The following is a 52,852-nucleotide window of genomic DNA, read 5'->3' as shown; positions in this document are numbered from 1 at the left end:
ACCCCACCTCCCTGCACTCCTAGCCCTTCACAGTGGAAGGGACTGGGGAGGGTGGTTCTGATCCCAGTTTGGAGAACTGGTTTCTCCTTTGAGATCCTTAGAGGAGAGACCCCATGAGCACAGCAGGCTCTTGAGCTCCTCCTGGAATTCCTCAGATGTTTCGAAGCTCTGCTCAAGTGGAGTCTGCCCTGCAAGGGGAGGTGGCTGTGTTCCTGGGGTACCAACAGCATCACCCCAGCAAGCTGTGCCAGGCTGGACTGGCACTGCCCATCCCACCCCAGCCTGTCCTTGCTGTGCTGGGGGAATGTAAGCAGCTCATGTCAAATCCAGAAATGGGCAAAGAGCCATGGGCTGAGAAGCCTCAATGCCCATCCCAGGTGAGAATGGATCCCTGGAGCAGCTCCCTGCATCCCTCTGTGTGTGTGTGTGTCCCTGTCCCGGGGATCCCCAGCAGGGGATGTGTCCCTTTGTGCAGGCTCAAGTGAGTTTTCAGTGTTTCGTTTTGTTGGGTTTTTTTTTCCCATGAGATTAGCAGGAAATCCTCAAATCCTCCCTTTTTTTTTTTTTTTTTTTCATTTTTTTGACCCATCATTTTGCATGTTCAGAACTCACAGCTCCAGACATCTGGAGGGATGTCTCTGTGTGTGTGTGTGTGTGTGTGTGAAGGTGAAACCCACGCCCTGGGGACAGCCCAGGCCGTGTAGCTGGAGAGACACGAGGAGGAGACACAAGACGTGGTAGAGTTCCCTAGCATGAGAGCTTCCTGAAAGTGGGATTCCTGTGTTTCTGAGCAGTGAGCACAGCAGGAGGACCAGGTGTCCTCTTCCCTGTGCCTGTGACTGCTGTCACTGCCCACCCCCCAGTCCACTATCTCCAGGTTCTTTGAGTGTTGGGTGAGGTTTGTCTTGCAGTCAGTGGCTGAGATGAGGCCGTGCCATCATGTTTGTGAATCACCTTTCATCACCCCCAAACATCCTCTTCCCTCCCTCCCCTCCTCCCCCCAAACAGTGATTTCTGTGTCGATTCCTATGTGTGACTTCAGGGTTGTGTGCTTGGGGACCTTTGGGGTTGAGTTTAGTTTGGGTTTTTTTCTTTTTATTCTAATCAGAAGGAAATCAAAAGCGTGTTGGGAGAGACGCGGGAGGATGGGAAGCGCCCAGAGGAGGTCGGGGTGTGGTTAGAAGGTCTGAGGAGGAGGGTGGAGGAAAGGCTGCCCCGGAGGTGTTTTTGTTTTGAGTCTTCACGCCTGTGTTTTTATTTAAATGAACTGATGCCTCGCCAGGCTCAACCGGAGTCAGTGCCTGAAGCTTTTTTGTAGCCGTGATAATCCCAGAAGAGAACCAGCCGAGTCCTGCAAGATGCGCTCTTATAGAGCGGCCATCCTTACCTGTCCAAATATTTGCTTCCATTTTCAAGAGATTAAAGAAGTCATTGATTATAAAAACTGCCTCTGCTCTGCCTCCTCCTTCCTCACCTCGCTCGTGTCCTGCGCTTCAGGACTTATTGCTAACCCTGCTGGCACTGCCCTTGCCCACAGCCGTGGAAATCCAAGCGTCTCGGGTTGTCCTCTAGGATTCCTCCACTCCCCTCTGCTCTGTCCCATCCCTAGGATCACACCTGGACACACTGGGGATTTGCCTGGGAGTGACCCAAGAGCGGGGGTGGCTCATTGCTCTCTACAGCTCCCTGCAAGGTTGGAGTGAGGTGGGGTCAGGCTCTTCCCCAGCTCCCTGCAAGGTTGGAGTGAGGTGGGGTCAGGCTCTTCCCCAGCTCCCTGCAAGGTTGGAGTGAGGTGGGGTCAGGCTCTTCCCCAGCTCCCTGCAAGGTTGGAGTGAGGTGGGGTTGAGCTCTACCCCAGCTCCCTGCAAGGCTGCAGCGAGGTGGGGTTGGGCTCTTCTTGCTATCAGGTGAAATTGTGCCAGGGGAGGGTTAGATTGGAGAATAGAAGAAACCACTGAAAGGGTTCTCAGGGTTTGAAGAAGGCTGCCCTAGAGGGGGTGGAGTCACCATCCCTGGAGGTGTTCAAGGAACCTGTGGCCATGGTGCCATGGGACATGTTTGATGGCCATGGTGGTCTTAGGGTAAAGGTTGGACTTTACCTTAGAGAGCTTTCCCAACTCAAGCAATTCTCTGACTCTGTAAGATTTGATGGTCTTGGTAGCTGAGATCAGGGTGATAGTGTCTCCAGAAGGAACAGCACCACTGGAGACTGCCCTGGAGCTGGTGTGGGACTTATTCTGCTCTTCCCCAGCTGAAACCTGCTTCAAGGGTGCAGGACAACCTGGACCAACAGAAAAAGCCCAGGCTGGAAGGCATCAGTCAGTCCCTGTGGGTTTGAGATCTTTCCCTGGGGCTGCAGTGTTTCACCCTCCATGGGGACATCTTCTGGTGGCCTTTCAGTGTTTCAAGGGGCCAGTCAGAAAGCTGGGGACAGAGTTCTGAGCAGGGCCTGTTGTGACAGGATGAGGGGTGAGGGTTTGAACTAAAAGAGGGAGATTCAGACTGCAGAGAAGGAAGAAATGTTTGACACTGAAGGTGGTGAGAGCCTGGCCCAGGTTGCCCAGGGAGGTGGGAGCTGCCCCATCCCTGGAACCATTGCAGATCAGGTCGTTTGGGGCTGTGAGCAACCTGCTCTGGTTGCAGCTGTCCCTGCTGAGTGCAGGGGGTTGGACTGGATGAGCTTTACAGGTCCCTTCCAACCCAAACCATTCTGTGGTTCTGTGATTTCCCTGCCACCTTCAGCTGCCTCTGATACATCCTGACCCAACCCTGAAGGCCAGACTGTGCCTGGAGGTGGGTCAAGGATGCCCTCAGAGGGGTGATGCTCCCTGCCCACCCTTCCACACCCTGGTCCCCTCCCAGGAGATGTTCCTCCCACTGATCTGAACCCCATCTTCTGTGCCAGGGGCAGCAGGAACCAGGACCCTCATCCAACCCTCGTGGCCAGGAGGTTCTGAGAAGGGTTGGGGTGACCCCAGCCCATGGCAGGGGGTGGGGGCAGGGTCCTGCTGGGGGTGGGGGCTGTTTACAGCCCTGGCAGCAGCCGCAGGGCGTTTGCAGCGGATGTGCTCTTGCAGCACCCTTCCTGCAGCTGCACCTCCTGCCTGTGGTTAGGGTGGGGTGAGCCCTGCAGAGCTACGTGGCCAGGACCGTGCCCGGTGGCCCCCAGAGTCCCCCGAGAGCTCCTCACCTACAGGTTGCTACCCAAGGACATCAGTGCCAAGAGACACTTCCAGTGTGAGGGTTCTGCAACTACACTGAGCCCTGCAGGCCCTTGCCCTCCTCCTCCTCCTCTTCTTCCTCCTTGCATGTGAAGCCTTTTCATGGCATTGAGCTACCTCTGTGTCCCATGACCCCCTCCCCCGACCCTGTCTGTGCCCACACCATGCCTGGGGGGGCTGTCTGGCAGCCCTGGCACCAAGTTTCCCACCACTTCTGCTTTTGGTGCCAACCTCAGCACGCAGCTCAGCAGCCCCACCGCTGGGGCTGGGCCACTCCGGGGGCTTCCAGAGGGGTGGGAGCCCTCTTTTTGGGTCTGTACCTCCACATCCTGGGTGCCCACAGCCCCCATCCTTCGGTGGCCTCGCTGCTGGCGTGACGTCCTTCCTCCTGCCTGCTCTCTGAAACCACAGCAGCTCTTCCGTCTCTGCCTTCCCGCGCAGGCAGAGGGCAGCCCGCGACGCCCCGAGCCCGCCCCGGTGCCCTCCGTGCTGGCACAGCCCCCCGGGGATGCCAGCTGGTGCTGCAGCTCAGGGTCCCGTGGTGCCCCCCTGCAAAGGTGAGTCCCAGCATGGGGGGCGTCCGGATCCTGCGGATGCTGTGGGTGGAAAGGGGATGCTCAGGGGTCCTCTGGTGGGATGATTGTGGGTGCCCAGGGGGGTGCCAGCCTTCTGCAGTGCTGGTCCCTGAGGGTTTTTGGGAGGCAGGTGAGGGATGTGGGGACCTCCTGGGGATGCTGTTGGGTGCAGGGAGCTCACAGGCTTCCACCTACCAGAGCTGCCATGGGGGTGTTGGTGACTGATAGATGTGACACAGGTGGGTTTGGGGTGGGTTTGCCTCTCCTCCTGCTCTGCTGTGGATGGTGGCTTGGCCCCAGAGCCCCTCAGCAGCCTGGCCAGTGGAGGAGGAGGATGAACCCTGTGGTGGGGGGGTCTGTCACTGTGTGTGTGTGTGTGTGTGTGTGAGGTCCGTGGGGTTTCATTTCTGCGTGGGGAACTCATCCTGCAACTGCCCTCCTGCAGCAGCCACCTCCACCACCGCTCGTTTCCCATTTCCAGGCATTCAGCTTCCCTCTCAAAACTTTCTTCTCAAGCAGGGCTGAGCTCCTGCAGGTGGAGGGAGTGCAGCTCTGCTGCCCATGGCTGGAGAAGGTCAGTGGTCACATCCTCCAGCCCTACCAAAGCCAGGGTCCCTTCTCCAGGAAGGACAAAGCTGGGGAAGGGTCTGGAGAACAGGGCTGGTGAGGAGCAGCTGAGGGAACTGGGGGTGTTCAGCCTGGAGAAGAGGAGGCTGAGGGGAGACCTTCTGGCTGTCTGCAGCTCCCTGAAAGGAGGTTGGAGGCAGGTGGGCGTTGGTCTCTTCTCCGTCGTATCAAGAGAGAATGAGAGGAAACAGCCTCAGTTGTACCAGGGGAGGTTTAGATTGGACATAAAGAACAATTTCTTTCCCAAAAGGGTTGTCAAGCCCTGGACCAGGCTGCCCAGGAGGGCAGTGGTGGAGTCCCCATCTCTGCAGGGGTTTCAAAGCCACGGAGATGTGGTGCTGAGGGCCACGGTTTAGTGGTACAGCACTGCCAGTAACCCCTGGCAGTGCTGGGTTACTGGTTGGACTGGACTTGATCTGAAAGGTCTCTTCCAACCAAAACCATTCCATGACTTTCTGTGTGATCCCTCCCTGGGGATGCTTCCAGCCTGAACAATGGATCTCAGCCTCCTCCCACCCCAATTTCATCTTCCCACTCTGTTCCCCTTGCAGGTCCCATGGCACTGGGCCGGGCTGTGCTGGTGATGCTGGTGCTGAGCAGCCTTTGGGCATGCAGGGCCGTGCCACCACTGGAGCCAGGCCAGCAGCATGGCATGCAGTGGGTCTGGGGGGCAGCCAAGCAGGCCCAGGCTGAGCCCCTGCCACTCTCCCGCAGGAGAAGGGACGATGGTGGGCAGCAGCCCCCTGCCACCAAGGCGGGGCACAGCCACGCTGCCACCACGCTGCCCAGCAGCAATCAGACTGATTCCCTGGAGCCCAACCTGCTGCTGGGCTCTGTGCCAACACCAGCACCTACCACCAACACCAGCCTGCAGCAGGGGCTCGTTGTGCCAACCATTAGGGACTTGCAGGATGAGACCGATTCTCCTGAGCCTGACCTGGTGCTGAGCTCTGTGCCACCAGTGGCACCCAGCACCAATGCCAGTCTGTACCGGGCACTGGTGGTGCCAACCACAACAAATCCACAGGATGAAACTGATTCCCCTGATCCCGATCTGATGCTGAGCTCTATGCCACCACCACCACCACGTGCCACCAATGCCAGCCTGCAGCAGGGGCTTGCAGTGCCAACCACGATGGATCCAGAGGATGAGACAGACTCCCCTGATCCTGACCCGCTGCTGGGCTCTGTGCCACCACCAGCACCCAACACACAGGCAGCCCCCCGAAAGAGCTTCACCACCATCCTTGGGCTCTCGTTGCCCAGCAAGGAGGGGACAGCAGGCAGTGACACAGACAGGAGCTCAGTGACATCCCCAGCCCTCGGTGCCACCACCAGGGGTGACAAGGTCAAGAAATCCAAGTCTCCATCCACTCCAACTCCTTCAGCCCCTTGGCACACGAAGCCCCAGGGGACCACAGTGCCACCCCCCTGGGAGCCCAGCAGGGCGGTGGGCAAGTGCCTGCTGGCCATACTGGTGCTGGCACTGGTGGCTGCCACCTTCATGGTGTGCACGGGGGTGCTGGGCACCCTGCTGTGGCGCCGGGCACGGACAGCACGGCGCCAGTTCAACCACAGCGAGATGGTTTGCATCACCTCCCTGCTGCCCGACAGCGAGGTGCCCACCAACGGCCCCAGAGCTGCCCTGGCCCAGCGCCCGAAGACGCTGCTCCACGCTGGCTCCGAGGTGGATGGTGACAACCTGACTCTCAGCAGCTTCCTGCCAGACCACTCTTGAGCTGCGTGGATGGGAACTGCAGCCCAGAGCATCGAGGGGATGAGCCTGGGCATGGTGCCCGCTCCGTTTTGTGGGCAGAGGACCCCTACCTCCTTGGATTCGTGGTGTAACTTGGACTGGCGTGATGAGGAGCTGCTGAGTCCTTGATCCCACCCCATTAAAGTGTTACCTGGACATGATGGTCTCTTTCTGATGGGGATGGCACCCATCAGTGCCCCCAACCCCATGCCCGCTCCACTGCCTGCCCACATCCTCTGCCACGATTTCACTTCTCCATCCTCCCCCCACAGCAGCAGCCGCAGCCTCCCCAGGGGGGAACGGAAGCAAAACTTGTGGCCAGCCCTTGCTGAGCTGAGGGTCGAACCCCAGACCCCTGGGGACTGCAGCCCCCAGGACCCCCTGCCAGCGTGGGGCTTGGCCCAGTGCCACGGTGTGGGAGCGGGAAGGGTGGCAGTGCCAGGGCGGAAGCGTGGCGGGGGGGCAGGGGTGCTGGTGGCTGATGGTGTGACGTGTTCCTGCCCTGTGAGGGGACACCCTGGGGACCATCACTGCCTGTTGGGATGGTGTCTGCGTGCCCAGGGCTTGTGCCTGCTGGCCAAAGAAGTGGTGGCAGGCTCAGGCTCTTGGCCTCATAGGGCTGTGCCCACCTGGGTGTGGCTGGGGCTGGGAGGGGTGAGAAGAGCAAAGCTATGAGTGGCCATCAAGGGTACCACCATCCGGTGGGGTACCCAGGGGCTGAAAGAGGCTCAGGTTTGCTCCCAGGTCCCACTTCCCCCAGCACACAGGTGCTGGTCAGTCCTCAAGCCACCCGCCTGACCCCTTCCCTGTGACTGGCCCTGAGGGAACCACTCGAGGGAGCAGAAGTGGCCCAAGACTGTCCCTGCCCCACCAGGCTCAGCATCCCCATATCCCCATCCCTGCCCTAGTGGGTCCCAGTGTCCCTATCCCTGCATCCCCATCCCTGATTTGACAGGATCAAGGTCCCCATCCTTCTATCTTCATCCCTACTCCTGCCAGATTCAGCATCCCCCTCTCCACATCCAATCCCTGCTCCACCTGAACTCAACATCCCCATTTCTCAGTCCTCATGCCTGCCACATTCAACAGAGAATCCCCAAATCCCAGCATGGTAAGGATTAGAAGGGAGCTCTGGAGATCATCCAGTCCAACCCCCTGCTCAAGCAGGGGCACCCACAGCAGCTTGCCCAGGATCACAATGTCCAGGTGAGTTTGGAAGCTCTCCAGAGAAGGAGACTCCACAACCTCTCTGGGCAGCCTGCTCCAGGGCTCCAGCACCCTCACAACAAAGAAGTTTCTCCTCCTGTTCAGATGGAGCCTCCTGGGTTCCACTTTGTGCCCACTGCTCCTTGTCCTGTCCCTGGGCACCACTGTTAGGAGTCTGGCCCCATCCTCTTGCCCCCCACAGGTCCTTTAGCTCTTGCTGAGCATTGCTCAGATCCCCTCTCAGGCTGCTCTTCTCCAGGCTCAACAGCCCCAGGGCTCTCAGCCTCTCCTCCTCACAGCGATGCTCCAGGCCCCTCAGCATCTTCATGGCCTCCACTGGACCTCCCCATCCCCACCTCACTGGGAACCTTGTGCCACCCTCAATCTCTGCAGCTCATGCTGGGTCATTTTGTGAGGCTCTGGAGCCATCTCTGTGCCACCCCAACCCCGAGCTGAGCCCTGGGTGTGCAGCCACCTTAAGGACCGCTCTGTTGGTGGCCGTCCCATGGGTGGGTTGGCAGCACAGCAGCTCACCTACCCCCTGTCCCCCCCCCCAGCTCCCCCAGATGTTTACATTCACACTGTGCTTGGGATATTTTCCATCTGGGATGGAGCAGCTTGGCTGGCCCCACTCCTGCTCCAAATGTAAATGTTTATGGTGAGTCAGCGTGGACCAGGGGACCTGCAGCTGCTGCTGCTGGCAGCTCCCTACATGGGACAACCTGGGTGTGGGTTCCTTGGTGATGCCACCTGCTCTGCCCCCTCTGGGTCCCCTCACGTGTGCATGCCAGTGTCTTGCTGTGCCAAAGAGCAGCTCACAGCAGAGGAATCTGTAGGAAGCCAGCGTGGTGGCACGACAGGGTCCTGGGGGACCCCAGCAGGCATGTGGGGCAGGGGACTGGGGGTGGCACAGGGCCAGGGTACGATTCTGTGCATGGTGCTGTCCCTGATAGTGGCATGATGCTGTCCATGAGGGTGGCACCATGCTGTCTATGCTGGTGTCGTGATGCTGTGTGGGTGCTGTGTGTGGCACGGTGCTGGGCAGGGTGCTGTGTGTGGCACGGTGCTGCAGCTCTGCAGGATCAGTGGTGCCATGTGTCCTCTCTGTGTCTGTATGTGTGGTGCCCCCCGGTATTTCGCTGTCACAGCAGGGCACAGCCCAGGGAATCCGATGCCAAGCCGGGCAGGGCCAGAACGCCCCAAATTGCAGGTTTGCTCCCCGAGCCCTGCGGGTCTCCACGTTCCTGCTGCCCCAAATTACACAGCGGGGCCCGGGTGGCACCGCCCTGCCCAGCGCCGCGGGGCTGAGCCCTCCCCGGCCGCAGGCAAAAACGGCATCGTAATGGCCGGGCGGCGCTGGCACCGGGGGCTGCCCGGCCCCGAGCCCACACCGCCCCGGGGCCAGCCCAGGGCAGGGGTGGGGATGTTGGATGAGGGGTGGGAACCACAACTGGGGTAGGGTGGGGACCCTGGAGGAAGAGGGATGGGGATCCTGGATAAGGGATGGGGACACTGGGCAGGAATGGATGAGGACCCTGGACAAAGAGAATGGGGACCCTGGATAAAGAGAGATGGGGATGCTGGACAAGGAGAAATGGGGATACAGAACGAGGAGGGATGAGGACCCTGGATGAGGAGGGATTGGGACCCTGGACAAGGAGGAATGGGGACTCTGGATGAAGAGGGATGGGGACACTGGACACAGAAGTGGGACCCTGCACAAGGGGGAATGGGGACTCTGGATGAAGAGGGATGGGGACACTGGACACAGAAGTGGGACCCTGCACAAGGGGGAATGGGGACTCTGGATGAAGAGGGATGGGGACACTGGACACAGAAGTGGGACCCTGCACAAGGAGGAGTGGGGACTCTGGGCAGGGAAGAGTGTAGACCTCGGACAAGGAGGGGTTGGGACACCGGATGAGGAGGGATGGGGACCCTGGCCAGGGTGGCATGGGGTCCCCAGACAATGAGTCTGCCCCAGCGCTGCCTTGCTGGGCGCACAGGAGGGAATCACAGCCCCATCCCCACTCTGGCTGCCACTTGCCTTCCTCCAGCCCTGCTCTGCTCTTCCTCACACCCCGCGTCTCCCCCTCACCATTCCCCTTCCCCTCTAGGATTCCAGCAGGGATTGTTTAATGCTGGGAAAAGCCACTCCAGCAGCTGCAGGGAGCCGCCGGCTGCAGACAGACGGACGGACGGTCGGTCACGGTATTTCTGGGAGGCAGGATGAAGCTCGGCGACGCCGGGAGAAACCCAAACGGCAGCAGCTGCCCTTTGGCTTCCCAGTGCCAGTGGTGATGGGGAGACTCTGGCCCCCCAGCCCCAGGGTGGTCCTAGTCCCCAGGCACTGGAGCTGGTTTTTCAGGGGGGATCTGGCTGTGTCCCCAGGGAGGCAAAGAGGCAAATAGCAAGGGGATGAGGTCACCCACTGCCGGCTGCAGCCTCTTGAGCAACTTCAGCCCAGGAGGGGGGTGTTGGCAGGGTGCTGCTGGAGCTGGGGAGGGGGGGCAAGGGCATACCCCCAGGACCCCAGCCTGGAAACCACACCCTGGGGAGCTGTGTGGCTGCTGCAGTGGCCTGGGGAACCGCAGAGGTGGGCTTCTGCACCCCAAGGCAGAGGTGGGCTTCTGCACCCCAAGGCAGAGGTGTCTGTGCTGGAGCATTTCCAGGCTGGGATGTTTAGGAAATGGTCTCCTGAAATCAGAGAGGGGGACCTTGGATGAGGAGGGATGGGGACCCTGGATAAGGAGGGATGGGGACCCTGGATAAGGAGGGACAGGGACTCTGGAGGAGGAAGGATGGGCACCCTAAACAAGGAAGAATGGAGACCCTGGGCAAGGCAGGGAGGGAATGTGGACCCTGAACAAGGAGTCCCTGTTTGCTCCCCTGCCACAGGACTGCCACCAGTCCTCAATAATACCAAGGTACGGAGCCCCAAACTCTCACTATCTCCCTCAGAGGCTGGGCTGGGGTGATGAGGGGTCCAGGAGCACAGTGGAAGGAACTGGGTGGGGGCCACGGTTGCTCTCAGCACAGCATCACCCATTTTGGGGGTGCTAGCACCACTGTTCCTCCATGGCATGTGGCCATGGGATGGGGATTTTACCTCTGCCCTCATGGATAAACCCACATTTGCAACAACCCCCCTTCTTCTGCCCTTTCCCCATTTGCACCCCAAAAAGCAACCCCTTCCAGTGATGCTGTTGGTGAGATGGGGGGCACTGGGGCTCCTTGTTTGCTGGCAGGGCAAGAGGCTGGGAAGCCCCCAACATCTCCCAGATGGATTTCAGCTGGGCGGGGGCTGGGGCTGTCTGCCCCTCACTGGCCTCCCACAGTCCCTCCCCAAACCAGCCTTAATGAGAACAAGCTGGTCCTGGGCTGGGAGGAAGGAGGAGGAGGAGAAGGAGGAGTAGGAGAAAAAGTAGAAGGAGGAGTAGGAGGAGAAGAAGAGTAGGAGGAGAAGGAGGCTTCATCCCAGCAGGCGGCAGAAAGGGTCTTGAGGAGGTGAGGTGTTGGGACAGACCCCATCCTCACAGCTCCTTCCCATCGACGTGGAGGCTGCAGATTGAGGTGAGGATCCCACTGACAGTTTCAGCCTGCTCCACAGTTTTGGGTTGGCTCTGGAGTGGGCTGCAGCCTGCCCCGTGGCTGTGTCGCTGGGACAAGGGCTGGATGTGGTCCCCATGGTGGGATGTGGGATGGAGCTGGCCGTGTGGCTGTGTGCCCAGGCACGGGCTGGAGGATGTTGTGCCTGGACAACATCACATTGTGACTTTCCCAAACGTTTGGGGAGCACAGGGAAGCAGAGCAGGGGTTGTCTGCCTTCAGCCCGGCTGGAGCCGGGGATGTGCTGTGGGTCTGGGGGTGGGCAAGGACTGAGATGAGGTGGGATGGGATGAAGATGAGGTGGGATGGGATGAAGATATGGATGAAGGACTGGTGGACATGGTGAGAGGCCTTGCTCTTGGCACTCATTTGGGCTTGGGTCAGCCCCACTGTGACCAAGGCTGCTTGTCACCTCTGCTTGCTCACAGTGAATCGATTCCTCTGCCTTCTCCGGGACCCCTCTCTGCTGAGGGTCCTCTCTCTGTGGAGCAGGGGGAGAGTGAAGGGGCTCATCCCAGCCCCCTCAAAACTCCTATCCTGCCAGTGCTGTGGTTACTGCAATGAGCCCAGAGCCCCCGGCACGGTGACGCCTTTGGTGAGCTGGGAGGGTCGGGGGTCTGGGGGCGCCTCTGCCACTGTTTGTTTGCTCTGGTTTAATGCAAACCAGATTTGGAAGCCAAGAAGGAGCCTGAAAGCCAAGTCCTGCTGCTGGAGTCCCTCCTTGCTTTGCAGTGCTGCTGGATTGGGTTTGGGTCTTTCTGGGGGGAAAATGAGAGGTAGGTTTGGATTCAGGGGGGGCCTGAGCTCGGGGGAATTGTCCTGGGGGGTCCTGTGGAGCTGCTTTGTGAGACCTTCACATGTGGTGATGTGGAGAGGGAGCATTTGGGGAATGGTTTGCTGATGTTGCAAGGCTTGGGGCAGACAAAACACACTGCCATCCCCTGGGAACGTGCTGGGGAGAAGGTTGCACCCTGATCCTGAACCCCACAGAGATGTGGAGCTCAGCCAGGGTGGGAAACGCTCATCCCATGTCCTCCAACCCACCATTGTCTGCGGCTGTTGGCGTGGGGCAAATCCAGCCCCATCCAGCCCGGAGCAGCACAGCACAGGCGAGGGGGGACCTCACATTACAGATGCTCAGTCAGCCAGGAACCCCCGGGAACCCCTGTTCAGTGCACCCCAGCTCCTTTCTGAAGGCTCAGGAGGGGGTGGGGTGGTGTTCATGCCCCGTGCCGGCACCGCTCGGCCGCGGCGGCGGCACCCGGGGTGAAATCCTGCCCCCAGCCTATTTTTAGCCAGGCTGAAGCCGGGACTCGTCCCTAACGGTCTGCGCCGGGACGAGCGGTTGGGAAATGCGGCCGGCGCTGGGGGCTGGCCCCTCTGCAGCGTCGCCTGTGTCAAAGTTTCCACTGGAAACCTCCATTTTTTTCAGGAATTTTCTGATCAGCCCAGCGGCCGTTGTCTGAAGTCGGCTGCTGGCAGCGGCCCCGTGCCTTGCAGCGTCCCCCGGGCTTGAGCAACTCCAAGCTTCAGCTGGTTTCCATCTTTTTTTTTTTTTTTTTTTTTTTTTTAGTCCTTTTTTTGCAGCACACCCGTTGCAAAACAAATGCAGAGCCTAGGTTGGTGTTGGGAGGGGGTGAGGGGGTGGCAGAGGGAACCTGAGCTGGGGTTCTGCTTGCTGAAGGATGTTTAGGAGGGTGAAAAAGGAGAGGCTCAACAAGGTCGAGTGCTGCACTCGGGGCACAACAACCCCATGCAGGGTTAAAGACTGGGGGATGAGGGTGCAGAAGGATCTGGGGGTGTTGATTGATGGCCAGCTGAAGATGAGACAGTAGTGTGCTCAGGTGGCTGAGAAGGACAATGGTATCCTGGCTTGCAACAGGACTAGTGTGGCCAGCAGGACCAGGGCAGGGATTGTCCCACTGTACTGGGCACTGGTGAGGCCACTCCTCAAATACTCTGTTCAGTTTTGGGCCGTTCACTCCCAGGACCTTCAGGAGTAAGTTCAGAGGAGGTCAGTGAAGCTGGTGAAGGGTCCTGAACCCAAGTCTGATGAGGAGCAGCTGAGGGAACTGAGGTTGTTTAGTCTGGCTGAAAGGAGGCTGGAGTTAGGTGGGGGTCAGTCTCTTCTTGCATGCAATAAGTGACTGGACAAGAGGAAATGACCCCAAGTTGCACCAGGGGAGGTTTGGGTTGGATATTGGGAACAATCTCTTCACAGCAAGGGTTCTGAGGCATTGGACCAGGCTGCCCAAGGAGGTGGTGCAGCTACCAACCCTGAGGATATTTAAAAGACACTTGGATGTGGTGCTGAGGGACATGGTTTAGTGGTAGTAGCTTAGCAGTAGTGGTGGGATGGGGAGCAGCTGGACTTGATGATCTCAAATGTCTCTTCCAGCCTTGACAGATCTATGATTCTATGAGAGCCTGAGCTTGGTGGTTGTCATGGTTCAGCTGTCTGTCTTGGTTATATCCTGTCCCAGCTTCCTCTGATGGAAATTCTATCCTAGCCAAATCCAGGAGAGTGGTTCAAATGCTTGTACTTGCCCCTTTGTATGGGGACACCCTTCCACGTGGAGCCACCATCCCTATAGGTGTTCAGGAAACAGGTAGACATGGTACTTTGGCCATGGTGGTGTTGGGTTGGTGGTTGGGCTTGATCTTAGAGGCCATAGAATCGTTTTGGTTGGAAAAGACCTTCCTTGAAGATCACTGAGTCCAACTGCTGACCTACCACCACCACAGCCATTAAGCCATGATCTCTTCCAGCCTTCATGATCTTAGGATCTGTGGGCACACTGTGGGGTTTGGTTTGGGGTAGGGTGTGGGGGTCTCACTCCATCAGGAAGGGGTAGCCTCTTCTCAGTTGTGCCCTGTGACAGGACAATGGATGTAAACTACAGCACAGGAAGTTCTACCTCAACATGAGGAAGGGTCACAGAGGTGACTTTAAGGGTCACAGAGCACTGCAACAGGCTCCCTAGAGAGGTTGTGGAGTTTACTTCTCTGGAGACTTTCAAGACCCACCTGGATGTATTCCTGTGTGACCTGTGCTAGATTCTATGGTCCTGCTCTGGCAGGAGGGGTTGGCCTTCCAACCCCTAACATCCTGTGATCTGGGTGTTAATATTTTGCCTTCCCTTCTGCCTGATTTAATGTCCACAGTGAAGAGGAGGCTCAGGGAAGACCTTATTGCTGTCTACAACTACCTGAAGGGAGGTTGTAGCCAGGTGGGGGTTGGTCTCTTCTCCCAGGCAACCAGCAACAGAACAAGAGGGGACAGTTTCAAGCTGTGCAGGGGGAAGTTTAGGCTTGACCTTAGAAAGAAGTTCTTCCCAGAGAGATCACCCATTGGGATGGGCTGCCCAGGGAGGTGGTGGGGCCAGCATCCCTGTAGGTGTTTAAGAAAAGCCTGGGGGAGGCTCTTAGTGCCATGGTCTAGTTGAATAGTCAGGGTTGAGGTGGTCATTTGGACCTGATGACCTCGGAGGTCCCTTCCAACCTGGTTGAGTGATCCTGTGATGGTGTTGGGTCAGCGCCTGGACTCACTGACCCCGCAGCTCTTCCCCAACCCGAACGATTCTATCCCGCAGGTTGCCATCTGCGAGCTCCCGGGGAGGTGATGGCGGTGAGGCCGGCGCTGGGCAGCTGGCCGCTGGTGCCGGCGCTGGTGGTGCTGGCGTTGGTGGTGGTGACCCCAGCAGGAGCAGCGGCGCCCCGGCGGGCGGCGGTGCTGCCCGAGGCGGTGGGCAGCGGGGACGGCGAGGAGGTGTCCGCCACACCGCCCGGCCGCCGCCTGACGCCGGAGAGCAGCCCCACCGTGGGGACGGCCGCGGGGACCGCCGTCACCAACAGCTCGGCGCCGGGGGGCCTGCTGGAAGGGCTGGCGGACTTCTTCAAGGAGTACATGCTGCTGGCGGTGGTGGTGGGCTCGCTGGCCTTCGTCCTCCTCTTCATCATCTGCGCCGCCGTCATCGTGCGGCAGAAGCACAAAGCCTCCGCCTACTACCCGTCCTCCTTCCCCAAGAAGAAGTACGTGGATCAGCGGGACAAGGTGGGGGGGCCTCGGGATTTCACTGAGGTGCCCGAGAAAGCCCCCGACCCCGGCGCTGAGGAGCCCCTCGACAGCAACCAGCAGCTGCAAGCAGACATCCTCGCCGCCGCCCAGAACCTCAAATCCCCGCCCAAGGCATCGCTGGCCAACGGGCCCCAGGGGGAACAGAAACCCCCCAGAGAGGAGGAGGAGGAAGGAAGCAAGAGGCAGGGTGATGAGCAACCTGCTGCTGAGCCCCCTCCCCAAAATCCGGGCGCTGAGGAAGCAGCGAGTGAAACCGGAGCGGGGGGGAAAGGGGACACTGCTGTGCCCCAGGATGGTCCTGTGGCTCCCCCTGGCATATAGGGAAGGGACTTGGTCCTGGGTGAACCTGAGGAGCTGCCAGCTCAGGGGACACCCTGGACACATGATGGACATGGTGGTTTGTACGTGGTGGCTCAAGGAAGCCCCGATGAAGCCCCCCCCCCCCCCCCCCCCCCGAACCCCCCTGTCCCCATCAGCACTTCCACTGGTGGGATGCTGTGGCCAAGCCATGAGCTTTTTTTGGGCAGATATGGTGGGGGCTTGGCAGTGTTTCTCCACAATGCTGGAGTGTGTCAGCTCCCAGGAGGCTTGTCCCACCCCTGGGCACTGTGTGGGTGCAGCCCCCACCCCCCAGTCCCAGCTCTGCCCCCTCCCCCCAGTTATGTGCTGGGCAGCTCTTGCCCTGCACCAAGCTCTTCCAGCTTTATCCCAAGTATTGCTCGTTACTGGTGTCCTGTTCTGTGCTGGGAGCCTGCCAGGAGGAGCTGCAGCCTCTGGGCAGTGCTGGACCATGGCAGCTGCTCCCTGCTCTGGAGAGTGGAGCAGGGGCTCACCATGACCTTGGCCACCATGGGCTGGCTTTGTTGTGGCCACCAAAGCAATGAGGACAGGATGACCTTGCCCAGCTAAAAGAAGGGAAGAGGATTTAGCAGCGAGGACCCATCCTTGCATTTTTCTGCCCCAAACCCACGACCCAGCTGGACTTTTCCCTTCTTTTCTCAACCCTTCAGCTCATAATAAAGACCTTTCCTCTGCAGCTGTCCTCTCTGTGTATTCCTGCAGCCGGTGGGGTGGCCAAAACAGAGCCCCAAGCTCTCTTTGTTCCTTCAGGCCTGTCCCAGCCCCCTGCTGGTGGTTTCAGCTCCAGCCCCAGGGCTGTCCACAGGTGCTCCCTGAGCACAGCCTGGCTGTACTTTGGGGTGAGGGTTATTTGTGTGGGTGCCAGCCCAGGAGCTGGGGGCATGTTTATCAGCCACAAAATCTGTCTGGGGACACGTTGCTTCTGGGAAACTTTTTTATCTCTTAGCCGACAGCTGAGGTGGGAGGGAGAGGGGGGTGGGGCTTGGTGCTGCTGCAGCTGCACCCAGGGAAGGGGAGGCCAAGAAAAGCTGGGGGGTAACAGAGGCTTGTCTGCCTCAAAGGCAATGCCTCCCCCTATCCCTGGAACCCCACAATTTTATCCCAGCCATGAGGTAGGTATCCCCCATGTTGCTGCTTTGGCACAAGCTTCCCCTTGGAAGCTGGTGGTGGCTTTTATCTCCCTGTTGCACTCTGTGGAGAGTTCTGCTGAGCACAATGAACCAATTCTAGGTTTTCTGCTAATTTTGGAGCTTCCCTGATTTATTCTTTTTTTTCTTTTCTTTTTAGCTGGGAAACCACAGGGCTGTTCCCAAGGAAGCAGGCACATTCCTCACTGCAGGAGATGGGCCTGTGGTGAGGCCTTGCAGTGCCAAGCTGAGGTACCACAGGGTAGCCCTGTGAGTGACAAACCACAGCAGGAACAGCACATGGCCTGCTTGGCACTTAAAAAAACCAAAAACAACCCCAGAAAAGTTTGGGACAGATATTTGGAAAAGCTTCTTCTTTTGAAATGTGTTTTTTAATGCTTGAAACAGGCCAGGTATGGGAAAAAAAAAAAAAGGCAAATAAGGTGTTTTTTTTTTTTTTTTTTTTTTTTTTTTTTGGGGGGGGTGGGGGAGGGGTGTGGGGAGGAGGGGAGGTGTGGTTTAAAATCTTAAATGTTTCCAAATGTGTTTTCTCCTTGTTTTGGAACCTATGGAAACCCTCCCCCCCAAGACAAAAAAGCAATCACCAGAAGGCACAGGAGAGAGTGGTGGCCTGCAGCACAGAGGGTAAGTCGTGCCAGAGCACCACAAAACATTTAATTTTCAGATGATGCTCACCTCAAAATAGTTAATTTTTAAAGGCTTGGGAGCTGGGGAGCAGCTCACAGTTGCTGTGTGAATGCTCAAGTGGGTGAGCACCACACCAAGCATGCTCTCTCCACGACCTGCCCCTCCAGCAAAGCTCAGCAGAAGATGTAGAGGCAGCCCCAGAGGGCACAGATCCATCTCTGCTCCCTGGGGAGCTTCCTCACAGCCCAGCATCGCCATGGGTCTGAACTGAAAGAGGGAGATTCAGATTGCAGAGAAGGAAGAAATGTTTGACCCTGAGGGTGGTGAGAGCCTGGCCCAGGTTGCCCAGAGAGATGGGAGATGCCTCCTCCCTGGAAACATTCCAGGTCAGGTTGTTTGGGGCTGTGAGCAATCTGCTCTAGTCGCAGCTGTCCCTGCTGAGTGCTGGGGGTTGGATTACAGGTCCCTTCCAACCCAGGAGGGGGTCAGGCTCTTCTCCCATGGAGCAGCAGGACAAGAGAAAATGGCCTTGAGTTTTCCTAGAGGGGGTTTAGGTTGAACATGAGGAACAATTTCTTCCCCTTGAGGGTTGTCAAGGCCTGGCCCAGGCTGCCCAGGGCAGTGGTAGAGTCCCCATCCCTGGAGGGGTTTCAAAGCTGAGTAGGTGTGGTGCTGAGGGCCATGGTTTGGTGGTGCCCTGGCAGTGCTGGGCTAACAGCTGGATGACCTTCAGGGTCTTTTCCAACCTAAACAACTCTAGGAGGTGCTTCTGTCCCACCAGTGTAGTGCCAGTGCCCTCTGGTGCCTGCTGCAGCCTGCCAGCAGCTGGGGGAGGAGGGAGCCAGGCGCAGATTGCGAAATGCAAGCCAGACACAGCTGCTGTCTGTGGGCAGTTTGCAGCCACACACAGCCTGAGCTGCAGTTCTCACACCAACATGGAGACCAAGGCAAGGTTTCCCACTCAATTCTGTGAAATATTAGGCAAAACTATACATCTTCCCCCCCCCCCCAACAAAAAAAAAAAAAGAAAACAAAGTGCAGCCCTTCCAGTACCGGAACAGCAGGATTTTCTCTCCTGAGAGAAGCCACTGCAGTTGAGGAGCCTTCTTCACTTTTAACGTGGTGAGAGGACACAGGTTGTGGCCAGGGCCAGGCCCCCAGAGGTGTAAGCAGCAGGAGAGTGGCTGTACACAGGTGAGCAGTGACACCTTGTGCGTAACTTGTGCGTATCTTACAGCTTCCTGTAGTAGTGCAGAGGGTCCTACTAACAGCTAGAGAGATTGCACCGCAGAGTGGAATGAGGATGAGCTTTGCAGGCAGCTTCAGGCCTTGTTGGCTTCCTTCTCTGCCTCCCCTTTGTTTGGATCTTGCTTCAACTTGTAATCAGCCAAGGCAGCCTTGATGGCATCTTCAGCCAGCACTGCGGACCAGAAACAAGGATGAGGAAAAGCCACTCAAGAGAATTGTCAAGGTTGGAAACATCTCTAAGGTCTTCAAGTCTAACCTTCTACCCAACGTTTCCATGACCACTGGAGGCCATGGGACTGGAACTTCTGTCTGATGAGGAAAGGCTGAGAGACCTCGAGCTGTTTAGCCTGGAGAAGAGCAGCCTGAGAGGGGATCTTGTGAATGTTTACCAAACATCTGAAGGGTGGGGGGTGAGAAGGGGCCAGGCTCTTCTCAGTGGTGTCCTGTCATAGGGCAAGGGGCAATGGATACAAACTGGAATCCAGCAAGTTCTACCTCAACATGAGGAAAAACTACTTTCCTCTAAGGGTGACTGAGCACTGAAACAGGCTGCCCAGAGAGGCTGTGGAGTCTCCTTGTCTGGAGACTTTTGACACCCATCTGGATGTGTTCCTGTGTGACCTGCCCTGGGTGGTCCTGCTTTGGCAGGGGTTAGACTCAGTGATCTCCAGAAGTCTCTTCCAACCCCTACCGTTCTCTGATTCTATGTCCCCAAGTGTCACTACTAATCATTTTTGAACACCTCCAGGGATTTTGACTCCATCACCTCCCTGGGCAGCCTGATCCAATCCCTGACCACTCTTGCAGCAAAGAAATTTTTCCTCGTGCCCAAGCTAAACCTCCTCTGGCACAATTTCAGGCCAGGTCCTCTTGTCCTGTTAGTTACTTGGGAGAAGAAGCCACCACCAGCCTCACTCCAACCTCCTTTCAGGTAGGTGTAGAGAGCATTGAGGTCTCCTCTCACACTCCTCCTTCAGGGCAAACAATCTCAGCTCCCTCAGCCTCCCCTCCCAAAACCTGATCTCCAGAACCTTCACCAGCTTTGTTGCCCTTCTCTGACTTAGCACCAAAGATGGTGTAAAAACAAGAGCAGCCAACAGCAGCTACCACTGCAGCCTGCATCTTATTCTGATCTTTTAAACACTTACCACACAAAGTCCAAAAGATCAAAGAGATCTTAAAACAACCCTGAAATCTGAACACAAGTAACTTCCTCCTGTGTTGCCAACCTTGTTCCTTGTGCAGAAGCTTTATTTGGAAAACAAGACTCAGAAGCAGCTGTGGTGCTTCCTGAAGTCTCCCATCCAACCATCTGCAGTTGTTTGAACTTTGTTGGGTGCTTTACTTACTGGAGCAGTGCAGTTTGACTGGGGGAAGGCAGAGCTCTTTGGCTATATCTGTGTTCTTGATCTTCAGCGCTTCATCAACCTGAAAGGCAGACACCATGAGGTCACTGCTCACGTGAGGTACAACACAAGCCACAAAGGCACCTGGAGAGAGTGCTTTAAGGCTCCAGAATCCACATGGAAGAACATCTCCATTGCCAGAGGCAGTGAAGGATGCTGGAATTAAGAATGTCTCAACCTAAGCAGCAGTGGGAATGAAGCAAAGCTCACCAGTCATACTGAGGGTTACTCTGCTCTAGCTCTGCTTGTTTTCTATCCTAATCCAAAAAAGAAACTTCTTGTCTGGCAGAAAAAAGAGCTCTAAATCATCTAAAAATACTCCACCGTTAACCTTTCTGCCAGAAGCTGCAATCACCACGTTTCTGCTGGTTGCACAAGACACAAAGTACTTCCCAGCTCATCAGTGGATACTCTTGGAAAAGGCAACTCTTGCCCTACAAGTCAGGCCACGAGCAGGGCTGGCCCCTTTCCTGCTGCACAAAGCCAGCACTGGGATTCCCAGGCCAGCGTTTCCTGCGTGACCCCAGCAGAGGACACAGGTGGGTTTGAGGCTCTGCAGGCTCTCTGTGGTGCCACCTCTGAGCCCTTACCGTTTTCCCTTTGACCCACTCTGTGGCCAGTGAACTCGATGCTATCGCCGATCCGCAGCCAAAGGTTTTGAACCGGGCGTCCACGATCTTCCCATGCTCATCCACCTCCACCTGCAACAGCAGTGGTGGCATCTCAGTAGCCAGCTTGGCCCCAACAGCCACCCCGGAGCCACCCTCTCAGGCCCAGCAGAGCATGACACAGCCTGCCTGGGCCCCAAGGGATGTTCCGGGGTTGGAGTGCAAGGAGGGAAGACTCCGCTGCACCCCTGAGGGGCAGGTTTGGGCCTTGCAGCAGCCTCGGGGGACACCCTCTCCCGTGCCAGCGCGTCCCCAAGGTCACCTGCAGCTTCATGACGTCGCCGCAGGCCGGGGCGCCCACCAGGCCGGTGCCCACGTTCTTGGAGTTGCGGTCGAGGGAGCCGACGTTGCGTGGGTTCTCGTAGTGATCCACCACCTGTGACAGCACCACCACACCCACCAGTCATGCAGTGCTTGAGGCTGGAAGGCAGCTTTAAAGGTCACCCACTCCAAGCCCTCTGCAAGCCAGCAGGGATCTCTGCAACCAGAGCAGGTTGCTCATGGCCCCAAACAACCTGACCTGCAATGGTGCCAGGGATGGGGCAGCTACCATCTCTCTGGGCAACCTGGGACAGGCTCTCACCACTCTCAGTGTCAAACTTTTCTTCTTTTTCTCCATTCTGAATCTCCCTCTTTTAGTTTAAACCCTCATCCCTTGTCCTGTCCCAACAGGCCCTGCTCAAATGTCTGTCCCCAGCTCTCTGCTCAGCCTCTTTAAGCACTGATAGGCCACCAGAAGGTCTCCCTGGAGGCCTTCTCTTCTCCAGGCTGAACAACCCCAACTCTCTTAGCTGGCCATACAGCAGACGACTTCCAGCCCTCCCATCATTGTTGTGGTCTCCTCTGGCCCCACTCCAGGTCTGTGTCTCTGCTGTGGTGAGGATTCCAGAGCTGATCTGCTGGGGATCAGCCCAGAACAGAGTTGGCTCTGAGCTGGGAGCACGCTGTACCGGCTCATGTCCAGCTTTTCCTCCCCAAGTCCTTCTCCACAGGGCTGCTCTCCAGCCCGTCATTCCCAGCCTGCATCGATACCGGCTACTGTCCTGACCCAGGTGCAGGACCTTGCACTTGGCCTTGTTGAACCTCACGAGGTTCACGTAGACCCACTTCTCCAGATCCCCCTGGATGGATCCTGCCCCTCTGGCCAACAACCACCACATGTCCCATGTCCTCTCTCCCCGTCCCCGCAGTCCCTCACCTTCTTGTGGTAGCCCAGCCTGACCACCGCCTCCCTGCGCCCGGGCCGCAGCAACGCAGCCCCCGCTGCCCTTAGCGCCGCCATCTTCAGCCTGTGCGGGGGCGTGCGGCCCCGCCGCGCCCTTTTATAGCCTCGGGCCGGCCGACCACGCCCCCGCCACGCCCCCTCAGCGCCTCAGGCCCGGCGCCCACGTTTTACACCTGCGGAGGGCGTTCTGGGCAAAAGCGGCCGAGCGCTGAAGTCACCTGCGGAACCCCCCTCGTGTTAGCGCTAAAGCGATCAATAAGCACTCTTTCCAATCACCATACAGTTGGTGGGACGAGGACCGAGGAATGGGCAAGTCGCGGCAGCCACACTCAACATGGCGGCCGAGACGCGCCGCGCATGCCCCGGACCTCCTCAGAGGACCCTCTCACGGCGAGGCCCCGAGGCCTCGGCAGTGCCTGCACCTCAGCCAAGAAGACAAGGGGTACGGCCTCAGCAGTGCTCACCGCTGCGCGGTCTCGGTGTGAAGGCGAGAGCTGGATGCTGAGAGAGGCCACTCGCCACTGTCCTCGCAGCGGTTGCCCGGCGGCAGTGTGCAGCGGCGGGACAGGCGCCATCGAGCCAGCTCCGTCGGGGGGCGAAGCGCGGCTGGCTGCGGAGGGAGCTGCATAAGATGGCGGCGGCGGGAGCCGAGGCGGCTGCGGTGGCGGCAGAGGAGGAGAAACGGCTGCCGGAGGGCGACCCCGAGTCGGGAGGAGACTCGGAGGATGAGGGCGATTCAGACTCGTCTGGTGATGGCGAAGATGAAGAGAAAGAGAATGAGGCTGAGATCCAGCGGCTGGAGGAGCAGGTGGGGCCCGGTTGCGCCGGCGGCGGCGTGGGGAGGGGGCGGTGGGGCAGCACCACCGCTTCGGCTCGGACCAGGCCCCTAGGCCAAGGAAAGCGGTGCTGGAGCCGGCCCTGCTCTGGGAGCCCGCCGGCGTCGCTGTGAGAGAGCCGGCGGCCCCAGGCATCCCGCGGGAGCGGCACCGGGAGCAGCCCCGGGGCTATGGTCTGTGGAAGGCTCATCCGGAGGAACCGGGGAACCGAAGGCTCTTTTCCGGATGACCTCAAAGCGAGGAGCGACCCTGCCTCTGTGAGGGCTTGTTCTTTGTGACTTCCCATTGAAGTGACTGCGGCGGTGATGGGAAAACATCCATGGATGCTGGTGTAGTTTAGTGTTGGGGTCTGCTGAGGAGTTTGGAGTGTTTAGCGCCTGAAGTGGAAACTAAACGTTTTGGAGTTGTCTTTTGAGAGGGAAGTTGGCGAGAAGAGCCCTCGAGAGCACTTCGGCAAAGCCGCAGACTAGCAGGGGTTGGAAGGGGCTTCTGGAGATCTTCTGTCCAGCCCTCTTGAGTTGTTGTCATTGGAAAAAAAAACAAACACGAAAACAAAACAACAAACAAACCAGAACACCAACTTATTTAACTGTCTGGAGTTTTTTATAGCTTTTGAAGAAATTCAAAATACATTTGGCTCCGTTGAAAAAGAATTCAGTTTGTTACTCATAGGCCTGTTCTGTAGCTAGGTACCTGCTGTACTCCCAGTGGTGTTTGCACTGCTCAGCAGAGCCGTAAGCTGAGCTCTTAATGTTAACTTTCAAGCTCTTTTAAACCTGAAAGCGTTTCTTACCGATGTCTGCTTGTGACCTGAAAGCATCTTGCAGGCAGTAGTGTGAAGTTTGGTGCAACTGTGTGCACCAAGGTAGGTTTTGTCTTGGCTACATTAACACATGTTGAGGTTTATATGCCCCAGAAGAGATGATGAGCCTCTTGTTTTGGTTTCTTCACATCTATCACTTAAAACAGTAACAAAACCATTAAAAGCACTGTTGGTTTTTTTTTTCCTTTTAGCTCTCCATCAATGCTTTTGACTATAACTGTCACCTGGATCTGATCAAGCTGCTGCGCCAGGAGGGAGAGCTGATCAAGCTCAGAAGAGCTCGTCAGAAGATGAGTGAGCTCTTCCCCCTTACTGAAGGTAATTCTCCTCCTGTTGCAGCTGATCACAGCTCAAGCACCATCCTTATAAAATGCTGTTGCTTCAGTGGTGCAGTAACATTTTTGTGCCAGGCTTTCAGCAGTGTTGTTCCAGTCCAAAGAAACCTGAAAGATCAAATTTGGGACTTTTTCAACTCTGGATGCTGCTGGTGTTAGTGGCCAGCGTTGAGCTTGGCCTCTGGCAGGCACAGGGTAGTGAGCTTGTGGCAGGAACTTGAGTTGTTGTCAGTTGTGACTGTAATGTCCTGCCCTGTCCTCTGCCAGGGGGTGCTGCAGGAATGTGGGACTGAGAGAGGTGTTTGTGTATGCCTACCTACTCCAGTCCCTGGTCTGTCTCTTAGCTGGAGAGTTGCTACCAGGATGTGACTTGCTGTAGCCTAGGGACAGGTGACATTTGCTTGTGCTTCCTTGGCTCTAAGGGCTGGTAGCACACAGCTGAAGGACAGCAGCACTGAAACTGCTCCAGCCCCTTGGTGAATGTGAGTCAGAGCCCAGACAGACTCCTGCCAAGAGTTAAATTTCACAGTCAAGCAACCAAAGAAAATCAATTTTGGTGGAAGTTGTAGGTAGTCCTTGAAGGGGGTGGCTTGTTTGTTGTTGGGTTCTGTTTGTTTGTTTGTTTTGTTTTTAATCCATAACATAGAGGCAGTGTAAATATTGCAGGGGCTGCTCTGCCAGTGTGCTTTTAGCCTTGGCAGGGGGAAGTTTCTTTCTGTGCATGTGGAAACTTGCAGGCTCTAGAACCATTTACTGCTGTGTCTTGTAAAAGTGTGAGGAAAAGGGGTACTTCTGGATGCCTGTTTGGTTACTGGTACATGCTGGTCCCCTGCCCAAGGTACTGATAAACTGCTGCTGGCAACTTCTGCTTGCAAATTCTCCTGCCTTGAAAGGAAATAGGCTTGTTTAGTATCAATTTGAAAAGGCCTCTAGCAAACTTTTTTATTAACAGGGAGTAGTTGTGGAGGCCAAAACTGCTCTTTGGCCCTTGGCCATTTCCTCTTTCAAAGTCTGTTGCTTAAAAACTCTCTTAAAAGTTGAAGTGTGTTTAACTTGGCTTTTTTTTTTTTTTTGTGTGAACTTTGAGGATGTATTCTGAATTTCTTCCTTTCAGAAATTTGGCTGGACTGGTTGAAGGATGAGATAAAAATGGCTTCTGAAAGCTCTGAGAGAGAGAAAGTGTATGAGCTGTTTGAGAGAGCTGTCAAAGACTACATCTGTAAGTTGTTAACATCAGCCCCAAAATTAGTTATGTTTTGTTCAGCTGATGTCTTCTCCTTGGAATTCCTTCTTTTTTACAATGCAAAAATGGGATAAAAAATAATTATTTGTGTGAAGTGAGCCTCAGTTTTTCTGAGGCATCAGGGTTAAGGCCATTCCAGAGCAGTGCTTCAAGTGCCACTGCAGGGTTTAAAAATCTTCAAAATGAATGTTGTGAAGAGATTTCAGTTTATATTTTGTGCTTCTCTAATCTCCATGGGCAGCAACTCACTTAAGGAATGCTTTCTCTGTTACTTATTGGGGGGTCTTTTGAGTGCTGTGGCCCTTGACTGGGGGGATCTTTAGCTATTTCTTTGAGGAAAGTGAATGCTCCTAAAATGCTTCTGCCTGCTCCTGTGTTGCTTAGTGCTGTCTTTACTGCCACATCCCCTGTGTGACAGCTCCTCCAGAGCAGCCCATAACTGCTGTTTGTGGAAACATTGCAACTTTTCTTTATTACACTGGGTGGTGAAGAAATTTTGGTCTATTTACGTGCAGAAAATGAAGGGTTTTGCAAGGCAGAGATTCGACTTTTTCATCGGCAGCGAACGAGGGGTTTGGGGAAGCAGAGAGTTGCCTTTTTCGTTGTGTTTGAGGTGCTTGGGTCATCTGTTGCTCATAACTTTGGTACAGGTCCTGAGATTTGGCTGGAATATGCCCAGTATTCCATTGGTGGCATTGGGCAGGAAGGAGGAATCGAGAAGGTGCGCTCCGTGTTCGAGAGAGCCCTCACGGCGGTGGGGCTGCACGTGACCAAGGGCACAGCTCTCTGGGAGGCTTACAGGGAGTTTGAGAATGCCATACTGGAGACAGCACAGGTAAGGCTCCTCCCCTGGGCTCTCATCACAAACCACAGCACAGCTGCTTGCTTCTGCAGCCCCTTCATGGGTCTGCTCTGAGAAAAAAAGCTGTAGTGTCACCCAGTTGTTTCTGCTGGGCTGTGATCCTTTGCTCTGAGGTAAACACTCTGTATTGATGTCCTGGTGTGGATTTGTTTTTAAAGAGGATGGTAAAATCTCATACCCAGAAGCAAAGTTTCACTCTGCTCCTTCAGCTTGAACTGACAAGACTAACTTTGAATTTTCATCAGGGTGTCCAGTGCTAGGACAAGAGGGAATGGTTTCAAGTTGAAGGAGAGTAGGTTTAGACTGGATCTCAGGAAGAAGTTCTTCAGTATGAGGGTGGTGAGACTCTGCAACAGGCTGCCCAGGGACATTGTGGATGCCTTCTCCCAGGGTTGCTGAAGACCAGGTTGGATGAGGCCTTGAGCAACTGAGTCTAGTTGAGACTAGGCTCATGGCAGGGAGGTTGAAGTAGGTGACCACCTTCCACTAGCCCAGGGTGCTCAAGGCCTCATCCAACCTGGCCTTAAACAGCTCCAGGGAGGGGGCATCCACAACCTCCCTGGGCTACCTGTTGCAGTGTCTCACCACCCTCACTGGAAAGAATTTCTTCCTATCTCCAGTCTAAATCTACCTTCCTCAAGCTTCAATCCATTCCCTTTCATTCTGTCACTACAAACTCTTGTAAAAAGTCCCTTCCCAGCTTTCTTGTGGGCTCCCTTCAGGTACTGGAGGCTGCTATTCAGCTTTAACCTTACTCATTATTTCACTTTCTTTGTGACTTTTGATGATGTTATCCCTGGAACACACATTTGACATCTGCCAAAGACTCCTTTAGCTAGCATGTGAATGTTTCCATTTACTTTTTGCAGTTTACTACCTAAGATGTGCAAGTTAAGATGTCTCTGCCCACAGTATGGGAGATGGAACTAGATACATCTTCAAAGGTCCCTTCCAACCCCGTTCTATGAAGTGCTCTGACAAAAGAGTAACAGGAGAACCCCCTTTCATCCACAAACAGAGAGCAAGCTGGAAGCTTTAAACCATCCCTGCACACACCAGGGATTTATTGAGAAGCTATTTGGCAGCCCTGTGGGTTTGTGAGCAGTCTGGTCACATGCTGCCTACTTCTGTTCAGGTTACCATTTCCCCATGCATGTGTCAGCTCTCAGTGAGGAATGCTTTCCACCTTCACCAGCTTCTGAGTAGCAGTTTCCAGGTTTTGGCTTTCACACTGGTGGCCTGAAACACAAGTTGGCTGCATCTGTCCTTCAGGGATCGTGCAGTCCCTCGGAGCCCAGATCCTCCAAGTCTGTGGCCAGTTCCTCATCGTGTTCATCAGCTCAGGGAACTGATTAAATGTCAATGCTTTTGTCTGCAGCCAGCCCCTGGCAGCATTCCATCTCCTGAGCAGCAGCAGATGCTCTGCAGCCAGCTTGAGAAGATCCACACGTTGTTCAGGCGCCAGCTGGGGATCCCACTGCTAGGTGAGAGCTGGAGGGGTGGTGTGGATAAGCTGTGGCACAGGCAGCCAAACTGCAGCTGTAGAACTTGGGGGTGCTCTAATCAGTGACTTTTGCCCTGTGAATGATGCATGGATCCCATTTGTTCAGAAGTAGCCTTGCTCACTGAGACTTGATTTAATCTGCTACTTCATTACATGGTGGGAGGCTATTTAAAGTACAAGTGATGGGCAAAAAATACCACTGAGAACTAGGAATTCACTAAGAACCTTTCTTGGTTCTTAGCTGGATTGATCAAATCCTGCCATATCTGTTTCATACTTTAAACTCCTTGAGTCCCTTTTCTTGCTGCTTTACTTAACAGGAGAAGCTTAAGCACAGTTCTTTGACTTTTTTGTTTGCATATTGAAAGATTTTTGGGTTCTTTTCTTTGAAGTCTTGGGCAAGTCTTAACCCCTTTTGGCTCTTCTAAGTCAAAAGGAGTAGTTTGGATACAACTTGCCCTGAGTTTGCATTGTGCACTGTGTAAGATGAAGTGTCTAAACCCTTTGAATGTGTGACAGTTAATGTACAAAACTGTGAACAGAAATACAAATGTGAGAGTGAAATATAGGTTGAGTTCTATTTCTTCAGTCCAGTGAGTGTGTTACTGATGGGGTTTCATGGCTTCTAATAGATATGGAGGCTTCCTATGCTGAGTATGAGGAGTGGTCAGAAGAACCAATACCAGAAGCAACAATAAAGAATTACAAAAAAGCTTTACAGCAACTGGAGAAGTACAAACCATATGAAGAGGCACTGGTAATGCTATTACTTATATTTTGCTTTAACAGTTAATTGCTTTGGGGGGATTTTTTTTCTCTCTATTTTTTTTTTCCCCCCACACTTGACTACTTTTCTAGCCACAGAGATAAAGCTGAGAATTGCTAGGTGTGAGCAATGTGCAAGAAGCCTCACAACTGGGTATACTGGAAACTATTGATTCTGTTGAGTGTGTCAGGCCACCTTGAGGTACACAAGTACTTTGGATGCTTCCTCCAGCAGTCTGGACTGAAAGGACCCAAAAGCAGGGATCTGAATGCTTTCAGAGTGCGTGGTGGGCAGAGATACCTGAAAATCAAAAGCTGTTGGTACTTAGCAGCCAATCTCTTGTGTGGAATTTTGCATGAGAACCACTCTGAGTAACTGTTTGAATATTGCTTTGTTCAGAGGAGTTGAACCTTTTTCTATCCCTGTTTGTTTTCCAGCTGGGTGCTGAAACACCCAAGCTAGCAGAATATCAAGCTTACATTGATTTTGAGATGAAAGCAGGTGATCCAGCTCGTATTCAGCTGATCTATGAGAGAGCTTTGGCTGAGAACTGCCTTGTTCCAGATCTTTGGGCACGCTACAATCAGTATTTGGTAAGGAAAAAAAAAACCCAAACCAGATATTTGTGGGTTTATTTGCCTGGAGGGTGGTGGTGATTTTTATTCTTCTAATCTTAGATAAGTGAATGTCCAGGAAGCTCTACATACATCCTGTCCCATAAAATTCTTCAGTAACTGCTTTTCACCTCATCTTTTGTGATGAGGGGCAATGGCTTTGAGGTGGAAGAGGAGAGATTCAGACTGGAAATGAGGAAGAAATACTTTCCAGTGAGGGTGGGGAGACACTGGAACAGGTTTCCCAGGGAGGTTGTGGATGACCACTTCCTGGAGGTGTTGAAGGCCAGGTTGGATGAGAACTTGAGCAACCTGGGCTAGTGGGAGGTGTCCCTGCCCATGTCAGGGGGTTGCAATGAGATGATCTTTAAGGTCCCCTCCAACCCAAACCATTCTGTGATTCTTTTGGCTTCTTCCTTGTTTCAGTGTTGTGTTTATTGTTCAGGTGAGCATTTCCTCGCTTTTTCCTCTTAACAATTAAGTTAGGGGTGGGCCTCAAGGCTTGTGCTACCTGGCAGAGGGGTGTTACCCAGCTGTATTGTCAGCCCTGGAATTGTCTCTGGCAGCATATCATCCAAAGGCATTGCTTTTGAGGGAAAAAGCCCTCTTTTGCCTACAAAAGCCAGAAGAAAAGCAGTTTAGTGCTGAATCACTGGGGAGCCTGCCTGTCCTTCAGGAGGCACAGATGAATTAATGAAGGTACTTGTTTGAGGGCTACTAGTGCTCTGCTGAGCAGAGGGAACTAAGCTAATTTGCCAGCTAGCTGAAGCGAACCCAGATGTTCAGCCTGTAGTACATGTGGGCTAGTTAGTGCAGTTTGAGAAGCATATTGGACTTGAAAGGCAGGTCTCTTAATCTTGAGATCAGTGTAACTCTCTGCAGGAGCCTTGTCTAGGCTGAGCTGCTCTGTTATCTCTTCAGACAGCAGGTTGCAGGTGGAACAGCACCTGCCTTAGCAGACCCTTGTGTGCATCCTGTTCTTTGCATCCTTTCCTCTTAACATACTAAGAACAGCTGGGAATTTACTCTCATTGACAGAAAATTGGCTTGGTTAGAAGCAGACATTTGTGTGCTGCAGACTGAGTATAGCATAGGGTTCTTGTTGGTGTTGCTCCTGAGCAGATCTTTTCTGTTCTTAAAGTGCTCACTGGGTTTTTAGGAGTATAGACTTTAAAATCACAGAATCCCAGCATGGTGGGGGCTGGAAGGGACCTCTGGAGATCATCCAGTCCAACCCCACCCTGCTCAAGCAGGGGCAGCCACAGCAGCTTGCCCAGGATCACAATGTCCAGGTGGGTTTGGAAGCTCTGCAGAGAAGGAGACTCCACAACCTCTCTGGGCAGCCTGCTCCAGAGTTCCACCACCCTCACACCAAAGAAGTTTCTCCTCCTGTTGAGATGGAACCTCCTGGGTTCCAGTTTGTTCCTGTTGCTATCTTGTCTTAGCTTTTCAAATTTAAAACAGAAGTACTGTTTTCAAGGCTCTGTAGAAGCTGATATTTGTGTTGGGTGGTCTCTCTGGCTACAGGAACTTAAACTCTGTGGTGTGATTGTTTCAGGACCGACAGCTGAAAGTGAAAGAGTTGGTCCTGTCTGCTCATGACCGTGCTGTTAGGAACTGTCCCTGGACCGTTGGGCTGTGGATTCGATACCTCTTGGCCATGGAGAGGCATAGAGTTGATCACAGCATTATTTCTGGTAAGGAAAGACCATCTCAGTAAAACTCTGCAGTACAAAATTGCTGTGTGCACCCTAAAGTTTAACAACCAGGGCCTTGTGGGGTGCTGCAGGATTTGTTTCCGTCCTGCTGATGAAATGCAGGAGTTGTGCTGGTAGAGCAAAGCAGCTTTGGCTGAGCAGCTTCAGTTCTGAGCAAGCCACAAACAATTTGCTTGACCATTACTGGTTTTAAATTCCCTTCCTAAACCAATTTGCCAGATGTAGGATTTCTTGGGTTTTCCTGTCTTCCTACAACTGCCAGGTGTATCTATTTTTTTTTTTTCTGTTTTGTTTTTTTTTCCCTGTTGCTATAAGTAGTGATTTTTGTCACTATTGAAAAGGAGGTGTTTTTTTTTCCCCCGTTTTCTTTCAGAAATGTTTGAAAAAGCTCTGAATGCAGGCTTTATTCAGGCAACAGACTACGTAGAAATCTGGCAAGCTTATCTTGATTACCTGAGAAGAAGGGTGGATTTTACACAAGGTATGGATAATATTCATGTAAACTCTTTTGTGTCCCTCTCAAACTGATTATGCTTTTAAAATTTAGCAGTAATTTCATAGAAATTACTTTCTGGCCACTTGGTGTCTATGAACTGTATGAGTTTAATTGATGTTTAAAATCATCTCTTGGCCTACAGAATAGATTTGTGCTGATGCAAAAATGCCCCAAATGAAATGCTTGGTGGTTCTTTGTTATGCATGCAGTAAACTTCATTGAAGTAGTAAAAATTCCTCCCACAATAAAATCCTCATGGGTGTTAGGGAAGAGGTTTCAGTGAATGTGAGATGAAAATTAAATTATTATTTGAAGGCAATTCTTTTTTTTTTTTTCTCCAGACTCAAGTAAAGAACTGGAAGAGCTGCGGTCTGCATTCACTCGAGCTGTGGAGTACTTGAAACAAGAAGTTGAAGAGAGTGAGTTAAATCATCCAATAGATTGTTTTCTTTTCCTCACAATGAATTTCTAGAGGGCCAGTTCTCCACACAATGTTTAACTTGTCTTCAAGGGCCTCCAGCATTTGGAGAAAGCTACAGATAAATATTTCATCTACAACTTAGAGCTTGTTTAATAAACACTTGGATTTCCAAGAGCCATCCACAAATTGCTTGTTTTTATTCCCAGGATTCAGTGAGAGTGGAGATCCATCCTGCACCATCATGCAGAACTGGGCAAGAGTTGAGGTGATGTTTCTGTTTGATGTATTTAAATTCCTAGAGTAGAGAAAATCAATCAGCTCCAAACTGCAATCCTCTTGTACTTGGGTGTTTTGTCTGGGTGACTTTGAGTAAATCTTCCTCCTTCTACTCTGTGTGGACTGCTCAAGCACATAGTGTAGCTTCAGGCTTGAAGTATGGCATCTCAAGAGAGAAGCTGCATTGTCTTGGAGAAAGCTGCCAGTTGTTGGCATGTTTACCATGCTGTGACTGCAGCATGGGACGTGTGAGTAGCTTGGTTAGCAGGCTGGTGGCTTGGAACTGAGGACTAGGCTGTAAACTGCCTTAAATCCTGCTTAACTGAGTGCTGCCTACACTAACTAGTCCCAAAGTGGAGCAGTGAAATAATCACTAGATCATACTGAGTGCTTCAGGTGCTGTGTTTCAGGCCCGCTTGTGTAACAACATGCAGAAGGCCAGAGAGCTCTGGGACAACATCATGACGAAAGGGAATGCCAAGTATGCAAACATGTGGCTGGAGTATTACAACCTGGAAAGGTAAGGGCTAGGCTGGTTAGAATCACAGAATGGGCTGGGTTGGAAGTGACCTTAAAGCTCATCTAGTTCCAATCTCCCTTGCCGTGGGCAGGGACACCTCCTACCAGACCAGGTTGCTCAAGGCCCCATCAAGCCTGGTTTTCAACAATTGGCTTGGAGCCTCCACAGTTTCCTTGGCAACCTGTTCAGTGCCTCACCACTCTACTGGGGAAGAATTGCTTTCTCATGTCTAACCTTAGTCGAGCAGCTTCTAGTTTGAAGCCATCACCCTTCATCCTATCACTTTGTAGAAAGTTGTTCTGTAGCCCCCTTCAAATGCTGGAAGGCTGCTCTGAAGTCTCCCCTGAGCCTTCTCCAGGCTGGAAACCCAACTGTCTCAGCCTGGCCTCACAGCTGAGGAGTTTCAGCCTTCCAATCATCTTTGTGGCCTCCTCTGGCCCTACTCCAACAGATCCCTGTCTTTCCTGTGCTCAGGACTCCAGAGCTGGCCCCAGAACTGCAGGTGGGGTCTCAGCTGAGCGTGGCAGAGGGGCAGAATCCGCTCCCTGCCCATGCTGCTGGGGATCAGGGCAGGACAGGGTTGGCTCTGGGCTGTGAGCACGAATTGCCAGCTCATGTTGAGCTTCTCATCAACCAGCACCCCCAAGTCCTTCTCCACAGGGCTGCTCTCTATCCATTAACTAAAGAGTTAATTAACTCTTTTAGTCTCCTTAACTAAGACAAGCCTTAGCTGCTTAGTATGGGTACACTTCATAGGGTTTTGCAATGTGGTGATGTTCTTCCAGCAGCCCTGCCCTGTACTTCAGAAGCATTCCATCAACAGTGGGTTGTGTTTGGTGGGGAAGGAGGGAAACCATTGGCACAGAACAAAGTGACCTGTCATCTTGTACTCCTGATGTGGAGGGTTGGCTCCTCATGGCTGTTCTTTCCCTCCTGCAGAGCTCATGGGGACACTCAGCACTGCAGGAAGGCCTTGCACCGAGCGGTGCAGTGCACCAGTGACTACCCAGAGCACGTCTGCGAGGTGCTGCTGACACTGGAGAGGATAGAAGGTAACTCACAGCGCATCATCTCATTTTACCTGCTCTGGTTTGTGTACAATGTGATACCCAGTGAATCTGATCTAATGCTTGGTTGTTCTTGTTTCCTTTTCACTGCTGTGGCACACACAAGCAACTCTTCCCCTTCTCCCCCCCCAGCTTTTCCTTCTTTTTTGGCTTGACTGGGAGCCTGCTGAAATTGGTTGGGTTTTTTTCTATGCCTTTTTGAAGTGTCTTGTTACAAGTGGGAGGTTTTTGCTTTGCTGGGGTTTTGTTTTTTTTTTTTTTGCTTTGAAGACTTTTTTAGTTTTCATGTGTGATGGTGAATACTAAATTCAGTGAATTCATAGAATTTATAAAATCATAGAATCAGAATCATTTCAGTTGGAAAAAACCTTTAAGATCATCAAGTCCAAATAATTGACTCTTATTTTTCCAGAATTGTATTTTCAAGATAAGGATAATAATATAATAGATACAAAGATGTTTTTTTAACCCCCCCCTTTTTTTTTGTTTTTTCTTATCTTTTAGGAACATTGGAAGACTGGGATGCAGCAGTTCAAAAAACAGAAAACAGATTAGCTCGAGTGAATGAACAAAGAGCAAAGGTCAGAACTTCCTGGGAGCTACCTAAGTGGTCTCTAGGAAATAACCTTTATTAAGATCCTGCTTCTCGGGATGTCACATCTCTAATACTACTCCTCTTAGATAAGCTTGCATTATCTTGAAGCCTCAAAACTGTTGATTTTTTTTTTTTTCTTTTTTTAGTTGAAAATGATGCTAACCTCATGTTGTTTTTAATCTTTCCCCTTTTGGCTGGATACAAGAATAAACTGCACTGCAATTTGAGATGTGCTAGGAAGTGATGATCCTGGCAGTGCTGCGTTTGATGTAGCTTAGGAGAAAACCCTCCGTGTTCAGTAACTCCAGAAAATGTTGTACAGTCACTGGGGAAAAACAAAAAACAACTAAATAAATAAATCTTGCATGTTTGTAGGCTGCTGAGAAAGAAGCTGCCCTGGCAAAGCAGGAGGAGGAGAAAGCTGAGCAACGAAAGCAGGCTCGGGCAGAAAAAAAAGCTTCCAAAAAGGCTAAAAAAACCAAGATCGGCGACAAGCGCAAAGCAGACGATGATGATGAGGGGGAGTGGGGACAAGAAGAAGGTAAAAAAAACCCCAACAAAACCCAAATGACTAAAAGCTTCAACCTCTGATGACATGGTTATTAGTTGGCTCCTCTCTGTTAGAGGCAGATGAGGAAGTGCCATCACTGGTGTCTTCAGCGCTGCTGTCTTTTCTGGGTTTCTTTCTCCTAGGAGGTCTTTGTGGTAGCGAAATAAAGGCAAGACTAAGTGGTTTTGGATCCATAGAAGTAGAGGTTTAGAAGGAAAAACCTCTACTTCTAGGGATTTTTTTAATATTTTTATTTCAGAGAAATTGTGATTTTATTTTTTTTTTTTTTTAATTCAAGAAAGTCATTTTTCTGACTCATCAATTGATGCTGAGGCATCTGTCTAAATTGGGTTGTTCAGTACTGAGGCAGTCTCTCAGAAGCTGGTAACAGGATTTTAATAGTTTGCTGCCCTCAGGGGAGTTGTGGGAGCTTTTGTGTTTTTATTTCTTTAAAAAAAAAAAAAAAAAAAAAGAAAATAGATAGTGAAAATCCCAACAGATAAAGAGAGGAAAGAAAACCCAAACATGGATCAGAGGTTGGAGCTGACAAAGGATGTGGGGGCATAGCCTCATTATTTCTGTTTAAATCCTTTTTCTTTTGGTCAAGTAACTTGTTAGTCATTCCTCAAAACCTGAAGGAGGTTTTAATTTGGTGTCTTCTTCACTTTATTTGTGGTTTTATGTGCTGCTTCCAAACTCCATGGTGTGCAGGAGGGCAGCTTCATTTCAGTGGTAAGCAAAATGGTGTCTTTTTTTTTTTTTCCTAGTAAAGCTTTAATGTTGTTACTTAGCAGAGCAGCCCAGCAAGAAACACAAAGTAGATGGTGATGGTCTACTTCTGGAAGAAGACATGGAGGTGGAAACTGGCTTGTTTGGAAGAAGTGGAGCTGACAAGCCAGATCACCCAGCAAACCAAAAGGAGAAGGCATCAACCAGCCGAAAAGACATCCCCAAAGTTCTGCATGACAGCAGTAAAGATAATGTCACTGTCTTTGTCAGCAACCTGTCCTACACCTTGGCAAATCCTGAGGTGAAACTGAAAGAGCTCTTTGAGAGCTGTGGGGAGGTGACAGAGATCCGTCCAGTGTTCAGCAACAAAGGCACTTTCCGGGGCTACTGCTACGTAGAGTTCAAGGAAGAGAAGTCTGCTCTCCAGGCTCTTGGCTTGGATCGTCAGGTTGTGGAGGGAAGGCCAATGTTTGTTTCTCCATGTGTTGACAAGAACAAGAATCCAGACTTTAAGGTAAACTTTTCTTCTTTCAACTGGCTCAACAGTGGAACTGCATAGGAAAGCTAGCAGAGCATGTTGCTTCCAGAGCAGTAAAGTCCTGGTAGACCACAGGGGGACCATGAGCCAGCAATGTACCCTTGTGGCCAAGAAGGCAAATGGCATCCTGGGGTGCATCAAGAAGAGTGTGGCTGGTAGGTTGAGGCAGGTTCTCTTCCCCTTCTGCTCTGCCTTGGTGAGGCCACATCGGGAGTAGTGTGTCCAGTTCTGGGCTCCCCAGTTCAAGACGGACAGGGACTTGCTGGAGAGGAGAGAGCCAAAGGCTGCAATGATGTTGAGGGGGCTGGAACATCTCTGATAAGGACTGAGAGAATTGGGACTTCTTAGTCTGGAAAAGACAAGACTGGGGGAGGGATCTCGTCAATGCTGATCAATACTTCAAGGGTGGGTGTCAGGAGGATGGCACCAGGCTTTTGTCAGTGGTGCCCAGTGACAGGACAAGGAAAAACAGGCACAGACTGGAACATAAGTTCCATCTGAAGCTTCATGAATTTAAGGGTGACAGAGCAGGCTGCCCAGAGAGGTGGCACAGTCTCCATCTCTGGAGACATTCCAAAGCCACCTGGATATGTTCCTGTGTGACCTTCTTTAGGTGACCCTGCCTTGGCAGGGAGGTTGGGCTCAATCTCCAAAGGTCCCTTCCAACCCCTGCCATCCTGTGATACTGTGTTCTGGGAGTTCTTGCATCTTATGCTACATTACCACGAGTCAGAACTGACATTAGTTTACTCAAAATTTGCAGAAATCTCGTGTGAGCAGCTTGTTAATGGTGTGATGGGCTCAGATTTCTACTTGAGCATCTCTGGAAAGTACTTCTTTCAATTGAGTCATAACAGCTCAACCCACTGGCTCTTGTTAATGATCTGTCCTAGGGATAATCATACAATCAGTGGGTTTGTGCACTACAGAGTTACTGCACAGGAGAGCTTAATGTTCAGAGAGTGACAGCTGAGCAGAAAGACCTGATCCATGGCTGTCCTCGTTGTGAAGGAGATGTAGAAGCATTTATTTGCAAGTCCTTGGTGTAGCCTGTGTCTGTATGCAGCTCTTTTTCAAGACACTACTGTGCCTTTAAGGCATTTTTGTCTCACTCAAATATCACAGAATGGTTTGGGTTGGAAGGGACCTTAAGTCTCATTTCAACCCCCTGCCATGGGCAGGGACTCCTTCCACTAGGTCAGGTTGCTCAAGGCCCCATCCAGCCTTACCTTGAACACTTCCAGAGATGGGACATCCAGAACCTCCCTGGCCGAGCTGTTCCAGTGTCTCACCACCCTCACCATAAAGAATTCCTTCCCAATACAAAGTACTCTTAAGCTTTTGGAGGTGGAATAGATTGAAATCCTTGGAGTCTCTGGCTGGTTTGGTACCTAAAAGCCTTTTTACTTCCTCAGGTCTTCAGGTATAGCACTACCCTGGAGAAGCACAAACTCTTTATCTCGGGTTTGCCGTTTTCCTGCACTAAGGAAGAGCTGGAAGAGCTGTGCAAAGCTCATGGGAACGTCAAAGACATTCGTCTGGTCACCAACAGAGCTGGAAAACCCAAGGTAGGAAGTTTGACAGCACTTGGGAGTACAGGAAAAAACTGCTTCAAGCTTTGCAAAGACTACTTATTTTTAAAGTAACTGAGTAGATAGAGTTCATCTGGCAGAACCAATTCCCCTCCTCGTGTTCCTCAGTTCCTTGAGGCTATTGTTCATAACACCTGCTGCAGTAATAGATTTGCCAGTGAGAAATGAGCCACCTCTCCCTGACAGGGCTCATTATTTCCCTCCTGGAATAAATGACTCCTTGTTAAATTAGAGACTCTAAACCAGCTGCTGCTCTGCCAAAATTCTACCTGACACCTCAGCTGTGTCTGCTGTGGGGCACTTAACAGGTGCCATCTTGGTGATGATGTGTGTGTGTGTGTTTTCTAGTTCTTGGCAGTATCTCCAAGTGCAGCTCCTGTTGCACACAGGGCTGGCATGTAGCTCAGCTCTTGCAATCCACATTCTGAGCTGGGATTCTACCTAAACCACTAATAATTTTATTTTTAGTGGTAGATGAAATCACAGACCCATTTAGGTTGGAAAAGACCTTGAAGATCATTGAGTCCACATGTTTTCCCAGCACTGCCAAGTCCCCCAAACCTGGTGTATTTCGTGTGAAACTGGACAATCCAGAAGTACAGCTGAAGGGTTTGAAGATGATTTAGAAGAATAACAAGAGCAGAACTGAGAGGTGATGCCTTCCAGCTAGGATTCTGCCATAACAGCTTCTGGGGAGGCCCTTTTGTCCACTTCCTGGGAATAAGACCCCATTACTGGTGATGTACCAGCATCTGGTTACCAGTGTGGTTAGCAGCTGTTGCTGTGTGAACTCAACATGGATCCCTGTCCCACAAAGAATGCTTTTATTGCTGGTCCTTGTTCTCAGGGCATCAATGCCAGTCTCTGTAGAGCTCTTGGAGCTGCTCAAGAGGGGGTTTACTGCCCTTGAAAGCACAGAGACTGCTTTTAGGGAATTAACTCCTTGGGTGCAAGTTATAGCTTAATGAAGAATCACAGAAGAGTTTGTAGATCTTCCTGTTCTCCCTCTACAGATTGATTTATCTTCCTTTCCACTATGAATCCAAACTGTCCAACACCAGATTCAGCCTGGATGGATGTATGATACACATTGAGAAGTGAAGACTTGCCACTGACACAATACTTCATTACAGTTACTGGGATCTTGGCTTCCTTTTTTAATTCATAATACTACTTCCACAAATTAGGGCATCATGAATGAGAGTCAAGAAGTGCAGGTTGTAGATGTGTAGGTAAGAATTAAGTGGAGAATAGTGAGACTTAGCCAGGTTCATAGAATCAAGAAGGCTGGAAGAGACCTCAAAGATCGAGTCCAACCTGTCACCCTAAACCTCATGACTATCTAAACCATGGCACCAAGTGCCACGTCCAATCCCCTCCTGAACACCTCCAGGGATGGTGACTCCACCGCCTCCCTGGGCAGCACATTCCAATGGCCAACCACTCTCTCTGTGAAGAACTTTCTCCTCACCTCCAGCCTAAACCTCCCCTGTGCAGCTTCAGACTGTGTCCTCTTGTTCTGGTGCTGGTTGCCTGGGAGAAGAGACCAACCCCCTCCTGGCTACAACCTCCCTTCAGGTAGCTGTAGACAGCAATGAGGTCTCCCCTGAGCCTCCTCTTCTCCAGGCTAAACAGTCCCAGCTCCCTCAGCCTCTCCTCATAGGGCTTGTGCTCAAGGCCTCTCACCAGCCTCCTTGCCCTTCTCTGGACATGCTCCAGCAATTCAACATCTTTCCTAAACTGAGGGGCCCAGAACTGGACACAGTCTGCTTCCTGTACAGTGCTCTTTAGCCAAATGATTCAGGAGAGTGCCATGCAGACAGAAGTAGTAATCTGGGTTACTCCTTTTCTGTTACCTAGGGCCTGGCCTATGTGGAATACGAAAGTGAAGCTCAGGCCTCCCAGGCTGTGCTGAAGATGGATGGGCTGACAGTGAAGGAACACGTCATCAAGGTGGCCATCAGCAACCCCCCGCTCCGCAGGCTGCCCGACAAGCCCGAGGCAGGCAAAGCTCCGCAGTTCGCGGTGCCCCGACCCGTTTATGGAGCGTAAGTACTGCTGGGGGGGCTGGCAGTGCTGGGCTGCTGAGATGTAGGAGTCTCACCTGGAATGAGAGGACATTCAAAAGGTGCTCAACCACAAAAAATTGGATTGATGAGAAGCAGATTTCTTTATCAATAGAAACAGGTCTGTAGGGACTGAGAGTATTGGGCATTGGGCATGGGGCATTGAACCACAGAGTCATTCTGGTTGGAATAAACCTTTTAAGATCATCAAGTCCAACCATTAACCCATCAGGTTGCTACTAAACCATGTCCTCAGCACCACATCTCCACAGCCTTTAAACCCCTCCAGGGATTGGGGACCTCCACCACTGCCCTGGGCAGCCTGGGCCACGCCTTGACAATTCTCAAGTGGAAGAAATTGTTCCTCATGTCCAACCTAAACTTCCCCTGCAGCAACCTGAGGCCATTTCCTCTTGTTCTATAACTTGTTCCTTGGGAGAGGAGACCATCCCTTGTCTAGTTCCAGCCTCCTTTCTGGAAGATAGAGAGCCAGAAGGTCTCCCCTCAGCCACCTCTTCTCCAGGCTGAACAACCCCAGTTCCCTTGACTGCTCCTTGTAAGACTTGTGCTCTAGACCCTTCACCAGCTTTGTTGCCTTTTTCTGGACCCACTCCAGCACCTCAATGCTCTTCTTGGAGTGAGTGGCCCAAAACTGAACCCAGGTTTCCATTTGCAGCCTCACCAGTGCTGAGTACTAGGGCACAATCGCTGTGCTTGTCCTGTGTCACTGGGGCTGACATTAGCACCTGAGCACTGAATTTCCACATCCTGTTGTTCTGGAGAACCAGCCATGATGGTTCAGTGAGCATTGAAGCTGCTCTTTCATCTTGCAGGGTGCTCCTGCTAAGCAGCAGGAGTTGTGTTGTATTGCAGCATTGTGTTGTATGTCCCTGTGGATAAACGTGGAGCTTCATAGAATCAGTCAGGGTTGGAAGAGACCACAAGGATCGTCTAGTTCCAACCCCCCTGCCATGGGTAGGGACACCTCACACTAGATGAGGCTGGCCAGAGCCTCATATTGAGGACTGTGGGCCAGTTCTTTTCTGCCAGGACTTGGGCAGACTGAGAGGGTGCCCAATGAAAGCTTTGCACTGATTACTCCTGAAACGAATGACAGGGGTGATAAAATGAGGAAGACTTTCTGTAAACCTTAGCCCTTTGTGTTTCGCCAGGGTGTTGAAGGAGCACTGGGCTGTTTTTAAGTGTCACTTTTTGCCCTGCAGGAGAGGGAAGGGAAGGACGCAGCTTTCCATGATGCCTCGCGCGCTACAACGCCAGAGTCATCCCGTGGCTAAAGCAGAGAACGGGATGGTCCAGAACTCACCAGCAACTTCATCCAAACCCCCTGAGGAGCCTAAAAAGATGTCCAACGCGGATTTTGCCAAGATGCTACTGAAAAAATGAGCAAAAGACCCAGGGGGAAGAAAAGCCTGCGATCAGCAAGTCTGGTACAATGTGAAATGCCTTTCTGGAAGCCATGTTGTGTCCTTAACGCTAGCACGGAGAGAACGCCGGTCGCAGTCGTGTGTAAATACAGCTCTGGACTGCTGCATTCATCAGGATCAGTGTAGGATGGTACAAACCCAGGTGTTTGGTTGGTTTGGGTTTTTGTTGGGTTTTTTTTGTTTGTTTTTTTCCTCTAAGAGCAAAGTGTTACACTATGTTCTGGTAAAATGGCATTTTATGATTCCTCATATTGAGGGTAACAAGGGGGGGAAACTATTTCCTGCACAGGTTGGGCACCACGTTGTGTTTTCTGAGTGCTCTACAATTATTTCTCTTTCATTAACGACTGAGATGGGATGTGAAAGCCTTGGGAGATAACCTTGTCAAGCTTCACTGGTCAGTTCAGCTTCTGATTGCAGTCATTCTCTTTGAGAGCAAACCCATTTTCCACTCAAACACACCCAGCCAGGGACATCCATCTCCTTCCAGTTCCCAGTGAAATGGCAATGCCAGTACCTTCACCACAATGGCCTATTTTAGTATTGGGAGAGTTTCTATACATATGTGTGTATATGTATATACATAGATATGTATTCACTTGATGTTCCATTGGAATTTAACCTGCTTTTTATATTGTGTATTTGTACAAGACATTCAAATTTATTAAGTGTTGAAATACTTAGACCTGGGCATTTCTGTTCCCCATAAGCTCTACGTGCTCTTGCTGAGGACCATTTTTGTTTTTTGAGGGTTGTTTGGGGTTGTTTTGGGGTTTGTTTGTTTTTTTTCTTTTTTGGCTAGCTAGCTCACATGTCTTTTTGCAGGTGGTTTCTTTATGGTTTTGTACAAATGTGAAGTGCAAGTTGATGCTTCTTGGTTTATTAAACTCTGAGTTCTCAAAGGTTTTCTATAAATATTGTTGATTTTGTTTGTTTGTTTTAAAAGTGAGTGTTGGAATTGCACTTATGGCAGCTGGGTCATATGGATATGTACCTCACCTCTTAGGTGCACTGAGATTTGAGCTAATTAAAGGTATGTGACACCTTTCCATCCAGTGTGAAGATCCTGGAATCACTACAGTAATCACTTCAAACTTTAATCCAGTAGATCATCTCGGTTAGAACTGTTCCTGCTTGTCAGCTCAAATTGCTGTTACCTCTGAAGTCAGCACATGTGGGGGTTGAATTGAGAGGTGGAACCCTGATACCAAGTTCACTTGTACAACACAAGCACTGCTGCAAATAAACACTATTTTCAGTGCTTCTGCTCTCTGCTGATTTGATTTGGCTTGACTTTGAGTCTGCTTCATGGCTCTGACCCATGTAAGAGCAGCAGTGGTGGTGATACAGCTTCTTCCATCTCCAAGTCAGCTTGGAAGTGCTTGAGTATGACCTCAGTATGGAGCTTTGAGTTGTGGAGTGGGAATGCTAAGGTTGGCCTGCCCCTGTGCACACCACCAGTGATGAATTCAGTTTCCTTTGGCTGATGGGGTTGGATTTACCACTACAGTCTCTGTCCCACTCCCATCCCTGTGCCCTGAAGGAGCAGGATGTGTGCTGTGTAATTTGCTACTCCTCAAACCAAACCAAGCTGTGATCACTTCTAGGCCCAAAGCATTTTGAGAACAGCCTTTTCCAAACAAACCAATTTAATAGCAAAATAGTTTATTAATCTGTTACTAAAATAACAATTTCTTTTTTCCACCCCCCAGAGCTCTAAAGTGCAAATTTTATTTACAGTCACCTCACACTTTGAAAAGGAAAAACCAAAGGCATGTTTTGTGAGGACAGAACAACCTTCCTCATCCATAATTTGCTTTCCCTGGCAGCTCTGATCAGTACACGTGTGTGGGATGGTGCTGTAGGACACAGAACTCTAGTCTTGTCCTATTATCTGCTCCAGGTAAGAGTTAGAAGGGAAGAACTTCACACTGGTGTGTAGGTCAGTCTAACAGCTGAAAGGGTTTAAGCTTAACAACACTCTAAAGTGGATCAAACTGAAGCTTTTTGAGCTTAGAGGTGTTGCATTATGCACAGCTGCAGGTAGAGGTGCAGGAAGCTGTTCTGTATTAGGCTGCAGGTAGTTTTATCTTACAAAACCCACTTTGTTTTGGCTTTTATTTGTTTTGAATTGCAAAGCAGCTTCCATGTCCTTTACTGACTGCCACTGCAGCACAACAAGGCTTCCTGTGATTTCTGACATGTTTATCACCATAATAATGTGACCTAGTGATTAACTGAGAGGTTCTCTTGTGTAGATTGAAGAAAACTTCACTTTTTGGCACGCTTGCAATCTATGCTCATAACCAAACTGGGCACAACTTGATGAAGGTTGTCTCATGGTTGTCTAACAACCTTTTCCACCCACAGTCTTTCAGAAGCAAGCTTTGTTTCCAACCCTGAACTGAAATGTGTGAGGACAGTTGGCAGTTGCCCAGGGATCCTGCTGGATAAGGTAGGGTATGAGGGAGGGCCTTGGAGCACCAGGTTCTCCTGTCTGAAGAACAGCAGAAGTACCTTGCAGGTCAAGGAAAGAAGTTAGTGTTCCTCTTGTTCCATCTGTAATCCTAAACCAAACACTTCCTGCTCATGGTACAAACCTCACCCTAGGAAAGGCAACTGAAAGTAAATGTGCAGTGTCACTGAAAGCAGAAATAGGAGGGGAGAGATCCTCTGAGCTGGAGTTATGGCCTCATCCTTGATCAATACTGTCTATCAAACTCATGTGGCTGACAGGAAAGAGTCTGGTGACCATGACTGGGAGCGCTGGTACTGTGAGGGTTGTGTTTCCTTGAACGACAGGGAAAAAAGGTAACACAAAAGCAACAACTTGGTTAGGATTTTGTCTTGCCTAGTAGCTCCTTGACAAGGCCAGACAAGGTGCTTGACCAGCCAGGTGAAGGCTTGTGATTTGAAGCAGCTTCTCCAAGCTTAATTTTAAGGAGAAATGAAGTTCTGCTTCAGGTCGTTGAGCCTCTCTGCCACTTCTCCCTGCCTCCTTCCAGTAGCACAAGAAAATTCATAGTGCACAGTCAACATCAACAGTTCACGTTCCAGCTTGGCATAAGGTATATAAATAAATTACATTAATTTAATCAAATGAAAAGACTTTAAATAAATGAAATGCTAACCAGTGACACTTCCTGTCGAGTTCTTTCCCTGCAGGAATACTGAGCAGCTCGGCGCTGCGTTCTCCCGCGTGTTCCTTGGCTCCTGACCCTCCCCAACCCTCAAGTCTTGACAGGGATGGTTTGTTTGCACCCAGCAGCACTGCCATCTGCTTCAGGTAAGCCCACAGAGTACTCGGTGGTGGCAATGAGCAGCATGTCCAGGGTCGTCTCTGTACACTTGGCAATGAAACGTATGAAAGGCCTCACGTCGCCCTCGTTGGCCACCTCCAAGACGTGGTAGTACTCGGCCCGCTGCTCCTTGCGGATGGTGATGGGTGGGTAACCAGCCTGCATCAGGATGAGGTTCATCAGGAGGCGTGAGGTCCTCCCGTTGCCATCCACAAAGGGATGGATGTAAACCAGCTTGTAGTGGGCCAAGGCGGCGAACTCCACGGGGTGCAAGCTCATGGCGTCTTCCGAGTTGATCCACTGCACGAACTCCTGCATCTGCTTCTCCACGTCCTGGGGGTGCGGCGGGATGTGATGGCCTACGAACACCTGAGTGGCCCTGAACCTGCCTGCCTCCAGCGGGTCGGCATAGCCCAGCACCCTGCGGTGGATCTCCAGGATGTCGGCGGCGGTGACGGAGCCGATGCGCGACACCAGGGTGGTGTTGATGTACTTCAGGGCCGCATGCATGCCGATGACCTCGTTCTGCTCCACCAGGCTCTTCCCAGGCACGGCGTACCTGGTCTCGATGATGTGTCTGATCTCCGACAGCGTCAGGGTGTTGCCTTCAATGGCCACCGTGTGGTAGATGTGGTGGTAGTAGGACTCCTCCATCACCCGGCGCAGGGCCGAGTTGCCTTTGGGGATGGCCATCACTTTTTTCACCTTGCTGTCGATGATGCTGAAGTACCTCTGATCGATCTCCTCCACCAACGGCAACGTCCGGTCCCGGTTGATGAGAGCCTTCTCGTGGCAGGGCGAGATGGTTAGTGCTTTGGAGTACAGGTAGTCAGCTTGCAGGATGTCCTTCTCCTCCTCGGAAAAGATACCGAACTCGTTCAGGGCATCCACGTAGTTGGGGTCCATTTTGAGGGCGTACACAAAGAGCTTGTGAGCCTTCTCTCGCTTCCCTTGGCGCTTCATTTCCAGGGCTTGGTTCAGAGCTGCTCTGGCTTCCAACTTCACTTCTGAAATGCAGAGGCAATAGTTAACCTCGGCACGTTTCTGCGTGACACCAAGCTCTGTGGCCTGCTTGATGTGCTGGAGGGAAGGGATGCCATCCAGAGGGACCTGGATTGGCTTGAGAGGTGAGCCCAAGCCACCATCATGATGTTTGATCATAGCCTGGGCTGTACTGAAAGAAGTGTGACTAGCAGGCTGAGGGAGATGATTCTCCCTCTCAGTTCTGCTCTTGTGAGGCCCCACTTAGAGTACTGTGTCCAGTTTGGGGGTGCCCAACACAAGAAGGACATTAAACTGTTGAAGAGGGTCCAGAGTAGGCCATGAAGGTGATCAGAGGGCTGAAGAGCCCTTCCCTGTGTGGACAGGCTGAGAGAGTTGGGGCTGTTTAGCTTGGAGAAGAGTAGGCTCAGGGGAGGACCTTAGAGCAGCCTTCCAGTATCTGAAGAGGGCTGTGGGAGAGCTGGGAAAGGACTCTTTCAAGGGCTTGTAGTACAAGATGAGGGGTGATGGCTTTGAGCTGGAAGAGGGGACATATAGACTGGAAATAAGGAAGAAATTCTTTCCAGTGAGGCTGGTGAGACCCTGGAACAGGTTGCCCAGAGAGGTTGTGGATACCCCCTCCCTGGAAGTGTTGAAGGCCAGGCTGGATGGGGCCTTGAGCAACCTGGTTTAGTGGGAGGTGTCCCTGGCCATGGCAGCAGGGTTGGAGCTCAATGATCTTCCAACCCAAACCATTCTGTGGTAAGAGCAGTGAGGTTTACTGAAAATCTCCACAGTTCACCCAATACAAAACTGAAACAAATCCAGCCTGTAAGAACTTCTACTCCAGCCTCTGCTGGGCTCCAAGCACTGAGGGTTATGCCACGTTGACAGGGACTGGAGCTGCTCCTGGCAGGAAGTGTGGTGAGGCAGGATCTGAGCAGCATGGGTCAAGCTGGCCATGGGCATGAAGCCATCCCAGCCAAGGTCACTTTGGCCACCAGGCTGCTTTGTATGGAGGGTGGGAACAGAGGATTCTTCTGGCAGAAACTCTGGTTCTCTTGCTGTAGCACAGCCTGCAGCACTTCTGGTTCTTCACTGAATTATCAAACATATTCCCAGTAATGGCAGCTTTAATCAAGTGAATAGGTTGGAATTCCATAGGGCTGGAATTGTCGGGACTCCTTGGAGTGTTTTTCAGATTAATGTCCTGGCTGATAAAGGCACTGACCACAGCCTGTTCTTGCCAGAAAGGCTGTTCTGTGACAGCCAGGATTTTGGGATTGATCATAGATTGGTTTGGGTGGGAAGGGATCTTTAAAGGTCACCTAGTCCAACCTCCCTGCAGTCAGCAGGGACATCTGCAACTAGAATAGGTGCTCAGAGCCCCAAACAACCTGACTCAGACTGGGTATCTCCCCTCTCTCTGGGCAACCTGGGTCTCACCACCCTCACTGTCAAATATTTATTTCTTCTCTCCACTCTGCATCTCCCTCTTTCAGTTTCAGACCATCACCCCTTGTCCTGTCCCAACAGGTCCTGCTCAAATGTCTGTCCCCAGCTTTCTGATTGGCCTCTTTAAGCACTGAAAGGCCACCAGAAGGTCTCTCTGGAGCCTTCTCTTCTCTAGGCTGAACAACCCCAACTCTCTCAGCCTGGCCTCACAGCAGAAGGCTTCCAGCCCTCCCATCACTGCTGTGGCCTCCTCTGGCCCCACTCCAACAGGTCCATGTCTCTGCTATGCTGAGGACTCCAGAGCTGCCTGTAGCACTGCAGGTTGGGTCTCAGCAGAGCAGCCCAGAGGGGCAGAATCCCCTCCCTGCACCTGCTGCCCATACTGCCTGGGATCAGCTCAGGACAGGGCTGGCTCTGGGCTTGGGAGTGCATGGTGCTGGCTCATGTCCAGCTTTTCATCACCAAGTCCTTCTCCACATGGCTGCTCTCCAGCCCTTCATCCTCTCTGAGTCTGGATTGACACCGGGGGCTGCCCTTATCCAGGTATAGATCCTTGTACTTGGCTATGTTGCTGCATACTAAAGCACGGCTCCCAGTTCCTTCAACAGAACTTATTGGTACCAAAGCACGAGGAAAACCTTGTGAGAGCCAAGGCAGCACTGAGGGAACGCCAGCACCTGGCCCTTCTGCAGCACAGGGCAATGGAATGTGGTTGGGCCACTGGCCATGACAGGTCTGACCTCTGGGTCACCTAAGTGGCAGTTGGGCAGCAAGAGTTTGTCACCATTACAGGGTAGAGGAGATCTCCAGATGCAGGTTGTTACTACACTGCAGCTCAGCTGTTTCCCTGCACCCACCCAGGGACACTCACCTGGGGTAGCTTTGCCTTTCAGCACCAGCAGCTCCAGCCCACTGGAGGTGACGCTCAGCCCGGTTGTTTGTCCTGTGTATTTGGTGACACCCGAGGAGCCTGTACCCAGTTTACCCTTCAGGAAGGAGAGTCCTTTGAGCACTGTCTGGCACTGGTCTTCCACCACAGCCAGTGGGAGCAGCAGCATCACCACTGAGCTCAGGAGGAGCATCAGCACGGCTGCCCATCTCACACGGACCCACAGGGTCATCCATTTCAGCTCAGGATCTGTCGCCATGGACACTAGGTTCATCCTGCTTCCAGCACAGAGACCAGGAACATCTCCTTTCCTGCTGCTGCAACCTGGGAACAGAAACGGCTTCAGCCAGAGCTCCCTCTCATGGGGCTGGGACATGGACTTCCATCACAGCTATTAGGGGTCACCCCAAGCACACACCTTTCCCTGCCACCTCGAAGCACATCGGGGCAGGGTGTGTGCAGTGTTCAACATAACAAATCCATACGGATCGGCTGTACGTTAAAGTGACAGCAGCAGTGTGAGGAAACGTTGATGCCACATGGGAACCAGACTGGAGAAACGAGAGTTCTGTCCCGTACAGGTATGGCACAGCAACCTCCTCCTCTGTGCTCCCAACCCTGGTGCCCCCGTAGCCAGAGGCCTTCAAACCCCTCCCCACGTGTTCCCCCACGTCCCCCGTTACCCTTCATCCACTGCTCCCCCGCCAGCACTGTTCCATTCCCAGATCTCCTTCCCCAGCCTGGCCCCCCTCACCCTCTGCTCGTCCGGGCTCCCTCGTCCTCCTCCACGCCCTGGAGACCCTCTCTCTCCGGCTCCCCTCACGCTGGTCCCTTCCTCGCCACCGGGCCTGCCTCGGCCCAGGCCTCAACAGCCCACAGCACCCCCCTTCGCTAGCGGGCCCGCCTCGTTCAGCGCCCACGCAGCCCCAGGCACCCTCCTCGCCACGGGGCCCGCCTCGGCCCTGGCTCCTACAGCCTCCGGCCCCTTCCTCGCCACCAAGCCCGCCTCGGCTCGGGCCCCTGCAGCCACCCCTCAGGTCCTTCCCCTGCCCAGGCTCCCCCTATCACCTTTGCCGCCTCTCTCAGCCGCCGGCTGCCGGCTACAGTAACCCCGCCCTGTGCAGTCTCGCCCTCCGCACCCTGTCATTGGCTGAACCTTCCTCCTTTTCCTTTTCTATTGGCGCTTGCAGCGGATCCGTCTCCTTTATGTCCCGCCCCGCTCTTCCTGCTCTCGCTTTCCTGTGGCGTCTTCCGGGTAATGTCACGCCCCCGGCGTGGGAGAGGCTCGTGGAGGGTGGCAACTGGTGAGCACACACGCCAATCATAGGAAGAACAGCCAATGAGAAGGGAAGTTGGGGAGGGGCGGGCACATTTGCTGTTTAAGGGCGGGGTGGGGGGTTGCCCCGAGTTGCTACGCGACGGCCGCGGTCTGGGCGAGAGACGATGCTTGCAGCTCTCCTGAGCCCAGCATAGGACCCTGCGGTCCCCGCTGGGCAGCTTCAAGGGCGGGGGCCGGGTGATGACAGGTGCCCAGCCAATGCGACCTTCTCTGTGGAGGGGCTGGGAATGGCCGGGAGCTTCCACTAGCACAGCGAAGGTGTATGGGGAGCAGGGCAAGCCACCCTCTGTGTTCACAGTTTGTTTACTTCCACGGTAAAACAATTTTTGCTATCTGATACAGGTGTTCTTGCTATCTATCTATAGCCCCTTTTGGGAAAGGAGTTGTTGTTTGTTTTTTTTTTTTTTCTTTAAGGGAGTTGAATATCTCAGTAATCACCATACCACAGAATATATCAGGCTGCCAAGGGATCTTCAAAGGTCATCTCCAAGTTCCCTGCAGTCAACAGGGCCATCCCCAACTAGATCAGGTTGCTCAGGGCCCCATCAAGTTTGATCTTGAATGTTTCCAGGGATGGGGCCTCCACCACATCTCTGGGCAACCTGTTCCAGAGTTTCACTGCCCTCATTGTGAAAAACTTTCTCCTAATGTCCAACTTGGATCTCTCCTGTTGCAGTTTCAAACCATTGCCCCTTGTCCTATCCCCACAGTGTGATGGTTTTAAGACTATCCCTCTCCAACCTTCCTGTAGGTCCCTTTATATACTGAAATGCTGCTCCAAGGTCTCCCTGGAGCCTTCTCTTCACCAGGCTGAACAATTCCAACTCTCTCTCCTAGCTTGTCCCCATGGGAAAGGTGCTTCATCCCTCTGATCATGTTTGTGGCCTCCTCTGGACACTCTCTAGCAGGTCCAGGTCCTTCTTGAGTTGGGGTGTTTTGCAGCAGTTCTGTGCCTCTCTCTTCCTTTTGTTAAAGGAAGAAGAGAGGAGAAATTTAACAAAAGCCTGAAGGAGAAGAGAAGATTTTAAGGAGTTGCAGGTAACTCCCTCAGCTTCCAGAATCAAGCAAGATGATACAGTTTTTTAACAGATGCTTACACAGCAAATCATCCCTGGCAGGGAAAAATAACCTGCTTTGTCAGAAATAAATGGTGGCAATTTAGGCTATTTTTCTTCTTTGTAGCTGACAACAGCAGATAAGAAGCAGGCAGGGTAAATACAGCTCTTATGTTGTGAAAGTTTGGAGCTCTCCTGCATGATACGCCTAGAGGAGGAAAAGGAGCAAATTTTAATGATTTTAGTAAAATGAACAACCTTTCTTAGACACAAAGCTCAAGAAAAGGCAGTTGGGAAGAGGAAATTTGGCTCAACACGTGCCCTAACGCCTGTCCATGTGTCTGCCTCTGTCCATTTGGAAGCCTCAGAAAGGAGCTGGGTCTGAGATGTTTTGAGCACAGTGTTCTCCTCAGCTTCTGTTCCTCACTGCCTTGTGTTTGCCTCATGCCTGCTGGGAATGCACCAAGGGTTTCTTTCTTTCTTGACACCAAAAGTCTTTCAGAGGAGCTGCTGGTTCGGTGTCCTCTTTGCAGGGTAGGCTTCCAACAGCAAGGACAAGGCACCTTGGTGCCTGACTAATCAAATGTCACACTGTCAGGACTTAAATAAGAGCAAAGTGTGGAATGTGCTGTCCCATAGCATGGCTGCTGTCTGTGCACAGCATCCTGATCCAGGTTAGCTGTGTGCTGCTCCATGCTGTTCTGCTTCCTCTGCAAATGATGTTCTGCTGCCTGGAGGTTTCCTCTTTTTTTTTTTTTTTTTTTTTTTTTCAGTGAGGAAGAATCATAGAATAGAGTCACAGAATTATTTTAGAAGAAACCTTTAAGATCATTGAGTCTAGCTGTTGAGCCAGCACTGTCAGGTCACCACTAAACTGTGTCCTTCAGAACTACATCTCCATGGCTTTGAGACCCCTCCAGGGATGGGGACTCCACCACTGCCCTGGGACAGGCCTTGACAAGGGGAAGAAATTGTTCCTCATGTCCAACCTCAACCTCCCCTGGTGCAACTTGAGGCTGTTTCTTCTTGTCCTAAAGGCAACAACCATTCTCCTAGATGTTCATCAATTTCCCCAGGACTGACAAAAGCATCTTGATGAGCTCAGCCATCATCCCTAAAAAGAGAATGACAGCACCTCAGCTTCGAGACCACTCAGCAGCAAAGGGAGCCCAGGGCGATCCCTGCAGCACAAAATTGCTATGTCCTCCAGCCACTTGGAGCCTGCCAGAGCCTGTTAGTGCTGAAAGAGAAGTTTGGGGGACAAATTAGTGTTTGAAGGATGAGCAAATCCCTCTGCCCTTCAAGAGGCAGCTTCGACAGAAGCCTGTGTTGCACCCAAGCCTAATTATGGATTAATTATAGAGAGATGATACATTTTTTTTCCTTTTTAAAAAGGGTGAGAAACACTTTTAGGATCTGTTCACCAATTAAATCTGATCCCAGGGAGGAGAACAGCCCCAACAGCCAGGAGTGCCTGGCCTCTCCTCGTGGCAGCCTTGGAGCAGCACATCTTTGTGAGTGCTGTGCTGGGAAGTGACGGTGCCACGCGGTCCCTCGGGGGTGGCAGCAGATACTTGGCGTTTCTACAGCTCTTCCTCACGTGGACCCAGGCCAGATTGAGGGCTGCTGTTGCCAGAACGTTGTACATCACAATTATTGATAATGTCGTTGGGTAGTGGTGGGAGAGCCCAGTGTAGATGGTAGGAGAGGAGGGCTGTGAAACGTTGCAGCCCTGGTTTGGTTGCCAGGTCTCTCTGGCAGCTCTTGGGGTGGGTGGACACTGATGTGTCTGGAGCCATGGTTGTGCTGAAGGTCTCTGAGCTGGACTCTTAGCCCTGAGGAGGAATTTGTGTTTGAAACAGTGCCATTGGTTATGGCAGTGCAGAAGCAGAAGGACTCAGGAAGCATTAATCACGGAAGGGTTGGGTTGGAAGGGACCTTCAAGATCACCTAGTTCCAACCTCCCCACTATGGGCAGGGACACCTTCCACTAGATCAGCTTGCTCTAGGACCCATCCAACCTGGTCTTGAATACCTCCAGGGAGGGGGTCACCCACAACCTCCCTGGGTAACCTGTTCCAGTGTCTCCCCACCTTCACTGTAAAAAATGTCTTCCTAATCTCCAGTCTCAATCCCCCCTCTTCCAGCTCAAAGCTGTTCCCTCTCATCCTGTCACTACAAGCCCTTGTAACAAAACTCCCTCCCCAACTTTCTTGTACCCCCCCCCCCCCCCCCTTAAGATTGTGGCATGGGACAAGAGGCTGAGTGTGCTTAATATCTGGGGCCAGATTGGTGAGGGTGGAAACAGACAGTAGGTGGCACTGACTCATTTCACTGCTTGGTAGAAACCTCCCACTGTGCTGCAGTCTCTCTCCCAGACCTTTTGCCTCCTGCCTTTAAAGGCAGTCATCAGGAAAAGCACGTTTTAAGGTTGAGTAAGGCTCTGGCTCCTGTTTGGAACTGTTTGCACCAGGATAGAAATCACCTTTCTGTGTGCTAAGGAGGCGTGAGTGGTCTGCTGGTGGTGAGGTGTGACAGTGGCTGGTGGCACAGAGCTTGATTTTTCTCTGAAGCTTGTGCCATGCTGTGCCTGCTGGTGGCTGTTAGGCTGAGCCTTGTGATCATCTCACCTGCCATAAACTTGGAGATAAGTCAGAAACATTAATGTTGGTTTGCTCCTGGTTTTCCTGGGCCAGATGTTCAAATGAAAGGATATTTACAAAAGGGAGAGGACTTGTCTGCCCACCACTTCCAGCCCCCACTCTGGCCGTGCTGGAGGTGGAGCATTGCTGGCCCAGCATCCCTGTGAGTATTGCTGTACTGGGAGTGCTGGTGTCTCTTTTTGTCCCCCTCCAGCTCAGATTTCATTTCTTATTTCCTGCACTCTTGGGCAGTGTCACAGGGACCTGCTGGTGACTGGTTGCCCTTGAGTTGTTTGGTTAAACAGAGGCAATGATCTGCTTGAGGAGCATCTCTTGGCTCCTTCTCTGTCGGGAAGTCTTGTGGGGAGGAGCTACGGGGTGCAGCCACACAACTGCAGATGGAAGTGTGAGATTTTAATCAATGAACAGATGGGCAAGTAAG

General features: G+C 52.3%; 5 protein-coding genes across 6 annotated transcripts; 3 read left to right on the top strand and 2 right to left on the bottom strand.

The window, feature by feature from the left end:
• The first annotated feature begins 3,729 nt into the window (after window positions 1–3,729).
• SELPLG (selectin P ligand) lies at window positions 3,730–6,161 on the top strand. The gene is made up of 2 exons (XM_054392924.1): window positions 3,730–3,778; window positions 4,975–6,161. The coding sequence occupies exons 1-2, from the start codon at window positions 3,730–3,732 to the stop codon at window positions 6,159–6,161; spliced, it is 1,236 nt and encodes a 411-aa protein (XP_054248899.1).
• Window positions 6,162–14,616: 8,455 nt separating this feature from the next.
• Window positions 14,617–15,393, top strand: TMEM119 (transmembrane protein 119). Its single transcript, XM_054392923.1, has one exon. It carries the CDS (start codon window positions 14,617–14,619, stop codon window positions 15,391–15,393), a length of 777 nt encoding a protein of 258 aa, XP_054248898.1.
• Window positions 15,394–17,061: 1,668 nt separating this feature from the next.
• On the bottom strand, window positions 17,062–21,811 carry ISCU (iron-sulfur cluster assembly enzyme). Of its 2 annotated transcripts, XR_008489360.1 has the most exons (6): window positions 21,728–21,811; window positions 20,792–20,905; window positions 20,452–20,562; window positions 19,805–19,883; window positions 18,261–18,627; window positions 17,062–17,474 (listed from the first exon to the last, which is right to left on the bottom strand). XR_008489360.1 is itself a non-coding variant. In XM_054392559.1 (5 exons), exons 1-5 carry the CDS (start codon window positions 21,809–21,811, stop codon window positions 18,530–18,532), a joined length of 486 nt encoding a protein of 161 aa, XP_054248534.1. In that variant the 3' UTR covers window positions 18,214–18,529. The 2 variants fall into 2 exon arrangements, 1 of the variants encoding a protein (XP_054248534.1); XM_054392559.1 differs by lacking the exon at window positions 17,062–17,474 and having other exon boundaries at window positions 18,214–18,627.
• A 574-nt stretch (window positions 21,812–22,385) lies between these two features.
• SART3 (spliceosome associated factor 3, U4/U6 recycling protein) lies at window positions 22,386–41,609 on the top strand. Its single transcript, XM_054392523.1, has 20 exons — window positions 22,386–22,562; window positions 23,605–23,731; window positions 24,863–24,967; window positions 25,642–25,826; window positions 27,232–27,337; window positions 27,990–28,114; window positions 28,561–28,716; window positions 30,296–30,434; window positions 30,829–30,936; window positions 31,293–31,370; window positions 31,579–31,637; window positions 32,059–32,168; window positions 33,108–33,220; window positions 33,740–33,816; window positions 34,206–34,371; window positions 34,461–34,468; window positions 35,177–35,623; window positions 37,063–37,215; window positions 39,100–39,287; window positions 40,529–41,609. Exons 1-20 carry the CDS (start codon window positions 22,386–22,388, stop codon window positions 40,707–40,709), a joined length of 2,808 nt encoding a protein of 935 aa, XP_054248498.1. The 3' UTR covers window positions 40,710–41,609.
• Window positions 41,610–43,980: 2,371 nt separating this feature from the next.
• On the bottom strand, window positions 43,981–47,883 carry FICD (FIC domain protein adenylyltransferase). The gene is made up of 3 exons (XM_054392869.1): window positions 47,861–47,883; window positions 47,357–47,822; window positions 43,981–45,056 (listed from the first exon to the last, which is right to left on the bottom strand). Exons 2-3 carry the CDS (start codon window positions 47,748–47,750, stop codon window positions 43,981–43,983), a joined length of 1,470 nt encoding a protein of 489 aa, XP_054248844.1. The 5' UTR covers window positions 47,751–47,822; window positions 47,861–47,883.
• Window positions 47,884–52,852: the final 4,969 nt, after the last annotated feature.

The sequence above is a fragment of the Indicator indicator genome, chromosome 26, assembly GCF_027791375.1.
Source record: "Indicator indicator isolate 239-I01 chromosome 26, UM_Iind_1.1, whole genome shotgun sequence".
Lineage (NCBI taxonomy): Eukaryota > Metazoa > Chordata > Aves > Piciformes > Indicatoridae > Indicator > Indicator indicator.
This window is presented reverse-complemented; position numbering and strand designations above follow the sequence as displayed.

Excerpts from the sequence above, each read along its gene's own strand:
- SELPLG (XM_054392924.1), top strand. The coding sequence starts at position 3,730 with ATGCCAGCTGGTGCTGCAGCTCAGGGTCCCGTGGTGCCCCCCTGCAAA. Across the intron at positions 3,779-4,974 it reads CGTGGTGCCCCCCTGCAAAG|GTCCCATGGCACTGGGCCGG; the intron begins GTGAGTCCCAGC and ends TTCCCCTTGCAG.
- TMEM119 (XM_054392923.1), top strand. The coding sequence starts at position 14,617 with ATGGCGGTGAGGCCGGCGCTGGGCAGCTGGCCGCTGGTGCCGGCGCTG.
- ISCU (XM_054392559.1), bottom strand. The coding sequence starts at position 21,811 with ATGGCGGCGCTAAGGGCAGCGGGGGCTGCGTTGCTGCGGCCCGGGCGC. Across the intron at positions 20,906-21,727 it reads GGCTGGGCTACCACAAGAAG|GTGGTGGATCACTACGAGAA; the intron begins GTGAGGGACTGC and ends GTGCTGTCACAG. Across the intron at positions 20,563-20,791 it reads GCGACGTCATGAAGCTGCAG|GTGGAGGTGGATGAGCATGG; the intron begins GTGACCTTGGGG and ends CTGCTGTTGCAG.
- SART3 (XM_054392523.1), top strand. The coding sequence starts at position 22,386 with ATGGCGGCGGCGGGAGCCGAGGCGGCTGCGGTGGCGGCAGAGGAGGAG. Across the intron at positions 24,968-25,641 it reads AGCTGTCAAAGACTACATCT|GTCCTGAGATTTGGCTGGAA; the intron begins GTAAGTTGTTAA and ends ACTTTGGTACAG. Across the intron at positions 33,817-34,205 it reads TGAATGAACAAAGAGCAAAG|GCTGCTGAGAAAGAAGCTGC; the intron begins GTCAGAACTTCC and ends GCATGTTTGTAG.
- FICD (XM_054392869.1), bottom strand. The coding sequence starts at position 47,750 with ATGTCCCAGCCCCATGAGAGGGAGCTCTGGCTGAAGCCGTTTCTGTTC. Across the intron at positions 45,057-47,356 it reads GAAAGGCAAAGCTACCCCAG|AAGTGAAGTTGGAAGCCAGA; the intron begins GTGAGTGTCCCT and ends TCTGCATTTCAG.